Source organism: Erigeron canadensis, chromosome 2 (genome assembly GCF_010389155.1).
Source record: "Erigeron canadensis isolate Cc75 chromosome 2, C_canadensis_v1, whole genome shotgun sequence".
Classification (NCBI taxonomy): Eukaryota; Viridiplantae; Streptophyta; class Magnoliopsida; order Asterales; family Asteraceae; genus Erigeron; species Erigeron canadensis.
In genome coordinates this window covers 7,290,739-7,362,280 of record NC_057762.1, presented here as the reverse complement: position 1 = coordinate 7,362,280, position 71,542 = coordinate 7,290,739, and the positions used below count along the sequence as shown (strand labels likewise).

At 32.3% G+C, this 71,542-nt stretch overlaps 7 protein-coding genes and 1 long non-coding RNA gene across 13 annotated transcripts in view; 3 read left to right on the top strand and 5 right to left on the bottom strand.

Moving 5' to 3' along the window:
* Positions 1-6,317, top strand: part of LOC122588979 (ras-related protein RABB1b-like) — a 7,310-nt gene extending 993 nt beyond the window's left edge. Inside the window, exons 3-6 of the mRNA XM_043761204.1 lie at positions 4,911-4,993; positions 5,191-5,395; positions 5,888-5,956; positions 6,059-6,317. Coding sequence (XP_043617139.1) covers positions 4,911-4,993; positions 5,191-5,395; positions 5,888-5,956; positions 6,059-6,148 — 447 coding nt within the window. The 3' untranslated portion in view covers positions 6,149-6,317. The remainder of the gene's footprint in view (positions 1-4,910; positions 4,994-5,190; positions 5,396-5,887; positions 5,957-6,058) is intronic.
* Positions 6,318-8,826: 2,509 nt separating this feature from the next.
* Positions 8,827-14,294, bottom strand: LOC122587315 (pentatricopeptide repeat-containing protein At4g35850, mitochondrial). Its single transcript, XM_043759447.1, has 13 exons — positions 14,193-14,294; positions 13,932-14,091; positions 13,508-13,670; positions 13,201-13,266; positions 12,994-13,091; positions 12,627-12,744; positions 12,335-12,544; positions 10,977-11,053; positions 10,161-10,251; positions 9,947-10,012; positions 9,777-9,854; positions 9,588-9,689; positions 8,827-9,162 (listed from the first exon to the last, which is right to left on the bottom strand). Exons 1-13 carry the CDS (start codon positions 14,215-14,217, stop codon positions 9,040-9,042), a joined length of 1,377 nt encoding a protein of 458 aa, XP_043615382.1. The 5' UTR covers positions 14,218-14,294; the 3' UTR covers positions 8,827-9,039.
* A 1,505-nt stretch (positions 14,295-15,799) lies between these two features.
* On the bottom strand, positions 15,800-21,317 carry LOC122589355 (E3 ubiquitin-protein ligase RGLG2-like). Of its 2 annotated transcripts, none has more exons than XM_043761644.1 (12): positions 21,132-21,317; positions 20,235-20,560; positions 18,891-18,975; positions 18,662-18,802; positions 18,458-18,571; positions 18,261-18,358; positions 17,677-17,756; positions 17,477-17,582; positions 17,220-17,347; positions 16,637-16,856; positions 16,162-16,218; positions 15,800-16,069 (listed from the first exon to the last, which is right to left on the bottom strand). In XM_043761644.1, the coding sequence occupies exons 2-12, from the start codon at positions 20,535-20,537 to the stop codon at positions 15,989-15,991; spliced, it is 1,413 nt and encodes a 470-aa protein (XP_043617579.1). In that variant the 5' UTR covers positions 20,538-20,560; positions 21,132-21,317; the 3' UTR covers positions 15,800-15,988. The 2 variants fall into 2 exon arrangements, with proteins under 2 accessions (XP_043617579.1, XP_043617578.1); XM_043761643.1 differs by having other exon boundaries at positions 20,235-20,542.
* A 15,786-nt stretch (positions 21,318-37,103) lies between these two features.
* Positions 37,104-42,270, top strand: LOC122589347 (AT-rich interactive domain-containing protein 4). The gene is made up of 16 exons (XM_043761634.1): positions 37,104-37,313; positions 37,619-37,802; positions 37,910-38,083; positions 38,617-38,670; positions 38,786-38,874; positions 39,049-39,316; positions 39,429-39,485; positions 39,726-39,757; positions 39,890-40,025; positions 40,121-40,294; positions 40,397-40,999; positions 41,108-41,245; positions 41,331-41,429; positions 41,616-41,716; positions 41,822-41,912; positions 41,991-42,270. The coding sequence occupies exons 2-16, from the start codon at positions 37,650-37,652 to the stop codon at positions 42,087-42,089; spliced, it is 2,268 nt and encodes a 755-aa protein (XP_043617569.1). The 5' UTR covers positions 37,104-37,313; positions 37,619-37,649; the 3' UTR covers positions 42,090-42,270.
* A 2,128-nt stretch (positions 42,271-44,398) lies between these two features.
* Positions 44,399-48,394, top strand: LOC122588970 (probable methyltransferase PMT9). Of its 2 annotated transcripts, XM_043761198.1 has the most exons (8): positions 44,399-44,823; positions 44,971-45,135; positions 45,373-45,555; positions 45,664-46,258; positions 46,544-46,656; positions 46,745-46,965; positions 47,667-48,011; positions 48,081-48,394. In XM_043761198.1, the coding sequence occupies exons 1-7, from the start codon at positions 44,554-44,556 to the stop codon at positions 47,992-47,994; spliced, it is 1,875 nt and encodes a 624-aa protein (XP_043617133.1). In that variant the 5' UTR covers positions 44,399-44,553; the 3' UTR covers positions 47,995-48,011; positions 48,081-48,394. The 2 variants fall into 2 exon arrangements, with proteins under 2 accessions (XP_043617133.1, XP_043617132.1); XM_043761197.1 differs by having other exon boundaries at positions 47,667-48,394.
* A 999-nt stretch (positions 48,395-49,393) lies between these two features.
* Positions 49,394-57,481, bottom strand: LOC122588576 (SAGA-associated factor 29 homolog A). 2 transcript variants are annotated; one of them, XM_043760713.1, is made up of 11 exons: positions 57,272-57,481; positions 56,022-56,091; positions 54,949-55,146; positions 53,847-53,940; positions 53,629-53,705; positions 52,561-52,670; positions 51,858-51,943; positions 51,076-51,129; positions 50,659-50,809; positions 50,512-50,525; positions 49,394-49,797 (listed from the first exon to the last, which is right to left on the bottom strand). In XM_043760713.1, the coding sequence occupies exons 3-11, from the start codon at positions 55,064-55,066 to the stop codon at positions 49,695-49,697; spliced, it is 807 nt and encodes a 268-aa protein (XP_043616648.1). In that variant the 5' UTR covers positions 55,067-55,146; positions 56,022-56,091; positions 57,272-57,481; the 3' UTR covers positions 49,394-49,694. The 2 variants fall into 2 exon arrangements, with proteins under 2 accessions (XP_043616648.1, XP_043616649.1); XM_043760714.1 differs by lacking the exon at positions 56,022-56,091.
* Positions 57,482-61,211: 3,730 nt separating this feature from the next.
* Positions 61,212-63,972, bottom strand: LOC122589386. 3 transcript variants are annotated; one of them, XM_043761679.1, is made up of 2 exons: positions 63,677-63,972; positions 61,212-62,606 (listed from the first exon to the last, which is right to left on the bottom strand). In XM_043761679.1, exons 1-2 carry the CDS (start codon positions 63,740-63,742, stop codon positions 61,518-61,520), a joined length of 1,155 nt encoding a protein of 384 aa, XP_043617614.1. In that variant the 5' UTR covers positions 63,743-63,972; the 3' UTR covers positions 61,212-61,517. The 3 variants fall into 3 exon arrangements, with proteins under 3 accessions (XP_043617614.1, XP_043617616.1, XP_043617615.1); XM_043761681.1 differs by lacking the exon at positions 63,677-63,972 and adding an exon at positions 62,695-62,882; XM_043761680.1 differs by lacking the exon at positions 63,677-63,972 and adding an exon at positions 62,743-62,882.
* A 5,295-nt stretch (positions 63,973-69,267) lies between these two features.
* LOC122589961 lies at positions 69,268-71,223 on the bottom strand. The gene is made up of 2 exons (XR_006322376.1): positions 71,133-71,223; positions 69,268-69,569 (listed from the first exon to the last, which is right to left on the bottom strand). It is a non-coding gene; the product is annotated as an uncharacterized LOC122589961 (long non-coding RNA).
* Positions 71,224-71,542: the final 319 nt, after the last annotated feature.

Sequence of the window (71,542 nt, the reverse complement as noted above, 5' to 3'; positions counted from 1 at the left end):
ATAAACCCTAATATTTGATAAAAACCCAGTTTTTTTTAATAAAAAAAAGTGGTCAAATTTTTTTTTGGACCGATATTGACCGATAAGTGCCGATATTGACTGATAAGTGCCGAGTTTGACCGAAATTTGACCAAAACGATAAATTGCCCGATAAGTCATTTTTCTTATCGGTGAAGGGCCGATAACCAATATATCGCCGATATATCGGCCGATAAATCCGATATTTACAACCATGCAGCTTACCTCCCCATACCCCGCGCAGGGATTGGGTCCTGTTGTTATTGTTGTTGTTAATTTGGTTAGTGTTTTTAGTTGTGATGGTATTGATAATGATGATGATTTTTATAACTGTATATATTACTATTATTATTATTATTACTTTGTTTATATCTCCACTACCACATATATAAGACATGATGATATAATTATTAGAATATAATGTGGACTAATTATTTAATTAACCATACCTCCAAAATAAATTCTATACTGCTATGTGGCTTTATGTTATTACTATGAGGAATGAGAATATGTGGCGGTCATATACTTAAACTTGGGTATAGAACACATCTTAGTGTTTTAATCCATAAAAAGCATGAGGGGCAATCATTTATTCATTATACAATAAATATCAAAAAAATAGTATGTGAGAAGTCCTATACCTAAGTTTAGGTTCTATACAGACATACATATACTTACTAATCTTCTGTTTTTTGGTTATAGTAGAACTATGATAGTGTACTTTTAATGTAAACTTTTAGAAATCTAATCATAAATGTTATGATTTCTAAAATCTCATATTCAATAAAAATAAATTTGTAAGGTCCCAATAGGGTCAAAAAACCATTGAAGTAATGGCAAATGACAAAGTATGTGGGTATTCTAGGCAATAGTACCTTTTAGCTACTCAAGGGAAATGGGAGTATGAGTTTGGGTATGATTATAGAATGAGTATTGAGGTATAGGTGTTATAATATTAGATGATCAGATATCGATAGATTAGTAGTGAGACAGGCATATTGGATATTAAATCAGCTGATAATTCTAACCTGGTATTAAGGAAATACTTTTTGTTGCTGATAATGAAGCTATAACTATATTTGGTTTCTCGTCACGGAAATAAGGGCAATTATAAACTTACAAAAGCATGAATTCTAGAGCTCATAGGGAACAACTAAGCGAATGTAAACTTGTAAAGTCAAAGTGCATTACAAAAGTATGGAAGAAGATTTTATGGCTTAATTTAAGGAGTGAAACAAATGTGGCTGGAGTTTCACTAAGAGATCAGAGACAAATATGTGATACCTTGGCCAATGTATGTTGAATATATATCACATACGGTTGTACTTGGTTTGAAAAGGCACGAGGCATCTGGGGGCGACATGGTTCGTGTAGGCGAGGCTAGAGGAGAGGCACGTATAAGAGGCGTCGTTTTGTGCAAATTCATGAATTACTCTACATGTAAAATTAAATACTCTAATAGTTGCAACGGCCATGAAGGACATTAGTATAGAAGAATAATATACAGAGAGCAAAAACCCGGTTTTTATATTGTTAGAGAAAGCAGCTGAGGGTTTTGGTTATGGGGAAAACAAAAAAGAAATATCGGCTTTTTAGTGATAAAAAATGAATGGGCTTAAATAATTCTCTCTTATGTGGACTAAGAAGTAAAAACTTGATTTGGGCTGACAAAGGAACTAATTAATATGAAGTGACTGAAGCCACCGCTTCTCGCCTCACTAAAAAAGTCCCGAGACGTTGCCTCATACTCGCCTCCTATAAGTACCTCGCCTACATGTATGAAAGGGTTACCCAACTACTCATAATGGTCGCCTCTTGACTTGCCTGAGGCATGTTTTTTCAAACCAAGCGGTTGTATATTAAATAGATAAAGATAAACCTTGAGGGTTCGCTATGTTCAAATTAAGTAGAAAAGGGATTAAGTTTATATTTATGAAGCTAGAAAATGAGACATAAAAGAGTGTAGATGTGAGGAAGTTAGAGATAATGCCTTTTTAGTGACAGAAGAATTTAAGCAAGGCAAAAATAATTATTAATGTGTGAGCAACAAGGGAAAATATATGCACCGAAGGTGGTGTATGATCAGCTATGAAGTTGCAGTTGAAACTTGGCAGGCAGATATGTAAATGGAGAATATGGCTGAAGGAATGTTGGATCTGAATGAGTTTGGAATATGCTTAAGACAAGTCAAAGGACATTGTTACTTTTTCTTATAATAAGATTATGGAGCTCAAAGTAAAATAATTGAAACTAACTATTTTGATTGAATCTATGTTATCAATTTCGGTGAAATTTCGGTTTTCGGTGGTGGGACATAATTTCGGTATTGAATTTCAGTTTATATATCGTTTCCGAAATTTTCGGTGGTTTTGACCGAAATACCACCGAAATTACCGAAATTTCTGAAATTTCGGTGAATTCTGTTTCAGCACTTCCAGGTTTTATCTTTTACTCGTATTTATGTATATATATATATAAATACATATATAATATTAGAATTACCAAAATACCACCGAAAAAAACGATATTTCGTATACCAGTCCGTGACCGAAACACCGAAATTTATGTCCTTGACTACTTAGGATTGAATGTACTTACGATATGCAATTTGAAATGAAAAGGGCTTAAAAGTCAAGTACTGGAAAATGATAAAAGTATTGCTGAAAGTGTAGGGTTTGGGATTGCAAATTAGATTCTGGAAAATAAGTTATATATATAAAAAAAAAAAGTATATATTATAATTTGATAAAATTCATGAAAATTACAAAAAGTTGTTAAAAGTTTCCCAAAAATAAAACGTTTAGTAAATTGGTCGTAGGTTAAGATGAAGCATAGTACTTGCTATATCAATTAGAATATGGAATTTGTAAATCTAAAGGCACATCATAAGTTTTCTTTAAGCCCATGGAAGGTTAATTGTAAGCCATTAACAAAAGAAACACTTGAATGACTAAGTGGAGTTTAAAGTTTGACAAGTAAATTGTCTACAACTAGAAATTTGTTAAGGGATTGTTACCTATAGATGTAACTAACTATGATCAAATGTCTATGTTATGTAAAGATCTTGTAAAATGTCTATGTCATGTAATGAATTTTACAATCCCGATTATTGGATGTACCTGACCAATCAAAAACTTACACGTGGTAGCTTATATGGTTGCCACATATATCCGTGTACATCCAATAACCAGGATTTGAAAGTTCATTACATCACATAGACATTTTACGAGATCTTTACATAACATAGACATTCTCAAATAGTTAGTTACATTCACAGGTAATAATCCCGTTTGTTAATGACAACAAGGTTATTCAGAATAGAAAGAGGGAGGCTATTTGTAAAGAGAATTAATAATTCTCTCAATTAGCTGGTGTTGACTAACAGAAATTTCATATGTGAAAGTATCACGGTGAGGAACATAAGTGATAGAAAAAAAGTCCCATTGATGCATAATTGAGCCAATTATGGATGTATCTTTATTCTAGATAGTATAGAATGGCAGGTGAGAGCGTGACACTTGGAAGTCATATCCAAAACCCGAGTATTAACTGTAGAAATCTCAAGTGGGGATGAATTTTATATATCTTATTAATATGAGAAAATAAGTGACTACTGTGCAGCAAGAAGGAATGGCAGGTGAGAGCGTGACGCTTGGAAGTCATATCCAAAACCCGAGTATTAACTGTAGAAATCTCGAGTGGGGATGAATTTGATATATTTTATTAATATAAGAAAATAAGTGACTACTGTGCAGCAAGAAGGGAAAAGTAATATGATTTTATATCAAGCATTAGGGTAATGTCAGTAAAGATGATTCTTCCAGTAATGTATTTATGGATGATCATGATGGTATAGGTTGTGCTTTTGAAAAAAAATATAAAATCCCTTACAAAAAAAGGAAAAGATTTTGAAGGATGTGAATTTGTTTAAGTGTGGTTGTTGCATATCTGTAGTGATCACTAAGGAAACAGATGGAAGGGGATATGCCTAAAGCTTTGGGGGTTCTGCTAGTGTATTAATTACAAGAGGCAAACCGTCTGTATTTTTTAGTTTAAATCGGGTAAAGCATATGAGAAGTCTAAATATTTAAGTGTAAAATAAAACATGAGTTTGCCAAAGAGGATGGCTTTAAAATAATCTCAAAGGAAGCAGATACGAAATGTAATATGCAAGCATCTTGAATTGTTGCAGGTCTTTTGATACATGCCCTAAATTGTAGAATGTAAATTAGAAAATAAGATGATCTAGAAAGAAGTTAAAGAACGTATCCACCTTAGTGCAAGTTTGAAAATTAATGTGGAGATGACAAGAAAGTTTTCAATGAATGTTATAGATAGAAAATATGTATAGAGGTTTTAAGTTTAGAAAGAAAATAAAATACACTAGTAATATCTTGAAAGGGTATTTATTAAAATGGATAGTACTAACGTAGAAAACTATCCAACAAGAGTGACTGTATAACGAGTATATTGTTGGATGAATGGTTTAATAATTGAAGTTGGAAGCTTGAAAACTTGAGCCTTTTAAGTTGAGATAACAATGGCGAGCGATGAAAAAGTTGGCTACAATGACCAAATAGAAGAATAGAAAGTTGGTCACAACAAAAACTCTGATGAAATGAAACATTTATGATGACACTTTGTGTTAGGAAAACTATTTCAAAAAGATTAAAGTGCATGTATAGAGAAAGATGATTGAGACTGAATGATATATCATTCTATGTAATATAACTCTGCATCTGATGTAATGACAACATACGTAATTTTAGAACGTGTGATTGTTGTAACAAATTTCTTAGTCGTCACTTATTTTGACTTTCAATGTTTTGCTTCTCAACTGCAAATGTATGTCGACTCAAGAGTCCTGATCTAAAATGTAAGTTTTGACTCAGGCTGGACAAGAATCATTCAGATCAATCACTAGGTCATATTATAGAGGAGCAGCTGGAGCACTTCTGGTTTATGACATCACTAGGTACTATTGACTATTATATATATATATATATCCCTCATGCATCTATATTTTCACATATTGATGATCTATTTTTTTTTCTTGTTTCTGTAGTATATCTTGTTCCATATCAGTTACATTTTGTTTTTGGATTTTTGCATGTATATTTTAGGATATTACTTGGTTGTGATTTTGTGTGTTTTGACCTCACTTTCGTGTAGGAGAGAAACTTTCAATCATCTTGCTGGATGGCTTGAAGATGCACGGCAGCATGCCAACCCCAACATGACTATCATGCTTGTAGGAAACAAAAGTGATCTTTCCCACCGAAGAGCTGTCAGCAAAGAGGAAGGAGAGCAGTTTGCAAAAGAAAATGGGCTTCTGTTCTTGGAAGCATCTGCAAGATCATCACAACATGTTGAGGAGGTAGCTTTTTTTTATATATTCTTAAAAGTTTTCATTTCTACCATTTACCTCTAAAGGGATTGATTTGGCTAATTTTTATACGAATTATATGGGTCAAACAGAAGAAAAATAGCTAGCTGAAAGGGGGAACAGGTCAGATGAGTTCAATGTTGCCCATTATTATTCAAAGACTTAGGATTATTAAGTAGTAATACGGATTTGTTAGTAATGATTAGCCCATTACTTATTTCAAAATTGGTCTAAAAAGTGTGCGAATCAACCCAACCCAATAGTTTTACAAAGTAACAAGTTCCCTGTTTCAAACTCACTCATTTTAACTTGTTATCCTGCAACCTTCCTATCTTGCCACCTATACACGTTCCCTGATTCTCAATGTTTAATCTGCGGCTCCCATGCTTTCCATTTTGATGGACACATCACACAAATTTATATAAACTAGACCTAATCCCAGATTGATTTTGAATGTAAAACTAACTGTTTTATCCTGTACAGGCTTTTTTGAAGACTGCAGAAAGGATACTCCAGAAGATCCAGGAAGGTGTGTTTGATTTGTCCAATGAGGTAATTAATGTTCCAGATTTCTTCATTTTAGATGTACTATGTTCTATCAAGACTTTCCAGTTTGCTGAGTTTATTTGTTTTGGGTGACTACCAAATATTTAGTCATCAGGGATCAAGTTTGTACATAGACGTCCTCAAAGCACAGCACCAAAAGATAGAACAGTTGCTCAGAGTGGTGGCTGTTGTAGTTGACCTTAGAAAGCATATATATATATATATATACACATATCATTATTTATGAATCTTGAAGCATGTAATATATATGCAGGCGCAGGCGTGGTTCTCCGAGAATATCATTTCTTGTATATTGATTGTGGTTCTATCTATGTCTTATAATATTAATAGGTAACCTATTTTACTATGTGCTTTTTTTCCTTTCTTTCAAGTGGTGTCAATCAAATACATAATGCTTTGATTTTGTCTTGCAGCATAATGCATGTATGCTTTTCTAATTAGTCATTTTCCAACATAACTTTACACACAAAAATTAAATATATTCTTTGCCTTATAATTAAGGTTGTGTCGAAATAAGTATTCATTTTTTTTTGTTTGCCCAACCAAGACATTTTTAAAGTAGAGGTATTATTTTGTTGGTTGATGTCGAATTGGGATCCTTTAAAGTTAAAATATAGTCGAATTGAGGTCTTTTAAAGTTAAAATTAACTTTATTAGTAAAGTTGGGTGTATTATGACCATCTATATTCTTTTATAAAGTAAATTAGCGTTTTTTCATCTTTTAACTTTCAGCCTTGAAATAACTAAATTATCATCTTTTATCAATTAATTTAAATATTTGCACATAATATAACTATAATACCTTTAATGAAATTAATTATTTTTACATTATTCTCATTAAATCAATTACTTTTAAATTTAAAAAAAAAAAACACATCGCTAGATCACCAATCCCGTTGTTGTTGTCGCATTATACGGGTAACCTTTTCGTTTGAATAAAAAAAACAAAGGTCATACAAAACTCATCTAAGTCTTAACTTTCATTTTAATCCAAAGTCAAATTTTAACTTTAATAAAATTAATTTCACTTTAGAGGATCTTTAATCAAGATAGACCTCTTTAGCATAAAACCAATTCCATATTTGATAGTTATGATACTTAGTATTAACAAAGGAAAATGATATATTCTGTTAACAGATCAGTCTAAATATTGTTTAAACAAGTTGATAAATGATATATTCTATTAATAGATCAGCCTAAATACTATTTAAACAAGTTGATTGCATGACAAGTGTAATACATTAATATTCTTCTTGATATCATTCTTTGAGGTTAAACAAATATCATAATTGTTAGTAGACTGGTTTTTTAGTTGGATATATATTATTAACCAATATTCCAAAGTCATCATGAAACAATCCAATAAAGCATAATGTACCATGTCTTGAAGCATCGTCTCCTACTCCTTCAAACATTGACAGATAAAGTCAGACTCCAAAAACCACAAAAAGAATGCCATACACTAATTGAAACGGATCTTATACTTCCGTTAACTGAGAAGATTAAATAGCAGCATGTATGATTCTCACCCGAGGAAGGAGGCAATAGATTTTTTATTTTTTATTTTTGTAAAGTTAGTTTCGATTCAAACATGTTGTAGGCAATTTTAACTAGCAATTTGTTGGACCTCCAACTTCCTCCTCATGGAAAATATCTTGAGATGGGAAACCCAAAACTCGAACCCGAAATTTTGGGAAAAACTCACCTTCGGGGCCCACATAGTGGATTTAGAAAAAACCCCTGGCCAAGCCACCTAAGTGGAGTTGGTTAGGATACATTTGGATGTAATTAACTATGACAAAATGTCTATGTTATGTAAAAATGTCGTCAAATTTCTATGTAATGTAATGAACTTTCAAATCCTGGTTATTGAATGCACCCGGGTATATGTGGTAACCATATAAGTTGTCACGTGTAAGTTTTTGATTGGTCGGGTACATCCAATAATCGGAATTTGAAACTTCATTACATGACGTAGAAATTTTACAAGATCTTTACATAACATAGATATTTGATCATAGTTAGTTACATCCATAATAAGTAACAATCCGTATATAAAAAGCACTTTTTTGAATAAATGGTTGATTTACCCCCGATGAGTATACAACAGTCACTAAGAAAACAGTGACATGGCTAAGTTGCATGTTGACTAGAGAATATACATGCAAACTGCAACAACCAAAACTAAATGGGGGATGACAGACCATCCCCAACTCTATCTAAACGCTACCATAACACGACTAGACAAGAATAAAAACATCATCTACTCTGTAATCATAAGAGAAACAGGAATCTTCCAAGCAGCCCAAGCTTTTCCACATGGCTCGTCTTCTTAAACTTAAATGTCAGAAGCTTCAACTAAACTATTGAGAAAACAGCTTTAATCAATTGGTCTCGTGTTCTTTTCTTCTGTTACAAAAGTCTTAGGTCGCGTTCTTGCCCAAACAAAATACAAAGAAGCTGCCAGATTGAGCTTCTTAGATACTCTTTCAAACGATCTCTGTGCAAATGTCTTGGTTTTGCTTAGAATAGATATGATCATTCGACTCTACTGCCAGATATATTTGTATTTGATGGAGGATTCTCGATGTTTAGTTTAAAATGTATGCAATTTCATGTTTCATGACTTCAATAAGTTAACATAAGTGTGTTTTTCAATACATGCAAGATTGAATAGCTAGATACGGCTATTCCTCGGCCCTCGTGTATTAAACATGTCTGTGTTGCATTGCATAACTGATCAACGGATCAAAAGTTTGATGTCATAAATGGAACGATCAGATATAATTTGGATCAAGACTCGAGCCAATAACAAGTCAGCTATCTTAATTTACAGCTCGGCCGAGTGGTTCCAATTTACATCAAAAAACCCTAAAGTGCAAAGCAGTCTGGATTACCTTTTATTTGCAGCCTGAAAGTTCTTGTAAAAATAACATAACTATGTCAGCGCATTAATATAATGCCATTCAAGAGGAAAATAAATAATTAATCAGCCAATATTAATATCTAAACTTCTGCCTAGAGTACAACAAATTAATGAAAAGGAAATACTTTCAGAGAGCATAACTTCATCTCCTGTCTCCAAACTGTCCTCCAAATTGTCCAGGGATCATTCCAGATCTTCCACGTACGTTTTCAAAAGTACGAGACACCAGCATCAGCCTTGGGTCATCTTCAGGTATGTCTCGATCCTAGAATTCCATGCAACAAGAGTTCATACGAGAATAAGCACAGACCCACAAAACCTATTTGTACCCATTTACTTAGAAATGGGCCAATTCATATTACATTCCATCTCTAAAGGTCAAATACTGTAAATAAACTATAAATGAAAAAAAGTTCACTACAATGAAAAAAAGGGTCAAATTAGTCAAACACGTAAACTATAAATAAAGAAAATTTCCCTACAATGTAAACGGGTCAAATGAGTCAAACGCTGTTCAATGTCTAAATCATAATTTTTCAGAATTTACTGAAATTTTATGGACAAAAATGTTTGACCTGTCCACACTTGTTTTAACCCACATCAAATTTGACCCATTATCCAAGACCACCCATTTTGTCACCTCTGCTTTCAGAGAAACCATCATCGGATATTAAATGACGATAAACTCACCTTTAAACCATAGTAATATGCTTGAATGGCAGGAAGAGATGGAGTTATATTACGCGCTTGCATTAGATCCCAAACCATATTGGCCATTGTATATCCTCCACTCTGGAACATAAAACAATTTTAAAAATCACACAAGCAAAACCATCAACAATATAAGCCAAAATTGTAAACACTTCGTATCTTGCTTACCTTTTCACCAGATGCTGCAAGAAGGAGAGCATTACCCGTTGTGACGTTTAGACTCATGCCCCTTGAATTCATCTCCGTCTGAATCAACAAAGCAAAAACAATTTGCAGCATGTTAAACAAGTATCAACAAATGTAAAAGAGCATACGAGATCAAAGTAGCAACAGTTTACCAGTTTGTCCAGAGCCACTTGCATACCCTTGGGTGTATAACCAGTCATGGCTCCCTCTATAAGAGTCTACAGAAAGAAAGAAAAAATTAAGCAGTGGATGTTATTCTTGAGTGCCAGCTGCATATTTGATTTTTACAAGTATGAAGATAAATGTCAAGCATCAAAGTAATCAAATTTTGTGTTCAAAATTCCAATACCATAATCCTAAACTTACAGCGAAAAGCTCATGCATAGGTGGGCCGACGCTCATGTAGTCTTCAAAAGCTTTAACCCCACGATCAATGTCTCCGGCACTCAAGTAACACCTTGTTATCAGGAGTTACAGAAAAGATAGAAGGCAATTAGTCAGACTAAATTCTAAGAAATAACTAAGTTATATATGATCAATCAACAGGCAGAAATTATTTTCATCTTAACCAATACTTCAAAGGCGAGCGCCTCTTGCGCCTAGGCGCAAAAGGCGGGCAAGGCGCACCTCCAGCGCCTGAAACACTAGGCCCAAGTCGACCATGAAAAAGGCGGTCAACGACGGTCAACTGTGGTTGTCAACGGCGGTCAAAAAGGTCAAGATTCGACCAAATCATTCAAGATCCAGCCAAATCGTGGCTAGATCTAATGTTTTCCAGCCAAAATGAGTGACCATAGTCTGTTTAAGAAGATGAAAGAGAGTGAAAATATAAAATGGGGGGAAGAAAAATTATGATATTTTTTATATATGTTTATAATAATTTGAAGTTATTGGTTGAAAAGTTTATATTTTTTGAATGATATTTGGCATTATAACTGATATCTGATTTTTTTTTACTATTATTTTTCACTATATATAAATACTTTATATTTATATATAGTGCGTTTTTTTTTTCCAGGTGTGCGCTTTTTTTGCGCCTCTCGCCTTCGCCCTATTTGGGGTCTTTGCGCTTTGAGGTCGCCTTCGCTTTTGACAACTATAGGTAGCTCCTCAACGCTATCATGTAGAATAGACAGTTGCACTTCAAAAAGAACAATATAATCAATTCATCAAACTTATTACCTCACAATTTGCATCCATATGAAGACATCGGGATTTCTATTATCCTTCCTAAGCATCTCCAAAAGAGCATCCACTGCCTGCAACATTAATCATGGGATAAAGATAAGCAGCGGCGCACATGTAAGTACGTAACCATGCAAGAAAGTTAAAAACGATTAACGGGAATATATGGTATAGCACGCATGATGCACGGGGACGCCTGAAAGGTCAGAGTACCCATCCCGGGGAAGGGGACGACAAGGAAACGGCAGGGGGACGTCTCGGATTTCGGGGATGGCGGTAGAAGAAGTCTGGGGACGTTTCAGTTGAATATGGGGACGTTTCCTAGCCCATTTAAGTGTTTGTGTTCTCTTCAAATTAGATAACTGGACCATTTAAAAACTCTAACCGACTTATTATGGCCTTATAAGACGTATATACATATACATATCAGGCTAACAAAACTCAATTAATCATCATATACATCGATTTATTATCATCGAACAACATTCATCAACATCAGGGTATCAGGTCAATCTAAATCGACTTAACAATAAGATTCTAAAATCTCAATATTACGTATTCGATCATTCTCTCATGGCTTCTCAAGGAACACAAACACAAGGATCATCATCATCATCATCAACATCAGAAGACCCTCCATTGTGGCAGTATGTGACTAAATCTGAAAAGCAAGGTACTAGTGGAGGAACATGGAAATTCAAAACATGTAGTATGTTATGAGTTTATACTTTACATCAATATCTATTTATTTTGAATTTTCTTTAATATATTTTTTATTTTTTATTGACGTATCCTTGTATTACCCGTATCTCGTTTTTTTCATTTTTGCCGTTTCCCGTACCTCTATCGTCCCCATACCTCTTCGCCGTACCCGTCTCGGTGCTACCTAGGTCATTGTGTTATGAGATTTCCATAAGAGATTCCCAAGAGATCAGGTCAATATGAGGTCCGGTACTTGGAACCACTGAATCTTGCATAGTTACTTAGACCCACCGAATCTCATTGTGTTAAGACTTATGAGATTCCCATAAAGGAATTCCCAAGAGATCAGGTGAATATGAGGTCCGGTCAGGTACTAAAACCCACTGAATCTTGAAAATAATAGCTATACTGCAATAGAACGATGCATAGGATCGTCATAGTCAAGTGGCATTCTCATTTGTCTGATACATTTAGATGCAGATAACTAGAGCCCAATTTAGTATTCCAAAACAGCAAAAAGGGAGGGGGAGGGGGGAGAGGGGAGCGAAAGCAATTTTTAAACAATAAATTGGTAACGGTTGCATTTCATGACTATAAAACAAAGGTCTACATTCAATTATAACACACGAGTCACTAGAGCCATTTTATGTTACCTGGACATCCTTGAGATCGGCACAAGCATGGAAGGCAGCATGATATACTGTGAAGAACTTTTGAACAAAACCACCCCTCCGGTGAATATAATTAGCAGTAGGCATGTTGTATAATTCTTCCTCAGAAATGCCCATCATGAAATTTTCAGCACTGCCCCTTGTCTGTTCTACCGAAGACCATCCTTTGGACTGCTCAACAAGCTCTAAAATCTGTTTCATAAAAATGAAAACACTAAAACTTCCTGGAAACAATGAAGTACATAGAACTATTGAAGATAGTTTCTTGATTTACCTTGGAAGACGTGTCTTCTGCTAATGGTGTCTTGTTCTTATGTGCAGCAATGAGGCCCGCATAGCAAAATTTGTTTAGGCCAAGACCAGAAGCAGTCATATCACGAATAATTGCATATCTGAAATGTTAAGCCAATATAATATATCAAAATCACAATTGCTATCACATTGAAGCGGCTAGAGAAAGCAACAGTTTCGCCTAAGGTCAAAGTCTCATAGAGCAGGCTATCACAAAGAACATCCGCAATTGACATAACTTTGATCTTATACAAAAATTAAGAGCGTAAGTATATTAATGTACTGTGGTACATCAGGATTAGCAGCAAATAGATCAAAACTTTTTGAAAAAAAAAAAAGTAAAATCATACACTTGATCTACACGGCCAGTGGCTGCACATGCATTAATCAAACAAATGAACGTCTGTTCATTAGGCTTGACTTCAAGCTTCTTCATTTCTTCAAAAATCTTACAATAGAAAGAAAATAACTTGGTTAGAATTAGCTAATACCCTACCATATTTCTACGATTGAAATTCTTTGTCAATCACATACTTACGGATACAAGAAATACATACCCGTGTGGCCTCCACAGAGTTGCTACACTTTGCACATGTTGCTATCATGAAGTTGTACAAAACAACCTATAACATAATCAACCAATGTCCAGAAAGCATTAAAAAACAAGAGAACGAGACAACAGAAGCCACCAGAAAATATAATAGTATAATTAGCAAATCAATAGTGACAGAACTAAAGAACCAAAATATCACGCCGGTATACCATAAAGTTATACAAGCTATACATTCATTTAACCATAACTTCACAAAGGCCGAAAGGAGCTACAAAAAAATTCACAGGCGCGAAATATGAACGAAAACATACATCAGGAATCAAACCCATGGATTTCATTTGATCGCGGAAGAAGAAACAATCCTGCAAACGAACGCCTTTCATACTACCAGCAATCAAAGCACGAAAAGTATCTGTTTCAGGTTTCACTCCGTCTAACATCATATCATCGTATACATCCCTCAACAACCAGTTCCTGTACACAAACATACCCATTAACCTAACCTCTTTCACCCGGAAAAAAAGGCTACATATCTATATATATATACATACATATATATTATTTATATATTATACAATAAATATTAAAATTTAGTATGCAAGGGGTTGTATACCTAAGCTTAGATATCTAAAAGCCACATATTCACTTTTCTCATATATATATATATACAAAAATAATGGTGTCCTTTTAACATTCTTTGTATATATAGTAAAGTAATTGGAAAATGGAAAATGCCTTCGTTGAGAAATGAGAGATCCAATGACAGTGTTGTATTCAGGGACATTGTTTGCGTAATTTCTCTTGGCGTACTCATCACTGGAAACTGCCGTAAAGCTACGACGGCCGCCGCCGCCGCCTAAGGCTCTCACCAGTGACTGCCGGTTAGCTGCTGCTGCTGCAGATATAATAATAATAATAAATAATTAATAATGATTATATTAGATATAGTGAATTAGTGATTGATATATAATAATAAGAAAGAAAGAAATATATTACCGGAGATTGAACGGAGGAACTTCATATAGATTACCTATGAATGTTTATTGATATAAAAGAAAAAGTGTGTGTGAGAGAAAAAGTAAAAGTGGATTTTGATGAACATAGGGAGGGTTCTTCGGAGGTTTTGCAAAATTACAATTATTATTATTAAAACTCACAAAAAAAAAAAAAAAAAAAAAAAAAAGGAAAACATATTAGTAAAAAGCATTTACGGAGTAATTACTAAATTAGGATAAATAACTTGCAGTCAATTGCCTAATCATATCGACCATTTAAGCAACACGGCTAGCACACTCTAGTAATATATTGAACTCATTTAGTCTAATGTTCAAAAAAAAAACATTTAGTCTCTTATTTGATAGGCGAAAACCCAATTAATCTATATATCACATCATTATTCATATTTAAATATATAAAAACACACATGCAAACAAATATGAATCACCGTGTAGCCAAGGTGCCACCCAACAAATTAACAAAGCGCACACACCATAGACACGCAGACTAAGGTTTAAATGTACGGAAACAAGTATCGTGGCATTTTCCCTTCGCCTCAAAAGGCTTGCCTCGAGGCAAACCGAGACGTAAGGTCGAGACGATAATAAAAAAAATATAGAAGTTATATATCTAATATCTTATATTAAAAATGAAAATGCTAAACATCAAATAAAGTTAATAATCAATCAAATAACATAATTTGCATCATCTCCCAAGTCATAATCTTCATGGACCGAATCAATCAGATATTAATCGCCAATTATTTAGGTTAGGATATCTTTATATTCATGGATCGCCCAATATTAATCGCATATATTATTGTGTATTTATATTAATGGATGTTTAGAGTATTTTAGGTCAGGATCTGCCTCCAAAAATATATAATTGGCTCCAATATTTGGAGCCAAAAATAATGTCAGCTCACAAAAAAAAAAGCCTTGGACCGCTTAAACGCCTCTTGTGCTTCCATACTGCCTCATCTACCAGAGGCGTACGTACCAAAAGTCCACCCTGAGGCGCCGCCTCATACGCGACATGTACGTCGTGCCTCAAAATGCGCCTCAAAACCGCTTTTTTAAACCGTGACGCCGATTACTGGTTTCATAGTTTAATACCACACAAGTCCATAAAATAGTTCTTTTAGTAAAATAAGGTTCTCAAAAAAGATTTCAAGTTTAGTTATTGTTAGCATCGAATGTGAAGTTAACAATGGCATTAATGCCAGCTATCTTGGTTGTTTTAAGCATTTGTTTAGAGAGTTATACATAACAACTCCTTATTTGCTTATATGGTCGTTTTGAAATAATATTGATTGTCAAAACAACCATGCCAGAAGAAGATAAACTAATCAACTATCAAAAATACATTGATAGATGAATTGCCAATGGAATTGGCTTTGAATTTTTCGAATTGAACCAGTCCCCATCACGAAGACCTCATCCGAAAAGTAAGAATGTATGTAATTTGGAATGTTCGATCCTGAAGTTTTACAAGTTTTGACTAATTTCAAAGATAGATTTTAAACAACCTTTAAAGTTCAATCGGTTAAAAAAAATGTAAAAGTGCAACCAACTGCAATATCGCAAACATGACAGTACAAAAACACATAAGAAAGTTCAAATACCATCAATTAAAAAACAGAGAACTGTACATTAGTATCAACATTCATTTACAAATCCACAAAGCACCTCAAAAAACATCATGATATGAAATAACTTGACTTTGTCAGCAAAGAATTTAAACTAGGACTAAACAAATGTCAAATAAACACAAAAAAAAAAAAAAAAAAAAAGAACTTAGTAGAGCTTTATTCTAGTTTCAATTGATTTTCGACAAATAGGACACGACTGAAGAGTTTGTCCACACTCGCAACATGTCTGCAGAATACCATAATAGAAACAGAAATTATTAAGCGAGACAAAAATATGAATTCAGTGCTCTTTATATATAGATGAAGATAATTAATTACCTGATGGCCACAGCCGAAGGCCATGTCCTTTGGGTTTGTAAGGCAGATAGGGCATACCTGCACAGCGTCCAAAATTGTACATTCAATGCAGATATATGCAAGATCAAAATTAGGGTTTTATGAACAAATCAAAACCGGTTGACTTGACCCGATTTCTTTGATGTATTTCGTTTAGTTTATGAAAAAGTGTAATACATAATATATGCTTAAACACTTTTTACTAGAATAATGATCTGGTATTTTTTTAAAATAAGGCAGTTTAGGAGATTATAAGCGCCCGAGTACAGTTTTGTGTGACTTTAAATGTATGAACCATTTCCTTTCAACATGTACCGTTGTTTTTATGGATTAAACACATTAAAAATACAGCATAACTTACGCTATCCCATTGACTTATGTTGACACATTTTTATCAAAATAAGTAACTACAGTATTTCATTAGTAACAGTGCAACCACGAAACTATTCAAATGTACCTGATTGTCGTATGTAGAATTTGGAATAGATGAAGAGGTGCTCTGAGACATTGTTTGATCAGAATAAGGAGCAGCACGAGCAGGACTACTTTGGCCATAATTAAATTGTGACCCCTTCTGAAAGCTACTTGAATGTGTTGGTTTTGAGTTGCTAAAAGAGGATGCACCATAAACAGGAGGAGGAAGGGCAACCCTGTTCGGAGAAACTCCTTTGTGGCTACTGTATATCCAAAATAATAATTAAAAAAGAAGATTATTAAAGCTTACAATTATAAGCTATTTTCATATGAATGAGTCTACTAGCCAGGTTATTTTTTTCTATAACAAGTAAACAATACATCAAATAAAAATGTTAGCTAAAAAGAAAATATGTCTGATGGATCGACACGTTGAGAGTCACCCAAAAAGTGCTTTTAATGCATAAAACCTCGTGAATATATAAGCTTAATACTCCGTACATCTTTGTAATTATTTTTTGCTAACTAACTAACAAAAATTAAAAGTTTATGTTTAGGCAAAATCATGTAGCGGGTCAATTTGATGTAACCACTAGCTCATAAGGCGGAAAAGGAACACTGATTACCCTAGTATATTCAGTTCAATCGTTGCTTTATATTGGGTAGGAATCTCCATCAAAGCTGAAAGAGCAAATTCCGTCTCTTTTCGGATTGGCGGTACATTCTTGGCCATGATTTCTGTGAAATTAACAAACTAAAAAGCAACAAAAATAACATGAAATTATGAAAACAATTCCAGGCTGCTAAGTGTAAATTAATACTTCAATAGTACCCTAAACACTAAAACCCACTATAATCATATTAATGTTGAAATATTACTTACCTGGAAATTATCAAAGTCACGAGCAGGGATGTTATCATCAAATTCTCTCATCATATCCCAAGGCCCATCTCCAACTCCAACTAATACAATAGACAGTGGAAGCTTGCTGAAAGGAGATGTGACATAATATTTCATTATGAGCACATAGAAAGAACTTTATCTACAAAACATAACGGTTACAGAAGTTTTCAGACAATCACCTGGCTTGAACTATAGCATCTACTGTTCTCTGTTCTTGTGGACTCAAACGACCTGACTCAGTATCAACACTTCTTGTAACCTGCACAAAATAAAAATAGAGGCCTGTTGATTGATATACTCATATACAGAACTTGAATGTCCATGGAAATTAAGCAGATTTCTTCTCGGAACTACTCTATAGGAGTATGGAATGTTTGAAAACCCCAAAAATGATATTTAGTTACGGTGATTTACAATTACAATTGGAGGTATCAAGATGGACGGGTTTGATAACAAGTCAAATAAGGTTCCAAATTAATATTAATCAATCCTTAGTACTAGTCAAAACAACACAGAGAGGTTGGGTTGAGCAGGTAACATGTTTTTGTCCATTTGCTAACATCAGTAGAATAATCATCTAAACCTTTGATTTGAACATGTAGGAGCTTGTATACATAGAAATAGACTTTTGGGCACCTTTCAAGCGGTCCAATCCATTATTTAAATTTTATATAACTTACTATCAACTATCATCAACTATGAACCATGTCCATTAAGAAATACATATTCATAGAAACATATGCATATGGAGCAAAGAAAATACCTGTCCATCTGCAATAATTAATAATACATGATACTGCCCTGCGCTTTGTTCCACTATTGTCATAGCTTGTTCAATGACAGGGGCAAATGATGTTGGTCCTGTAGCACATGAAAGATAGCATTATTACATAAAAAAAATCAGAGAGTAAAGTTTACTATATAGTGGAGATATGAAGAAAACAGGAGTATATCACAGACCTGCAAGCTTTAGATGAGGAACAATTTCCCGGTATCTACTCAATACTTCCTCGAAACCATTACAAAATCTCTCTTCTGGATAAAAGCTGAAAACATCTTGATCATGTGTTGATGCTGCCAGTTGGTAGCAAAATGTAAGATTTGCAAACCCACACTTTTTGTATGATCAATATAAGTATTAATTACTAACTTAAAGAATCATACCATCTCCAAAACCATAACAGGGAATCAGGTTATCCTCATCAAAGGCAGCCAATGTTTTACCAATGATTGTTATTGCTTGCTCATATGGATTAAAACCATCTCCAATATGATGTAGGCTTTTTCTATTGAAAGACCGTGAACCTATTTACCGATAACTGGTTAGCTAATTTCGTTTGCAGTGTTGCAACGTAAATAGGAAACATATATTTATTAACTGTAACAACAGTACCAGTCCATTCATTGCTCTTAGTGAAGTCGATACCAACAATGAGGTTAGAAGACTCGAGCCCTGCACGAGCAAGAGCTTCGGTTACCTGCACAAAACGTTAACGTCTCATCCCAGTATCCCACTAATAACAGATGTTCCTAGTTATTCAAATGCAATAACTTCAACTAACATAAACATCATGAAGCCTAGAAAACAAAATGCACTAACTTCCAGATGCTACAACACAATGCACAATAATACAAAAGTATGACGTATTTCTGGAATCTCAACAAGCATCAGAATAGCAAACTTGATCCAAATACTAAAGACAAAATCTTTTTGCATAACATGATCCAAAATCCCAAACTCTAAATTACAATCCTAGGACTAAAAAAGAGGACCATTTACATTACACCTTCCAAATCCCTAAATTACAAAACCCATATGTACAAGATTATCCAAATAGTATAATAAGTTTCACATAACTAAATGACCGTAACATCCAACACTCACAAAAAGTAAATCAATTTTACATCATATCTTCCAAACCTCTAATATTTACATGGCATTATCCAAACTCTAAAAAAAATTGGATAATTTCGACAGAACATGGGACCTAAATAAAGGTTCTGCCTATAAAACCCTATGTAGTCAATTTCGGTGGTATACCAGTGGTATTTTGGTTTTCGGTCCTACACTGGTATACCGGTATAGATTTTTGTCCAAAATTTTGATACCGAGATTTTCGGTGAAATTTACCGAAATCTCACCGAAATCGGTCAAATTTCGGTGGTATACCAGTTTTTAGAGTTTTTTATTTTTTATTTAAATTATTTTTGTCCAAACTAAAAAACAACATCTAAAAAAACTTTTTTTTGAAGTATTAACACTAATCTATCAAATATTGACACTTTTAAGCTTGACTTTGATATTTAGATTGAGTATTAACTTAATATAAATATATAATTGCTATTTGTATGTATAATTGCAATCTTTTTGGTACATATATAGTTATATATAATATTTTTCATAATATTAAGATTACCGAAATACCACGGAAATAACCGATATTTCAAATACCAGACCTTGACTGAAACACCGAAATTTTGGTCCTTAACCACTTAGATAAAACCAATAACTTGCAGCACTAATCTCAGCATACTACACAACACCCAAACAATTCTTCGGAATAGGCCTCCAAAGATGCATCTACAAGAATTGATTGAAACCCTAACGACAAAATCCATTATCCAAATTCGATAACACAATTAGATATAATTCCAACTAAATAAAGTATCCTAATATTTACAACAAAACTAGCCGTTCAACGTTATATAATCCCACAAAAACGTAAGCAATTTCTACCTGTTCCAAAGAGCTGTAATTATCCGCAATCCTCGAATACCTCCTATCAAGCTTCTTCTGCGGTTTATTCGGTTGACTTCCAAATCCCGGAACCGGACCAGGTGCAGGCACAGCAGCCGGATAATGCTGCTGATACGCAGGATACGCCTCTCTAACAGGGTAATTCTGTATCTCTTGTGGCGGATAAGAATACGATTGTTGTGGATGACTTCCATACTGACTTCCACTAAACGACGATGCCGATTGAAACGACGGCGATTGCCTGTAGCTACGCCTATCTTCTTTTGAACTCTTACCCCCCATTCAATCTAATCAAACCAAAATTTCTGCAATTTATTAAATTTATATATTTGTATTCCAATATTAAAAAAAGGGTCTATTTATAGAGTAAATACGCATTAAATTAAAACCTACTTTAATAAGAATTAAAATAGCCAACAGAATTCAAAACCACCGTAACAACATAGTGGTTACCAAGAAGCTTCACCCACATTATTACACTAATATATATAGATATAGATATAATTAGTATTAGATACAAACATAAATTGTACTGCAGATTTTATGCATTTATTATAAGTTGAGACATATATGTAAAAATTGTCTATTTTTAGTAAAAAAATAAATTAAAAAAAAAAAGAGATTTATATAAAGATATGCTAATTAGTCGGTTACCATACATACATATATTTACACGTCAACCTGCTGTTTACGGCATCGGTGTATCTGTATCTATATCTATATCTATATATATCTACTTATTACTTAAACATTAAGAAAATAAAATTACGTAGAGCTTAGATCTATAAATACTGACAAAATTCAAATTCAAAATTATACTAATAATAATAGGATTGAACTAAAAGATATGAATGTAATGAATCTATACATACAAACCTTTGAATTGGATTGAACTGGATTAATGGAATAAGTGAAGCAGCATCATTTCATAGTTTTTAATATTTCTTAAAATAAAAAAAATTGATTTAAAAAGGAAGCAAATCAATCAATCAATTGTGTGGATTCCAAATGTCTCCGAAAAGCAATATGGCTTTATTTTTGTTGATTATTAAGGATGACTTAATTATTATATAATATAAATTTAAATATGTTAGTTGGCTTTTTGATGGAAGTCGTTGTGTGCACATGATAAAGTCTACCCAAATGTTTGATAAAAGTCGTTTTCTTATTATACTTTGTTTAAGTGTGAAATTATTTGAATATGTATGGTGTAAGTTGAGTTGTAGGCCACATAGCGAATAGAATATATTGTGGATAAATGGTTTTGTTTGAGCTTTAAATGGTCAGTGCTTAATGTGTCATTTGACCTTTAGTTATTTCAGTCAAAAATTCGAAGGGTAGATCATTAGCCGCAGTCCTTCGGTCCTTCCACCTTGTGCAGTTTGGTTAGCAGAATATTTTTTGAAAGGCTTTATTTAAATTATATACTGATTTTTGAAAGGCTTTAATAGGTACCTGCTAAATAATATAAACAAATGCATTCCTAGATGAGACCAACTTTGACCATAACTTAATATATATCAACGGATTCTTTTACCTATCTTTTCATTTGCACATTGTATTGGCCTATTTATAGACTCCATCAAATATGCAAACTTTAGGATGTACAACTGAAAGCATCTCAAAACTACCATGATCATCAGTTTTCATTAATAAGTTATTTTATATCATCAATAATCCACTCACATTCCTTCCAACGATTAAGCAACCTAAACACTTTCTCTATTAATGATTTTCAACTAATTAAAAATATAATATGCACACACACATTATAATATATCTGATAATAAATAAAGTACAGAATAACATGACCTACTGAATCCAGAAAATAAAAAAGAATTATATAACAATTTATATATATTCATATATCGATATAGATACAAATGCATGATAATATGAAATAACTATAAATATATTTAATTTAATTTATTTTTTTGGTATTTATAGTCCCATTATACATGAACTAATTAACAAAATCTGTTTAACAGATAAATTGTGTATATGTGGAATTAGTAAGAAAGATTTTGGAATAAAGATTTATTTATGAACAACAATGGTGATTAGATTTAGCGAAATTGCATCTTCATTATCGGTAGAGATCGACCACATCACCAACATAGTTAATCTGAGGGCATGACTGACGGTGGAAGTTCCACTACCGTTTTTGAAGAAACCAGCTAAATGCTAAAGAAAACCCTCATGTCCACCTTATTGGCAAATACTTCCCAATATGCTAAAGATTAATACTCTTGGTTTTCTAGAACATCTTTTGCATGTCATTAACTTTCCTACACACATAATTTCCTTTCGAATTAACTTCCATGTGCATAAGCAATTAGTTAACTTCCTTTCACACATAATTGACTCTTGAAACTCATGTTATATCAGAGATTGCAACTAATTAATTTTCTTAGAGTTTTAAGACTCTTTTAACATGAGTAGTTTTTACATTACAATTTAGTAAGAGAAATGATGTAGTTTTAGAATTGATTTCAAAACTCAACTTCTATATTTGTCTATTTATACACGGACTAATTATCGACATTTGTTTAACAAATAAATTGTTTATATGTGTAATTAGGAAGAAAGATTTAGTAATAAAGATTAATACTCTTGGTTTTCTAAAACATTTTTTGCAAGTCATTAACTTTCCTACACACATAATTTTCCTTTGCATTGTAAGTAATTAACTTCGATGCATGTAGATAATTAAGTTCTCTACACATAATTGACTTTTACAACTTAGGAAGAAAGATTCTTACTTTTGGTTTTCCAAAACAGAATTTTCCCTTTGAATTAATTTCCATGCGTAACCCTTTGAATTATCAACCGTAATGGATATGTGAAAGGTCGCCTTTGATCATATAAAAGAATCATGCATATATATGTAGTAAATATATGCATATTATACAAACACAATGAACTACCATTAATTCATCATAGTAAATTCATCAAGTTTGGTTCATATAACCCAACTTTTATATATAAAAACTCAAACATAGTTAGTTTTTGCAAGTCATTTAATTTCTTACACACATAATAAGCTTTTGCTAGTAATTTAATATAAGTAGCTTTAAGTATAGAATTTATTAAGAAAGATGGTGTTGATTTAACATTAATTTCAAAACTCAACTTTTATATTATATATAGATATATAGATATTGAGTTAGAGCTATGTCTTTGCTATCCATCATTTTCTCTTTTTCCTATTCATATACATCATCATCATCCCTATAAAAATGCAAGTATATATATATATATGCATTCCATGTACAACAATGAAAACACAACTACAAAATGGGTTTACTGTTTTCCAAGATATTATATAACTTACAAGTACTGAAAACGGGTTTATTATATATATAGGAGACGAAACAGATTTATATATAACTTACAAATACGTGTATATATATATATATATATTACAAGTTACACCTTCTTATTCTCTTGCTTTTCATGCTCGTTTTCCTTATATCATTGCATATGAAAACAATATAGCCCACATTTTTCGGGTTTGCCGGTTTTGGACCGACCCGACCCGAGAACCGAAAATCCATAAAAAGCTTAACCGAAGCCCGACCCGTTACTCCTTCGGACGAGTCAGTTCGGGTCGGGTTCGGGCGGGTCTGGAACGGGTCACGGGTTTTCGGGTCATTTGTTCATCCCTAATTTAAATGTCATAACTTTTTTCAAAACCATTTTTTTATATACTTCCAGACATACTTCATTTCAAACAAGAATTAAACATTTTTATCTTTTAAAAAAACTAATTCACAAACCAAAGCGACTCATGACCATCACGAATCATTGTCGACTAAAAAATATTAAGTCTTTTCAGATTGTGCAAATACATGTCGATAACACTACAAGGGTGGGGTAGCTCCCCACCCCTCCCACCATTTCTATAGTTCCCCTATCTTTCTCCAACTTACACGGATTGCCTCACCATCCTTCCCCACCCTTTTTTTTAAAACTTAAAATAAAAACTAAACTAAATAAATTAAAATTAACTTAAAGATTAATACAAATTACTAAATTTATACAATAACTATTCTTTTCAGTAATAATTTTAATAAACACAAAAATGAAACACTTTATAAAATCAATTCAAAATAATGGTAATAATAATAATAATAAATAGTTTAACTTTAGGGTTTAAAATGTAAAGTTAAGTTTAATAATGCTTTTGCTCTGTCATACGCCGCCTGCAACAAAACTATATATATATGGTGACAATCAAATGAGAATGAAATTAAAATGAGAACAAATGAGAACACTTAAAAATTACTTTTTGATGCATTAAAAGTCCATAAAACTAACATAGTGCTTAACTAATTATCATTATTTAAGTGTTTAACAACACATTGATCCGTCAAAATCGAAAATATCACGTTTTTTTTTTGCATCCAACAAAAAACGAGATTTTTTCGATTTTGACGGATCAATGTGTTGTTAAACACTTAAATAATGATAATTAGTTAAGCACTATGTTAGTTTTATGGACTTTTAATGCATCAAAATGATGTTTTTAAGTGTTCTCACCGTTCTTATTTTAAAAGTGTTCTCACCGGAGTGTTACCATATATATATATATATATATATATATATATATATATATATATATATATAGGGGTTAGGTATTGTAAAACAAGTATTAAAGTAAAACAAATACGACAAGATCTTAACCCTTAGATCATGGGTAAATTGATACACGAAGATTCATGAAGCAATTGATGTACGATGATTTTCATGATGCTCGGTGGTGATCACTGAAGAAAAACATATTGTTTTATTTATTTTACTTTAATAGTTGTTTTATTTTACCTAAAACCTATATATGTATATATATATATATACACACGTATATATCAAAAGATTGGTAGTTTATTAAAAAGAAAAAAGAAAATTACGGATTTAGAGGCATCTAACGGTAACAAAGGTGGAGATCAAGTCGGGGACAACTGATATGTCCCAAGGTGTCTCAATATACCAAAGTATGTTGAGCACGGAATAGTTGTAAAGGGGTGAATACAAAATAAATTGATCTTTATACACTTTTATGAAAACGTTTCACAAATTCAGTTTATGTGTTTTAAGAAAGTAAAGAACATGAATGAATGAAACAGTAAAGCAGTAAATGTAAAAGACATTGTTGCACATAGATTGTAATTTTCAATGTAACTCTTTATTAAGAAATAATCTATACAAAGAATTACAGGGTTGTTGCGTAAACAAGATAGCCTATAGATATCTAAACAACCCTCTGAAATGACAAATTACAATCAACAAGTTTATACTCAAGAGAATAAGCCAAAATTGATCTCAGACATACTAAGTTGTGTGTAGAAGCAGAGAAAACTTATGTGAAGAATGATTCTCAGGAATGCCACACATATGCAATCAAGAAATGAGGCTTTTATAGGCGAAAACCCTTCCTCTCTTGGTATCCAATAAAGCCACGTATTCTTCTTCCACTGGATGATAAAGGAATATATGATCGTGCCTTCTCATAGTACTTGTGGTCCCCAAAGTACTATCATCATTCTTTATCATACAATAAGAGTATGGACACGCATATGTAAAACCAACCACTTTGTCCTTATCAACAATCCAGGTTGTTATATTCACTTGATTGTCAGAGACATATTGGGCCATTTGTCAAAGCACCAATCTGCCTAAGTGTTTTCAAGTTGATTGCTAATCCCAGTCTGACTTCCACTACCAGTTTGGTCTTCTATCTTCAATCCTCCTCTTCGACTTGGATTGAATGATATAACCATTGTTGATGCAGCTTAAACAACACTTGCTTCCATAAGATTACAATTACAAAACATGTAGCATGATCTGGGCCAGAAACAGATTGTAAGTTGTGTTAGCTTTGTCTGACCCATATTAGATTACAAAAACCAAAAGATTATTAAGTGTTTATCTATCATATTTGTTATCACCAAATTTACAATGAACATTAGGACTCAATAACAACCCTCCCCGCCTCACTCCCCGCCTAACCGGTACCAGTGGTGTAGATTGGTGTTCCATTGGGTGACCGACGGGTATCAATCTCCTCCCCACTGCACTCCGTCTACACTAAGGATCTGCTAGTCTTCAAACCTGGTTATGTTAGGTAATTGAATGAATATCATTGTTAAGTCATCTTCTTTTCACACCATATAAATCTTGCAAACACTTAATAAAACTACTAAGTTAAGACAAATCCTAGTATATAATTATGAATAAATACGTTAAAGAGGTCAAAATGAACGAAAATTACTAAAAGAAAATTTCTAAGTAAATATTATAATAATCTTCTATAAAATTTATAAAGCGTCTTATCTTTTTCATTGCCTCTCAAATCATCAATTGATTGTTTATTTTAACCTTCAACATTATTAAAGATTTTAAACAACTACACTTGAAATATTTATAATATCTTTATTACATTTTATTTTCACTAATAGCGTTTTATTTCAACGATGTCACAAATATTTTTCAAAAACCTTTATATTGCATGGTTTTTTGATATGATTGCTTAAATATATGAATTAAAATAACACCTTTTGATACCGTTGATAAGAGTACAACTATAGTTACAACTTACAAGTTACAACTTAGTGTTAATAAAATTATCTCTTTAATAGCTCATGTATATCTTTTAGTTCTATGATTGTGACATTATTTGTTAACATTTTTTTCTTAACAATGAATTTGGTATTACGATTATGGTTCAAAAGTTTATAAATATTAAAAGTTTTTCAATGCAAAAAAAGTGTAAAAATCCCGCAAATTACGCGGGTAATAAGCTAGTTTAGAATAATAATTGAGTGTTGACGCCATCATTTCTTTTACTTTTCTAAACTTCAGATTGAGAATTTGGGATAAAATTCTCTTTTTTTATTGGAAAAGGCAAATATAAATTTACACTTTTTGATAACGATAAACAAAATATCAATTTTATATACTAGGCTACCAAAGAGATAGTTCCAACACCATAATCTATCTATCTATACTATATTATAAAAGAAATAGCCCCTTGTTGAAAGTAACATAGGGAATTGTCTAAAATGCCCCTTAATGATTAAATTACACTATCAGCCATTTATCTTTTAAAGTATCTTCATCAACCATTTACATCAATTACTTTTACGTCAATTATCTACCCCACTTGACGCCGCTTCTACCACCAACAGTCGCCCCCACCACCATGTCGTCTCTGGCATTACTACCGCTGCATTTGCGCGGGTACCATGCTATATTATAAAAGAAATAACCTATTTTATTTATGAAAGTGTTGAAAATATGTAATATTTTCACTTAGCACCCCTTAAAATATTTCAACATACACTACCCCATAACCTTAATGATTAATTTACACTATCAATCCTTTATCCTTTAATATATTTTCATCAACCATTTACATCAATTATCCACACCACTCGACGTCGTCTTCACCACCAACACTCGCCCCCCACTACAACGGTATTGTCACAACCACCGCCGCATTGCGCGGGTAACGTGCTAGTCTATCTATTATATAAATAAAGCAAAATTGTGGTGATAATAAGATTTTTTTTAAAAATTGTGTACTTCCACATATTCTTTTAATTTAATTATGACATTTCCTTTTTTAAATATAGATTTTAATATAGATTTTAATGTAAGATTTTTATTAAATGCTCATATTATCATGTAAGATTTTAATCACTTAATTTTTCGTTATAATAGGCTGAAAACTATGGTATCTTTTAGGATAGGTTTTTACTTTTTTGTTTTTATCAACGGTATGTGTTTCAACATGTGTCCACAACTACACAAGTTTTGTTTCCGTTTAGTTTTGTTTTTTACACAATAACTTATCACAACTTTTCAACTTATTTAACGTTGTTATTATACATTTTTACATGACAACATATTTTAAAGCTACCCAAATATAGTTCGGTTTATTTGCAAAGCATTTATGAGTTAATCCGGGTTAAATTCGGATTGATTAGCTAGTGTAGATATAAATTTACATTTAGAGGAGCCTAGATACATATATTTAAATGGACTTGTAATTTTGGACTATTAAAAAGTCAAACTTATTGGACTAGTTAGGGGAGGGGGCAACACCACCTAGTCCCCCCCCCCCCCCCCCCCATCTTCTTTCATCTTTTACCTAAAAGACTCAAAATAATTATGTGACCAAACTTTTGTTCATGAGGTCTAGTGTTTATTTAAAATTTCTCGTAATAATATAATATTTTTAATGTTTTATTATAGTTAAACACTAAAAACAATCATACAACTAAGATTCTTTACCAAAAGATAATTAGTGAAGTAAATGGTATAAATTATCAGGAAATTATTAACTGGTTGAGATTCACTTGGACACTAGCCTGTCTGGGGGATTAGTGGGTACCAAATGGTACATGAGAGCAGGGGTTCCTATCTAATTACCTTTTTTTATATATATAAATTATCAACAAAAAAAATAAGCATATTGTAAATTTATCAAAAAGTATTTTTTTTCTTGTCAAAACTTAAATATCATATTCAATTTAACAACCCATTTTAACTTGAAATTTTGTCAAATATTCAGTTACACGACATTAGAAATACAAAATATATAATATATAAAACTTTGTATACATGAAAAAATAATATATACTCCATCTGTCCTATTAGAAGTGTCTTACTTTGAATATTTAAAGTCTTAATCTTTAAACTTTGACCTTAAATCTATTTTTTTGTTTTATATAAAATTTGATGAAAATTATATCATTGATAAAACTTCTAAAACACAATAATTCATATTAATTACTTTCATTATATATTATCAAACACGATTAAAATTATTTACGGTCAAAGTTGCAAAAGTTAGACTTTGAAAAACATGACACCTCTAGTGGGGTGGATATATAAATAAATGATTTTTTTATAAGTTATAACATTATATTATATAATAAGAATTACCATTATTATAAAGATTTGGTTAATCAATTTATTAAATGATATTCAATTACGCCATTTACTAAACTAAAAAAATTTATATTAAATGACTTATTTGTATAAAAGTAAAGTTTGAGAACTAAAAATGTTAATGACTAATTATTTGGTCAATGATGATGACATCAATGAAATATCATGGTAGAAAATAACAGGTAAAATCTAATCAATATTTCACACTTTTTCATTTTAAAATTAAAGGTTTTGTTTTAATATATATTAAAGGAGTTAATTACGAAAATCGTCCTTGTCGTGGACCTCTACTTATAGCTTTCGTCCCAAAATTTAATAAGTTACAGGTTTAGTCCAAAAAACATTGCTCCGTAACACTTTTGGTCCTGATTATAAACGTCCATTAAAAAGGATGTCACATGTCTAGCACGTGATGGGTAATCTCGTAATTTGGTTTAGAGTTAATTACATAAATCGTCCTTATCGTGAACCACCACTTTCAGTTTTGGTCCCTAGCTTTTAATAATTAACTTTAAGACAAATTATTTAAACTAAATCTAAAAACCCAAAATCTTATCAACATATATTAAACTAGATCTTATATACTAACTTCCATAAATAATATATACAAACTTTTAATAAATTACACAAACTACTCGTGAGCTACGACAAATGAAAAGAAAATGAGATATGACTGTGTGAATGCTACTATAAAGACATGTGTGCGTGAGAAACCTAGGAAAGCATGAAATAAATTGAAGCTCGCATCTCCTAATAACTTCGAAATCGGATTCAAGTGAGTGATGTGGTTACTATGGAAGGTACGACAAATTTCGGTGACTCACAACCACCACCATCTCCGCCTCTCCGGTTACTCCAAACCCGGTAACTCCTTCCTTCTCTCCAAACCCAGTAACTCAAATCTTGGCGGTAACTAATTATTAAGTTTGTATATATTATTTCTAGAAGTTTTTATATAAGATTTAGTTTAATATATGTTGATAAGATTTTGGGTTTTAGATTTAGTATAATTAATTAGGCTTAAAGTTAATTATTAAAAGCTAGGGACCAAAGCTGAAAGTGGTGGTTTACGATATGGACAATTTCTGTAATTAACTCTAAGCCAAATTATGAGATTACCCATCACGTGCCAAACATGTGACCTCCTTTTTTAACGACCTTTATAATCAGGACCAAAAGTGTTGACGGAGCAAAATTTTTTGGACTAAAACTGTAATTTATTAAACTCAGAGACGAAAACTGCAAGTCAGGTTTCACGACAGGGACAATTTCTATAATTAACTCATATTTAAGATTTATATTATGATTCTTTCGTGAATTCATGGGATCGATCATATAAACTAATGTATTTGTATATGTATAATATACTTTCATAGTTTTAGTATCTAATTGAATTGATCTTATTAATAAGGTAAAGCATAAATATTGGGAATTAGGATCAACAACCAGATGTTGAGATACAACGATAATTTAAATTACTAAATTAGTGATAGAGTGTTGATTAGGATCAATAACCAGTTGTTGAGATACAATGATACTTAAATTTACTAAATTAGTGATATAGTGTTGATTATAGTCTCGTTGTTTTAAAGAGTTCTTGATTCAAGTTGTTCATTAGTGCTCTATAATAATAACTTTAGGGTTTTAATCACGGGTCAAAAAAGAACCTTCTATTTTTTTCAAATGAAAAAAAATCCCGAGCTTGTCTCTCGTCAAGAACTTGAACCCCAACCTCCACCCAATGATGAAAACCTTCTGGAAGAGCCTCATGTAGTTCAACCTGGAACAAACATTCCTAACTCAACAGAGACTAACCTAGATTCTTTAATTTGTGATCCGGTGCACGACCTTCAATCGTAAGTTATCCAAGTGATCGATTGATCTGTTTGGTGCTAACTCTTCTTATTTAACCGCAACAACTGAAAGAGCTTTTTCATCGATGAAAATTGTGAAAACTAGATCTAGTAGTAGGATGAAAAATGATTTGTTTAAGAGTTGCTTGATTCTTAACATCGAAAGAAAGATTGCTAATACACTTAATACTAAAATAATCGATAATAAATAAATACGCGCAAAATACCAAAAAAAGTTAAAATGATATGAAAAAACTGTATGGTTTTTTTTTTTTTGAGAAGTTTACTAAACTTGTTTTGTTTATTAAAGATAGGAATGGGAGAAATGATATGAATGACATTGATTAATAAAAGATTAGATTGTATAAATAATAATTTATTGAGAGAATTTTAAAAAGATATCATAAATCTTTAAAATTTAAAAAATTTATTTTGATATAAAAATATTTATGATATAGTTTTAAATATAATTATCTATTTAATAAGCAAGAAAAAAACTCTGGAAAAAATGAAAAAATGAGAGAGATCTAGAGTAATTAGGAGAGAGTTTTAACTTTTAGGCCTAAAAAGAGATTTAAGAAGTGCCAAGTGTACCCATTACTTGCACTTTTAGTTATAAGATAGATAAGTTTTATGCCTATCTCTAGTGTTATATCGTAGAGATTCTCTTCTCAATAAGGGTTTAATAGATGTTACACAATTTATTTCTAATTTACATTATTTTTAATTTATATAAAATTCTACAAAGTTTTTTAGTTGGGATTTTGATGGAATTAAAATAAAATACATAACTGAACATAAACATATTATATAAAGAGAAAATTACACTTTTGGTACCTTAAGTTGGCAACTTTTGTACTTTTAGTCTCTAACTCAAAATATTGCAACTTTCATACCTAAAGTTTTGTGTTTTTTTCAGTTTTGGTACCACGTTCATACGACGTTAATTTTTGCCGTTAACGCCCTCACGTGACAAACACGTGAGGGGTATTTTAGTCTTTTGTCCCCTTTTATTTTTGAGAAAAACAACACTTTTGATACCTCAATTTGTCAATTTTTCCACTTTTGGTACCGCAAGTTGTTAATTTTTTCACTTTTGACAAACATATTTTTATTACACTATCTAATTTTCATCTCACATATTAGTATCTACCAAACAACACACACTCAAAAATCAATACACATGTTTGTTTGTTTGTTTGTTTGTTTTTTTACGGCTCTTCAAAAAACACCCAATGGTGTGTATCCATTCTTTGAAATATTATATGTTGTTGGTGTAATTACGGGTGATGGTGGAGGAACTGAATGCATTGGTGGATCGATGACCGGAAAAAACTCATGTCACCGGATGACGCACCTACCATCGATCTCCTTTCTTCATATTATTGCAAATCTCCTCACCCCTAAATTACCCTACTCTTCGATCGGAATCTGCTACAAACGAGATCTGAACGGAATTTGTTACGGATGAATAAATTTGCTACAAATGACATTAGATCGGAATCTCTAGCTAAGGTAGAGGTCGTGGTGCCTGGTGGGGAGGGAGATAGTCGACAACTCTTTCTGGTGGTGTATGATTCATATAAGAGATTTAAATTTATTTACGCATGTTTATGTATTGGATTTAGTATGATATAGAGATATAGGTATACATGGATATATGGATGATTGTAATGTGTGTTGATTTTTGAGTGTGTGTTGTTTGATAAATGTTAATGCGTGAGATGAAAACTGGAGAGTGTAATAAAAATATGTTGTCTACTTGACGTACCAAAAGTGAAAAGTTGACAACTTGAGATATCAAAAGTGTAATTTTCTTAAAAAGATGGGGGTCAAAAGACTAAAATACCCCTCACGTGTTTGTCACGTGAGGGCGTTAACGACAAAAATTAACGCCGTATGAACGTGGTACCAAAACTGAAATAAACACAAAACTTTAGGTATGAAAGCTACAATGTTTTGAGTTGGAGACTAAAAGTGCAAAAGCTGTCAAATTGAGGTACCAAAAATGTAATTTTCTAGTTGTATAAATGATAGGTTTTGAAGAGAAAAAAATCTTAGAATTTTGATGTATGTTTTAAGTATTATCATTAAAAGAAATAAAAAAAGTTGACAAAAATTTTATTTAATAAGTTGGTAAGTAACCTATTGAAATATATAAACATTGTTAACTAGCTAATAATCCTGGGTTCAACCCGGGTATTTTAATGTTGGTTTGTTCTAACCGAGAAAATTTTCGATAATATTAGAAAAAAATCCGTATGAAAATTTGAGATAGGTAAAGGAAGTAAACATATAGGTGGGTGGAAAAATGAAAGCAATAGGATAATTAAAAATAAATAAATTATGATGTCAAATTCTTTTAAAAATTGTATTAGCAAATAAGCAAGGCTTGTCATTTCATCTTTTTTCTAAAAATCACTTTTGAAAACAATCTTGTTTTATTAATATAAGAAATTTAAGATAGGTAAAGGAAGTAAAAATATAAAGAGTTAATTACATAAATCGTCCATGTCGTGGATCTTCACTTGCAGCTTTCATCCCTAAGTTTCATAAATTACAGTTTTAGTCCAAAAACTTTGTTCCATCAACACTTTTGGTCCTGGGTAGTAATGTCCGTTTAAAAACCTATCACATGTCAGCCACGTGATGGGTATTTTCGTAATTAACTCTACAATAAATAAATTAAGGGGAAAAACACATATCAATAACCCTACTTCCATTTCTTTCCCAGTTCTTTCAGATCTTATTAACAACAATCATTATGACACCATCATCTAAAACCTATCACATATATCTTCCTTTAATCCAATAGAGCAAAACTTTAACCAGTAAAATTAGATCATCAGTAGAATAAATGAACATCATCATCACCATCTAAAACCTATCACATATATACCAGTCAAGATCGTGAACGGCGATAGTCAAGATCTTTGGGTTTCAGATAGCAGATGGGTAATGGCTAGTCGGATCTTAGGGTTTTCAGTTGGTAGGTGGTGTCCAGATCTTAGGGTTTCAAAGTGGCTGTGGGTAGTGGTCGGATTTTAGACTTTCAGAGGTAGGCGTGGGTGGTGGCCGGATTGTTGTTACCCCTGTTGACCGTCGTTGACCAGAGACGTGTTTGACCACCAACACCATCCCTTGGATCTTCATCATTTCATCATCATCATCAGATCTTTAAATGGTTTTCATCTTTCTCTTACAAATATAAGATCTCTTTGGTTTAATTGATGATAAAGAAAGTTGATTTCTATATTAGATTTAGACTTGGTTTGATACATGATTATAAAAATTTTGGATAAGATTTATTGTACTTTGGATTTAGTTGGTTTTAGTTTTGATTTTGGATTTGAATCAAAATTTCATTTTAAAAAAAGTAGTTTTGATTTTATTGTTGGATGATACTGATGATGATGATCTACATTTTATATTAAATTTTTTTAGAGAAAATGATGTTTTAGTTGGAGGACGATGATCTAGACCTAGATTATGAGAAAGGAAATGACGTAATTACCCATCACGTGGTTGGTACATGATGGGTGTTTAAACAGACGTTACTACCCAGGCTAAAAGTGTTGACGTCGCAAAGTTTTTAGACTAAAAATGTAATTTATTAAACTTAGGGATGAAAGCTGAAAGTGGAGATCCACAACAGGGACGATTTCTGTAATTAACTCAAATATAAAAAACGGGGGGGGGGGGGGGGGATGAAAGCAATAAGATAATAAAAATACAAAAAATTATGATGTTATATTCTTTTAAAAGTTGTGCTATCAAAGAAGCAAGACTTGCCATTTCATCTTTTTTCTGAAAATAACTTTTAAAAACTTTTAAAAACAATCTTGTTTTATTAATATAAGAGATTACAATCAATTAAAAAAAAGCTTTTTACTTTTAAATTTCTTTTATATCTGTTTAGATATTCATCTTGAGATCGGATTGAAATTTAGAAGAAATTGTTCATCACTATTATAATATTTAGAGAAAATGTCACAAATGGTCCTTGTGGTTTGTCATTTTCGTGTTTTGCCCCCTGTATTTTTTTTTTCATCGCAAATGGTCATTGTGTTTTTCATTTTCGTTGCAAACAATCCCTGCCCTTAACTTCTGTTAGTTTTGGCCGTTAAATGCCTCATGTGCAATGCACATGAGGGTATATTGGTTAAATCAATCATTTCTCTCATCTTTATCAATCTTCATTCATCATCATCTTCATTATCTTTATCAAGAACCCAAATCACATAACCTGAAATTTAATTTTTAATAATTCAAATTCAACTTTATATACAAACCATAACTCTGGAAAATCACAAAACTGGGTTGTATGTAACTATGTATACCACAAGCATTGGGTTGTATGTATATCACAAGCCCATCAAATTCTATACAAATCATAACTGAAAAATTCATAAGGTGAACCCGGTCTTTTGAAAATTCAGAACCCACTTCAATAAAAAGGGTATTTTGATTCAGAATCTACCTTAACAAAACCATTAATGCAAACATTACTTTACCTTCAAATCCCAACAATAAAAGTCGCCGGAAAATGGGTTAATATCAAAAAAGAATGAATAAAGAAAAATTGCAACTCGTCGGCAAATCAAGATACCGGCAAAACTTCATATTCTAGCGGAAAAATGCATAGATTTCTCATACAACGGTAAGCGCGCTCTTGATGCAAAGTGATCTTGATATCATATGTGTGAAGTTAATTAGAATTATAAAATCATTAAATGAATTGATGATTTAAATAATAGTTGTAATGTAAAGGTAGAATCTATACTGGGGAACATACAATTGTGGTTTCAAAAGCTGGATGAAACCAAAAGAAAATATATTATTTTATGTGAATGATTTGTCCTTAAGATATAAAATCAGAAATAATGAGATAAAGAAAAAAATGTTTGATTTTTTAATAATTTGATTCAAAAAAATGATAAATTTTTAAGAGTTGCAATTGAGGAAGTGGAAGAATCTGGTTACATTCTCATTGAGTTTTGTTGAGTTGGTCTTCTGAATTCAGTAGCTGGCGACGGCAAAGAAGAAAGATGAGAAAATATATACATATTATATATATATATATATATATATTTATAATCATTAATTAAGAAATCTTTTGATCACAAATAGTCCCCGTGGTTACAAAATTGACAATTGTACCCTCATGTGCATTGCACATGAGGCATTTAACGGGCAAAACTAACAGAAGTTAGGGGCAGGGACTGTTGGTAACGAAAATGAAAAATACAGGGACCATTTGCAACAAAAAAAAACCACAGGGGGCAAAACGCGAATATGACAAATCACAAGGACCATTTGTGACATTTTCTCTAATATTTATGTGTCACTCTTTATATATGATTTTCACATGTTCACACAGACATTAATGTAGTTATATTTTTAATTTATTTAGGTCAAATTCATAGTTATCGACTCGTTATTGTTGACTCGACTCAAAATCTGAATTTTTGACTCATGATTCAAAACGTGACTCGAATCGTAATAGTCATGATATTTGATAATTATATATATGTATATATTGCAAAAATATAGTATTGTATTGATATATATATTGATAAAAATAAAAAAAATATTGTTGAAATAAAATAAAATTTAAAAGCATATAAAAGAGTTATGTTTTTTTTTTAATATAATAAAATGAAAAACTTGAAAATTAAAAATTTCTTTTGTGACTCATGACTCGACATTCAACGAATTGTTCGTTTTCATTTTATGTTGAGACTCGTACGGGTTTAACAACTATGATGATATTGTTAATTGGATTTGATATTCTCATGATGAAATTTGATTATACGGCATGCTATAAATTGTGTTTTGTATGTACCTTGCTTTGATATTATTATATGTTTGATGATGTTTGATAGAACGTTGATAATTATTAATGAATTTAAGATTAAGAAAGAAAACAACGAGGGTTCAATCTAATCTTTGCGAAACAATATTTCTTCAGATGAATGTATAACACACAAACTATATTTGCCTAGCACAATTTTGACCATAATAACTAATTAATCGAGATAATTGATGTTGGTCACATTTCATTCGATGCTTTGGCTGAAACTCTAAATAATTATAAAAGCAATCACACGAAAAAGAGGGCAGCATATTTTTCATCTGATTAATTAACCCTAAAATCAACCACTCATTCTCTTCCTATATCAACACCGACTGCCATCGCAATCTCTTCTCTGAACCTGTCGGTGAGGCTGGATTTTGCCTGATCTATTAGGTATTTGACCCTTTTTTTATTTTAATTTTTAATCTAGATGGTTTTTTTACATTTTTTGGCTATATTTATATTGTTAAAATCTCATTATTATATTATTTAGGGTTCTTTGATTGAACCATCTTTCTTCAAATTCCCATCTGGGTTTGTCAATTGGTTGTATTTCCTCATCTGGGTCTGGCTTAGTTTTTCTAAATTTTCAATCTTTTTGATTATTATTATTGTTGTTGTTGTTCTTATAATTATTGTTGTTATATACTAAATGTTTATATAGGTGACCTCACATACGATTCCTTCATTTTTTGAAGGGGGAGTGTTTTTATGTTGTAATAGAATAAGATGTTTCATGCTCAAGGAACTTCTTCCAAATACCCATGTTGCATGCTTGCTGTTTTATGTTCAAGAAATTCTAATAATAAAGATAATGATAATGATGATGTTCTTGAACCCACATTCCCTTTTCCGGATATCGTTTCTTCTGGGCGTTTAGAGGTATATCTATGTTGATTATAATTCATGTGTTGTTTGTGTCCTTAAAAGTGATTTAAGCTATAATTTTAAAATTTATAGTATTAATCTGCAAGGCTTGCCTGCTTCAGGTTCAAACTTTGATTAGTCCTACCAAGGATGAATTTCGTAAGGTTGTGGATTCTGTCGAGCCAAACATTATATATTTCCAAGGAGAACGGCTTCCAAACGATGAAGTTGGATCTCTTGTTTGGGAAGCTGCACAAGACTTGCCAGGCCTCTTTGGTTCTTCTTTGCCCACAACTGTATGTTACTTGATACCGTCCTCTTATTTGTTACAAAATTTGTGTATGGATGTATGTGTTATCCAGCCTTTAGATTAGTACATTGCATAAATTGGATGGAATAGAATTTGCAAGGTTCATATTTTTATCATTCATATGCTGTTTATTGTCATTCTTAGTGTTGCCCATGTATTAAAATTTAATGTATTGAGTCTTTTAATCAAAAAGTAGGGACAATAGTGATGTCACGTGATGATGAGAGCCCATTGGTTGACCTATCTCAAGTTTGTACACAATCGTAGTAGAAACTTTCAATTGTCACTAATCACCGGGATGATTATAGTAACACAAGTATAAATTACCAGGCAAGTCGGTGTGGGTAGTTGTATTAGAGGTATTCTTTTGTCATATTTTAAACAATCGTAGTAGTTATTGATTCAGTTGGCAATTGAGATCGTGACCAACAAGTTAACAACCTTTGTGTAATCTTGTCACTTCAGGTGGGTTGTATTACCTCATCTGTTTGATGTAGTTCTCATTCAATGTTTATGTAGGTATATTTGGAATTTCCAGACAGTGAAGAAGTAGCAGAGGCATTGCATCTGAAGGTAAGGGGAAACACACTTTGTTATCAACAAATAAAATCCTATCTTTGAGTCTCTTATCTTTTTATTTGTCAAATGTGAGGTAATAATACATTAATACATATATTCATCTCTGCAGGGGATACCTTATGTGATATATTGGAAGAACAAGTTTTTGTGTTATGCAGCTTGCCAATTTCGACATGCACTGTTTTCTGTGATACAGAGGTACATTGAACTTAATTTTATTATTCAATATCTTTATTATGATTAGATTGTTCGATACCAAGTTATGCACATATGATGTTATTAATTAATATCCTTATTAGTTTGTTAGTTACCTCCTACCAATTTTTTATGTGCGTTAACATGCTAGTAAATGCTATATCTGCTGTTCTGCAGCTCTTCTAGCCATACTTGGGATGCTTTCCAGCTTGCACATTCATCATACAGGCTATACTGTGTACGGAACAACCTTGTGCTGGCTGAAAAAGATAATAGCAAGTTGGGTCCATACCTTCTTGGGAATCCACCAAAGATCAATGTTCCCCCACCCGAGGCAGATGGGGAAGATGACGAAGAAAAATATCCCGAAGATCTTCCTGCAATTAAGATATATGATGATGATGTAAATGTGAGGTTTCTTGTTTGCGGATCTGCATGCAGATTGGTAAGTGAAGGTTCAAATTTTGCTTATTGTTTCACTCTAAGAACTTTAACTATCTTCATCATTTAAAGAGTTCTGTAAGTCACTTGTTTTCTCATGTACCATGTTTCTTTAGGATGCTTCTTTGTTGGAACCATTAGAAGATGGACTGAATGCTCTCTTGAGTATTGAAGTAAGTATGATGGATACTGTATTTCACAGTAAGCAAGCTACAAAGTATCTTTCTAGAGAATGTTTTTGTTAACACATGTCTTGTCCGTCATTATAGATTAACCTGTAAATTGTGTTTGCATTGCGACTGGATGGGACACAAGATTAACTCCATGAATTTTGTGTTACACAAAACAGAAGGTCTAGCAATGTTAGTTTGAGTTAGTTGAGTACTAACTCTAGTTATACTTGTTGTTTTCAGATGCGTGGGAGTAAACTTCACAATCGAGTTAGGTGTGTATCAGCTAGCTTATTTTCATTTCTTGACTCATAATATTAATGTGTAAATTCTAACGCATGCATTATCAACTACATTAAGGCACATTTACATTTGGTTTCTCTAAATTATCTGATAATGTATTGTAGTGCACTTCCTCCACCTCTCCAAGCAGGGACATTTTCTCGAGGTGTTGTGACCATGCGATGTGATATTTCGACTTGTAGTTCTGCATACATTTCACTTCTGGTATCCGGCAGTGCACAAACATGTTTTGATGATCAGGTGCTCAGTAATAACTAGTTTGTCATTTGGTTGCTTATTCCCAAAAACGATTATGGTTTCCAAATGTAAGTTGCTTTATTTTTACTTGTTTCCAGCTTTTGGAGAATCATATAAAAAGTGAAGTAATTAAGAACACTCGATTAGTTCAAGCAGTATCTAGTTTTGATGAAAATAAGCTGTCTACGTGTGAGCCTCGACGATCTGCTTCAATAGCTTGTGGAGCAACAGTATTTGAAGCTTCCATGAAAGTCCCTTTATGGGCTTCACAGGTTTGTTGCTTATTATCTTTTAATGTATGTTATATATATATATATATATATATATATATATATATATATGTTTAACATCAATAATGATTTTCACTTCATCAGGTTTTAAGGCAGTTAGCACCAGATGTTAGTTATCGCAGTTTTGTTGCACTTGGTGTGGCTGGTGTTCAGGGGTTGGCTGTCGCTTCATTTGAGAAAGATGATGCGAAAAGATTGATTTTCTTCTCTAGAGAACTAGAAGACAATATCCATTTAGATGTGAGTAGTTCTCCCATTTCCATTCCCCTGTGGGTGAGACAACCTCTCCCAAGTAGAGAAAGTCATATTACAAACCAAGAAGTGGGTCGTAGTAATGGTTCAGTTCATACTGGAAAACAAGAAGACAAGGGAATGGAGGCCGGTAACGGGTATGTAAGTGTTGGGCAGAAGCCAAAAGTTGTCATCATGCGATATCCACACGTCCGTCGCCTGGAATCTCGACCCTTTGCTGGTATTTCAGAGACAAATGGACACGAGTTTGGAGGACAAGTGAAGACTAATGTTTCATATGTGCCTTCAACCAAGCACAATAGTGGTGGATTAGCTCCTGTGACGCATCGGAAATCATTATCAAGCACATATCAGGCCAAACAACTAATTTCACTAAATCCACTTCCTTTGAAGAAACATGGTTGTGATAGAAGTCCAATACATGTTTGTTCTGAGGTTAGTCACAATCCAAAATATGATGCCTCAGCTTTGTATAATTACTTGAAACACTTATTTCCAATTTTAATCTAAATATGATAATTCCATCTTTTCATATTCTTTCAGGAGGAGTTTCTGAAGGATGTGATGCAATTTTTGATCCTGCGGGGACATAATCGTCTCATTCCTCAAGGCGGCCTTGCTGAGTTTCCTGATGCGATACTCAATGCAAAGCGTTTGGATCTTTACAATTTATATAGGGAGGTGGGTTCTCATATTCTACACTTTTTTTAGTCTATCCAATTATATAAACATATAAAGGATTATTTACCTTTTTGTCCTCTTGTAGGTGGTTTCAAGAGGTGGCTTTCATGTTGGCAATGGAATTAATTGGAAAGGGCAGGTTTTCTCAAAGATGAGGAACCACACAATTACAAATAGAATGACAGTAAGCCCCTTTTGGTTACTGTTGGTCTTCTCAATCATACACTCTGATTTAACATTTTTTGTTTGTGGATGTCCTATCTGTATTTTGCATGAACATATAAATGTGTGATCTCTCATTTTCTTGATGGAGATGTAATCTACATTGGTATGATATCATTTTTAACTTGTGTATTCATCAATTTGATAGGGTGTTGGAAATACACTTAAGAGACACTATGAAACCTATCTTTTGGAATACGAACTGGCACATGATGATGTAGATGGGGAATGCTGTTTGTTGTGTCACAGGTTGTTACATTATCCTGTTTCTAGTATCTTTTGTTGGTAAGGCACTTGTGTTTATGCGTGCTAATGCAATGTCTGTTTTTTTTTTTTTTTATAAAATTATAACAGTAGTGCAGCTGGGGATTGGGTGAACTGTGGGGTATGTGGTGAGTGGGCTCATTTTGGCTGTGACAGAAGGCAGGGTCTCGGTGCCTTTAAGGTAACAAGTTTATTCTATGCAGCCAGAATCAGCTTTATATTGAGGAGTCAAATGTGACACTAATGTTGGTTTCTGCAGGATTATGCAAAGACAGATGGATTAGAATACATATGTCCTCAATGCAGCATCTCTAACTTCAAGAAAAAGATGCCGAAAACCACCAATGGATATTCTTGAAATGATTTATATTAGCACATTTTGGTTGCAACTTTTTTTTTTCTTACCTTTTTAGTTTTATTGTTTTGTAGCGTATGTCATTACTAGAAGGCGATTTAGATATGTAGAGTTACATGTAAACATAATGCTTAGTTAATAGTTATTCACGTCAATGAAGTTATAGGTGCGTTATAATCTCAAATATAAGATGGTTATGTGGCAGGTTGGATTAACATTTCTTGTCCAATTGCTTATTTAAAACTTCGAATGCAAACATTTTGGATAATGCATGCATTAATAACAGAGTTTGGGTGACACTCAAACCCATTCTTCCTTTAGCTGAAGGTTTTTATACAAGTCTATCTGACCGGTTTATGATCAAATAAAACATAGATTTATCTGTTGCGTGATAGCTTTATTGAGTCAATGGCAGGTTTAACTCGTGATTTTATTGATGTATTTAGTTTTCAATTGATGAATAACAGTTGGACCCTATCAGCTCTCTTCAAAATCTTAGTTATAGAACCTGTAGGGCCTGGTCAGAAGCTCCTTTACGGTGGTTGTCAGCATAATTAGTGGTTTTAGCTGCCCAGTAATATTCAGATAATTTAGATAGAGAAAAGGGTGGCATCCTTTATCAATGCGGTTTGGGTTGGCATGTGAAGTTGAGAGATACGGGTTCAATTTTTGGGATGCCTAAATCATGTGATTATTAAGTGAAGTCATTTTACGTATTCAAAGCATAACAGTCTTGAAAGTCAGACTAATTAATATTTATTTCTTCCGTCCCATTTTAATTGTCCTATTTTGACCGCTCAAGTCTTTTTTTTTCCGACTTTAACATTAGTTGATGAAAGTTATATCAACGAAAACTACATTTAAAACTCAATCAATTTATATATTATGCTATGTCAAGTGTTATATAACACAAACAATAATATTTATGGTTAAACTTAAAAGAAAAATACTCAAAAAGTCAAAATAAAACATTTAATATAGGACGGAGAAGAGTATTTTTTTTGAACAACAAAAATCAGACTCCAATCGAACTCTCAACAGTTTTGTTTTGGTGGGTAATTAAATTTATTACTATTGTTTTGTTGTAAGATTGAAAGAGAACAAATATTGTTTTGTTGTAAGATTGAAAGAGAACAAACATTGATCTTTGAGGTTTACGTTTTCATTTTGATTTTTTGTTAATTTGACTAACTTGTAAGTATTGGGCTCTTTCTCTGTAGAGTTTTGGAAACCAATTGGTATAATAACGTTTGAAATAATAAGGGTTTTGGAGACCGTTTCATTTGAGGGAGTGATAAATCTACAATATTATTTAAGATATTTACAACAATGCATGTTTTATACAGTTGTACATTATGAAATATAATATATATATATTTGTTGTAAATGGCTAAAATATGTTGTAGATATATCACCCTTTTCATTTGAAATCCATTATTATCCATGTTTGGCTTCTTAAAACAATGATATTATTTTCCTCATTGAATACTGAAGAGGTTCAAATAACAAAGGTTATAAATATATTAGTTGAAAACTACAATCACGGAAATAATTGGGCAATTGGTCATGCATAAAAAGGGAAGGAAATGAACAAACAAACAAAAGAGTCCAAAGGGATGAATAACATTGGAAACAATTTTTTTTTTCTTTTGATGTGATAAGTCTGATGAAAATAACAACATAATTAAAAATGTTTGGTCAAATGAGATGAATTTCGTTTATCATTTGCCCTTCTTAAAGGTCAATAGACCAAAAGGAAAAGAAAGAAATTGTTAATAGCATGCCCCTTTAATTTTTGTATATGTTGTATACTTTGGTAATCTATGAATACATATTTGGTTTTCTAAAGATCTTGAGTTCGAGACATGAAAAAAATCATGTATATTTTTTTTACTTTCAATTATGGTTCAATGGTTCATATACGAGAAGTCTCGAGTTTGAGACATGAGAAAGACATTTCAAAAAATTTCACAAATAAAGTTCGAGTCCTACAGAGGAGTAAAATTTTGTCCCTTATGCCTTCGGGCGGTTTAATTGAGAGTTTCTTTACCTACTACGTGTTGAAGGTGAGAGGACACTTTAACACTAACTTGGTTAACACCACGACGTTTACAAAATACGAGTAAAAATAAAAAAAAAAATACTGAAATCCTTGTTACACTAGATTACAAATTACAAATTCCAACGTAAAAAGAAAAAATCAAAATAAAATAATTACACAACGACGTCGCACATTGGCTGTTCTTACAACTTGCCATAAATAAATAAATAAAAATAATCAAATCTAGAAAAAAACTGGCTTCCCACATCACTCACTCCCACTCCAAAAACAAACAGATTCCTTTCTTCCTTCCTTCCTACCACCATAAAATGATTTCACACACTTACTACTAGGGTTTTCACTCTCTATATATGTATACATATATATTTCTGTATCTATAACCATAACAAAAAATAAATAAATAAAATGAAATCAACGTCTGTATCGGACCTTATTCGCCGTAAAAGAACGCTGAAAAATGTACTATTAGGTTTGATTATATTACTAGGTTTGATTTGTTTCTACAACGGGTCGGTTTTGACCCGAACCGAACCGGTTTATAATCCAGGTGATGATGCTGGTACGGATCCTATTATTGGAATCAATTTATCTAATAAACGTCATAATGATTATTTGGATACATTATTTGATGATGATAATGATGATCCTCATCTTCAACTTCCTAAATCTCTACCTGTAAGTATAATTAATAATTAATGTGATTAATTTATGTTAATTGAATTTGAAATAATATATGTATATATATTATAATGTGATTATTATAATGAAGTTATAAATGGATATTAATTTATGTTAATTGAATTTGAAATAATATATGTATAGGTTTGTGATATGAAGTATTCAGAGTTGATACCTTGTTTGGATAGGCATTTTATATATCAGTCTAAATTGAAGCTTAATTTGAGTTTAATGGAACATTACGAGCGGCATTGTCCCCCTGCGCAAAGGCGGTTTAATTGCCTTATTCCGCCTCCTGTTGGATATAAGGTTAGTTTACGAATACCGGATAATAGTGGTTAGTTTGTTATGGTAGAATGTGTAGGAAGGATTCGGATACTGATCGTTGTTTACACGTTTGGTGAATCAACGTGAAAACAAGAAAACGATGAAAGTGACTTTTTTTTTTTGAATGAAACTTTACCTTAGTTTGTGATTTGAGTAAGTAGACATAGGATTGTGCTGTAGTTTCTTGGTTTAAGTGTGTGTTTGTTTGCCACATTCCAGCTTCCAATAAGGTGGCCGGAGAGTAGAGATGAGGTATGGAAGGCGAATATACCACATACGCATCTTGCTCAGGAGAAGTCTGATCAGAATTGGATGAATGTGGTGGGAGAAAAGATAAGGTTTCCTGGTGGTGGTACTCATTTTCATAATGGTGCTGATAAGTACATTGCTTCAATTGCGTCGGTAGGTTATTTCTTGATGTCACTTTTATTGCTTTTTTGTAGTTACTGTTTTAGCAAGTTGGGACACCATTATGTGTGATTAAGTTGTATAACTGTCATGGTTGTGTAGATGCTCAAGATACCTGGAGATAAACTCAACAATGGTGGAAATATTCGAACTGTTCTTGATGTAGGTTGTGGGGTTGCGAGTTTCGGGGCTTATCTTTTGCCGTTAGGTATTATAGCCATGTCACTTGCACCAAACGATGTACATCAGAATCAAATTCAGTTTGCACTTGAACGTGGGATTCCGTCAACGTTAGGAGTGTTGGGTACTAAAAGACTCCCTTACCCAAGCAGATCGTTTGAAATGGCTCATTGTTCTCGTTGTAGGATAGATTGGCTTCAGAGGGATGGGCTTTTGCTTTTGGAATTGGATAGATTGCTTAGACCGGGAGGTTATTTTGTGTATTCTTCACCGGAAGCGTATGCACATGATGCTGAAAATAGGAGAATATGGAATGCCATGCATGACCTATTGAGAAGGATGTGTTGGAGAGTTGTTTCAAGGAGAGATCAGACTGTTATCTGGGCCAAATCGATAAGTAATAGCTGTTACCTTAAGAGAGCACCTGGAACCAACCCTCCTCTATGCAGTTCAGTTGATGATCCAGATGTGAGTTGGGATGTGCAGATGAAGCCATGCATTACTCCATATTCTACTAGTATGTGATATTTTGTTGTGCCTAACGTTTAGCAAAATGAAAAACTAAATCCAATATGGATTTGGTGTACATTGAACCTTTATGGTTTTTTCACCTGCATACCTAACAAAAGTTTTATCAATCAAATACATAGATCATCATAATTCTCTTGATTTCTGAATAGTTGATGGTCAATGATTTAGCTCATAAAAGATGATCCCCTTCTGATATATTTTGATTAAATGAGCCAGTGTTAGTATTAATTTAGATGTGCAGATGATGTAATTGATTCTTTCTATGCTACAGAGATGCACAAAGGAAAAGGAAGTGGACTTCAACCTTGGCCAAGTAGGCTTACCGGGCCTCCTCCTCGCCTTGATGAAATTGGTGTTAGCCCCGATCAATATGAGGAAGACACTGTAAGTATCTATATGCAATAAACAAGCTGATGTTCCCCATATGCTGATAGTTGGTTGTTATATGGTCTATGTTCATGATGTGATGCAGAACACATGGTATCAGAGAGTGATTGAGTATTGGAAGCAGATGAGATCTGTTATACAGAAGAATTCCATTAGAAATGTGATGGATATGAACTCAAATCTTGGTGGATTTGCTGCTGCTCTCAAGGACAAAGATGTTTGGGTGATGAATGTTGCTCCAGTAAATGCGTCTTCTAAGTTGAAGATTATTTATGATCGAGGGCTAATTGGAACAGTTCATGACTGGTTTGTGCTTCAGCCCTAAATGCATTTTCTTTATAATTGTAATTATAGGTGGTAAAATGAGTGACATTTAGCAGACATAATTGAATTTTATTTTAGTTTAGTACGGGCAGGGTTGAACCACAAACACTTTTATGTTGTTTAAAATTGCTGTAAATAACTAATGTGTTAGTCATGAACACTGTAAGATTGCTAGGAGCCTAGGATAATCTATTTGTACGATACATCTATTTAAGAGATAATCGACTTTGTTTTAATTTCTTTTTTTTGGTAACCATCTTCGCTTTCTCCAATTAAAAGTAACTAGCTTTCAACAAATCCGATTTAATGTGCTGTTCCCATGCCACTGTTTTGACACGGTGCTGACATGAGGCTGACTTTTGCAATCTGCCTCATCCTTTTTAGGTTGCTTTAAATTAACTAGTTTGACCCCTTTGATCTTAAGACGCAGTCTTTATATGCAGTTTGCCCTATCCTTTTTAGCTAAATCTATAAGTTTTGCCAATTTATTTTTACCCATTAATAAAACACAATCCAAATCCACATTCATTACTAGAAGATTGAAATCTCTACCTTTCTTTTCAGTTTAACCTATATTAAAGCACCAAAAAAAAAAGAAGAAAGTAATAACAATAAAAATAAAACAACCTATTTTAAAGCACCATAATAATCCAAAAAACATTTAATGTGCATGCATCATGCAGGTGTGAATCTTTTTCAACATATCCACGCACATATGACCTGCTTCATGCTTGGAGGGTATTTTCAGAGATCGAGGACCGTGGCTGTAGTGTGGAAGATTTACTGATTGAGATGGATCGTATGCTAAGACCAGAAGGGTTTGTCATCATTAGAGACAAATCATCTGTAGTTGATCACATAAGAAAGTTTTTGGGTGCTTTAAGATGGGATGGATATTCATTAGAGGTGGAACCAAAAACGGATGCTCTCTCCTTAAATGAAGAAAGAGTTGTAATTGCTAGAAAACAGCTATGGGGAGATGATGATGAAGAAGAGGCTGCAAGATTTTAAATATGGTTTCTTCTTAGGTAACTCAATATTGCAAATCTTTTTTCACATATATACTGACACCAAACATATTAATGGATCTATTTTAGAAATGTTTGGGGCCCCAATTTATAGAAAATGTTTGGGGCCAATTGAGGAAGCCGGAATCATAGTTTTTAGCAGTGGAAGATGGTGCACATTGCAGAAGAACATATATTGGACATATTTTCTTTTAGGAAATTTTGAAGGACAAAGATTTTGTAAAGCTGGCATTTGGATGAAGAAGGATTTACAAGCAAGCGTGTCTTGAGTTCAAATTTTTTCCATTTATTTGAATATCTTCATTTCTAGGATATGGTTTGTATCATTAAAATTCGGAAATGTTTTTGCTTTAGCTAATATATGTCCAGGTGGAATTTGATTATATTGAATTGGATTATTGACTTGTCTGTCATGTAGTACAGATGTTGATCATCACTCAAAAAGATTGGGTCAGGCAGTATATAATTTTTCTACTTCGTATTCAATAATCAAGCCAACCAAGTTGTGTTAGGTTTGTTTATGTGGTTCAAAACTTGAGATCATCGTCTGAGTTAATCATTATTCCGACCAAATATATTGGTTGGAAATAAAATATAAAAGGCCAAAAAAAAAAAAAAAAAACTCCCATCTCGAAAATTATTATTGCCCGCTAGTTGCTTAATTAGAGGTAGATCATTTTGGGACGGACCGATAACTAGACTACAATAAAAACCAATTGTGTTATAAAATCACACTAGTCAATCATGAGATGTGTGTGGGTTGGGGTATATGTTATGTGGTTACCAATTGTTTCACTGAAAACTATAGCCCAAAAGGAGCCAACTCCTTTGAATTTGTTTAAAGGAAACCTCATATTTTGAAACAGACTGACCAAACTGATTGATTTGGTACGGATGAACATGTGATGTCATCCAGCAAAGCAACCCATGTGCATTCATGATCTGAAAAATGTGAAGTTCCATTTTCAGAAAGCATATTTACTACGAGTATCTTTCTTCGTGAGCAAACGGATGGCCCCAAACGGCCTAACCTATGGCTTGGTGTTGGGTTAGCTCTTAGTCCCATGCAAATATCTTGAGGGATGGCCAGAATCCTGGTTCGCCCGTTATATTAGAGTCAGAAAATGGCTTTACCATACCCGGATAAACTGAACAAAGAAAATCTCTCTATATATATACACCCATTTATAGTTGAAAATTTTAGACTTGATTATAACTATAATAAAACCCAAAATAAAGCAATGGACATAATATAGAGAACCCAAACCGAAAAATACACCAATATAACTTGCTCGATTTTTGGATCTTTATTCATAATCCTTATGGAACATATTTACAAGTAGTCACTGGCTAATATACAATCAAGTAAGAAAAAAAGTCAATTGAATGAAAAAATGAATGTGAATTTACTGTTTCAAACAATATTCATCACATTCATATGCATATTAGTCATATTCTCTATATTTACCCTCATAAGCACAGTGAAATAACAGACATGAACATTTAGATGGATTGATTACTTTACATATAGCCTACATAGTTGCTAATTATCAAATAAATAGCAGATAGTATGTAATCTATTATATTACAAGACGTGACGACAACATAACAAAGTTCAATTACAACATCCCTGTAACTACCTTGATAACTTCATGAGTCGCAAGTTTATGGCACCTATGTAATTCACTGGCGATGCCCTTCAGGAAGGGTGACTACCTTGTGGAAGGGTACACTCCTTTGAGGTAAGGATCCGTCTTCTTCGTCATCATCAAATTCAAGCATATAACTGCCGCACAAATGAAATGAATACAAACAAAATGTTTAAGGGTATATTAATGATAGAAACAAGGCATGTTTATGTCTAGACTTTCATGGTCAAACATGTCATTTCTCATATAATAGTTCAAATGATATTGTAGATTCTTATAAAGCACCCGGTTTTGTATCTGAATCTAATTAGACCCGTATCAATCTCCAACTGAAATTGACTTGTTTGACCCGAAAACTCAAGATTATATTACCAACCGTTTAATAGAGACATTACTCTACCATAAAAATGCAAAAGTTTCCTTTAGAAATGTCCAAAGAATAATTGCATCATTTACTTTGTTAGAATGATGGCGAGTAATAAATCTACTTGGCACTATTTGCTAAAACTGGCAAGATGGGTGGGTTGCCCAACAAGTCAAAATGGGTAAGTTTTTAGTACCAGTTGAATTGGCTGGGAGAGGATGAACCCTAAAAACTTTTTTCACCTTCTCAAATTATCACTTTTTTTATTACATAAAGCGATATTAATATAATACTAATAATCTAAACCATTGAACAGAAGAATTTTGGAGACCTGCAACCTGCCTGACTGAATCCCCTTTAGCTAAAGCTTTTGGTTTGATCCATTAGGGATAGACACAAACCCAAATCAACTCATTCATTAATAGATTGACCTCTACTATATGCCAAGTCAAAGTACTATAGGAATGATGGAGTTTCAAAATCTTACTCGTCAGTTTTCCTCTGTAGATATGCACATTTCACGGAGAAAAAAACAGCAGCAGAAAATGAGAAACATTAGTTACATGCCATTGGCATCATAAATACAACCCAACTATGAAAATCGTCAACACAAAGGCCTATGGAATGAAGCTACCTTGCGAGTATTCACGACAGTTGCTTTATAGAGAGCAGTGGTTCCAGGATAAACTGCTAACACATGTTTTCCGGGAGGGAAATCTTGAGCAGTAGATGGATCATTTCGCTTCGGGAAAGGTATAATGTGTGACATAGGCAGCTTGTACTTCCTATAAACATCAACATCTTAAATATTTAACTTAGAAAAATAGAAACATGAAAGCAAGATTGCAAGGAAGTAACTTTTTAGTGCAAGTCAAATGGGACAGGTCCCAGACTGGCCTGCCAAGATTCTTGGTCCAGTATTCAGAGAGTCCTGAATAAATATACATTCTGGGATACAATCCATTTGTTCCTTTTCCTTTTTAGCAAATTTGGACTGTTAAAAAGTCATAAATACACAAATCTGAGACACATAACCATCAACAACATTTACCTCTGGCCAGCTGGTTCTTCATCGTCACCGGGTTCCTCATCTAGAACTTCAAATCTGCAAAAAGTCACCAATCACTAAGACGATAACAATACTTTAAGAAACACAAAATGAGTTGGCACATATGCATTTGGTTCTTAGAACATATGAAAAGTCTTTTATACATCAGTCAGTGAAATCATACATTTTCTTTTTCTATGTGTTTTCATTTAAGAACAGAAACAGGTCATGATCAAACAAGCGAACATTCAGCGTGCCCAAGTTTCACAATTAAAGTATTTTTGCCAATGTGTAAACAGGAACTACAATCAACAAATTAAACAATTTCATGGTAGCACACAAATAGTTCCAAAATCAACATAGGGCTTCTGCTTCATGCTGATACACTACTTTATCAGCAAATAGTATACAATTTATGACATAGGGTATGCACCGAAAAGGCATGTCAATGTCGGGATATACATGAGCATAAGTCAGTGTCATCGAAAAATTTGAAGGTTGCACATGCTCAATATAATAACTTGATAAATCAATTGAAATAGACTACACGCACACAAACACGCACGCACACACACACACACACACAATTTTAAGAAATGTATAAGATTCAGGAAGTATTCATTGTTATGTTCAATGTGACGATGGTGGCTCTATGTCTTGAATAAACATTACAAGTTAAAAAGAACAAAATTGATTATGGCTCCTCATCACCCCATTTAAACCAATAGGAAGAGCAAAACTGTTAATTGATGACGTGTCAATAAAGATGTCTGGTATGTACTTACTCTCTTGTTTCCCTATCAAAGTGAATTACTTTGACAATAAACCACTCATCTTTATCGGCATTCTCCTGTGTGACCCTAGCAGCTACCTGGCATAGTTACATTTACAAGTTACAATGAAGGCTATTATCATCTTGGATTTAAGTAGAGGTTGCAAGAGGGGCGGATGGGTTACACATAAAAGCATATTTTACGTATAAGCCAATAAACATCGGTATAGCATATATGTTTATAACTACAAAATTTTTACATTTAGCATCTCAAATATTCCAAAGAGCTATATTTTTTCAATAAAAATAATTAAAAAAAATGAATAAAGTACCGGAAATAAATTAATATTGGTACCGCCGTTGGTTTCGAACCCGAGACATGTGTCTCATTAGTGAAATCCCTACCAATAGTTATACAATACGGTTGGTAAAAATGAATAAAGTATGTACGAGCTTTTATGTGTTAACATTACGCTTTGGTAAACCTTCATCCGGTTTAACCATTAGGCATGTTTCCAATTTTGCTATTCTTTACATATAGTCCATTTGAGATCACGAAAACGATAACCTAAGATGGCCAAGTCATAGGTAAGTCAAAATTGCCACCTCTACTTTCAATCATTATAAAATAGAAAGAAGCTACTAATTAAGAAAAGCTTTGTAAGGTAAAATAACAAACTTGAAATAATGGAATGTAAAAAAGTTACAAAACATACTTGTTCCCCTTTTAAGCTTGCAAGATGATCAAGGTGGTTACGAAGAGAAGGAGAAAGCCGTGGCACATCTGGATCAGCTTTCATTCTTTTCTTTTTCTGTTCATTACCTTCTGCAGGAAAATATATTTCATAGGGTTTTTTAACGTAAGATGATATATACATTGGAACTTGGATAATATGATACATTGAAGTCAACTAACTAAATAGAAAAAAAGGCCCTTAGATCACCACACCATTTCTGATTCCCTCTCTCCTTTCTCGTCCCTGAATCTTCTCAACTTAAAACTTAGCTCATCCACTATTCATTTTCACATCATTCTCATTGTTCGCTGATGTAGTAAATCTTCTCATTCTTGAACTGCCAACAATTGATGTCACTCTTTTTGTCACTCAGTACATGGGGCTTTCCTAATGCACAACATAGGTTACATGATCCATCTCCTCAAAATCAAGAACGTCCTTATAAGGAGCGATTTCTCTCAACCATTAAACCTGCTGAACATTTTACAACCAACAACCGCTGTTTGCTCAACTTTCTTGTTGAATCATCTTTCTCAAGCCTATTCATCAAATCATTAATACATCCAGTTGTTGGCCGAAAAACGCATAGCAAGTTTAAGGTTGAGAAATTTAACCCCACAAAGTATGTTCTTGATTTTGAGGAGATCGATCATGGGACCGATGTTGTGCATAATGGCATATTCTATGTTCTGGGTGAGAGATATAGGGACATCAGTTGAGGACAGTTCAAGAATGAGAGGGTTTACTACATCATTGAAGATTTGAAGGCGTGATCAACGAGAATGTTGTGAAAATGAATGGTGAAGAGGTAAGCTTTGTGTTGTGAAGATTCAGGGATGAAAAAAGAAAGGGAAATAACAGGTATTTTGTGTGGTGATCCAAGGCCTTTTTTTTATCTAATATATTTGGATGATGTTCTTCTTTTCTATAGACATGATGTTATAATTTGATATGGAAGTCTTTAGCTTGTAAGAAAAACATTTAGTAGCTAAGAGAAACAAATCGCAGCATGGACAATAAAGATGTAAACGGTGGTTATGTACCCACCCATCCTTCTTCGCTGTTGCCCAGGAGGCCCAGAAGGTATTAGAGCATCCAACTGACTTAACAACTGACTTGAAACACTGCACCCAATTAAAAAATGGCTAAGAATTGTAGTACAAAACGAAAAAAACAAATATAGAAAATATCAGTTTAGCAAGCAAATTCAAACAGAGACTGTAGCACAGGAGAGTATGCAAAGTGGAGGTGAAGGATAGACTTACGCGACTTCACTTTCTGAAAGTTCTTTTGCTTGAATGTAAAGCATCTTAAGCTTTGAAAGTGAATTATCACCAGGCTTCTCAACCACCTCAGGAGCTGCATCAGTGAGAGATATATAGCGTACTTAATATTTGACCAACAACATAATTCAAGAAGGCAAGAACATGAAGTGAAAGATATAGCATACTTAAAAATGCTGTGAAAGCTCTTACAGAAATTTTACAATCATAATGGCATATTGATGTATGGTTTGCGACAAAAGAAGTACCATTAACATTTTTAGTGTTATGTTTTGATGGTTGTGAACTAAAAAAAGGACCTTCCTGTTCAATAGAGGCAGACACTTAATGGGATTGATTAAGATACTGACTTTATATTCAGTCGAAGATACTCAAATAATTTGCATTTACTATTTAACTCTGATCTGGCTATATTAGCAGCAGTGCGTAGAAACAGCTTGCCAATGAAAGCAAACCGCCCCAATATAGAAAGAAAATCTTATGAACTTCGAAGTAATAAAAATCAGATAGACACAACTCACAGAAGTACACCTCAAAAATCTATACCTTGACATATACAATGACATACAAGAATCAGATAGACACTTTCTGGACCAATTTTTACACAATGACATATATTATATCCATTATCTGATAAAAGACCTCTAAAACTATATAGAGAAGTTAACATTAATCAGATGCAGAAGGTTACCCACTTCCCCGATTGAGAAACACGCCAACTATCCACAACACAAAAGAGACATATGAGTAATGATAACTTATTGACAACATAAAAGGGACATACGAGTAATGAAATTAAACATATAATTCAGGTAGATTCTTACAAAATTGTAAAAGTGATTCAACCAATAGATTCTACCTGATTGACTAACATCTAAAACATGATGAACCTAACTAGAAAACAGAAAATGGTGGTACATGTCTATTAGTAACTGATAATGAAAAACCGAGAACCAATTATAGTAAAATATTGGCATTTCCCCTAATTGATTTACATTATAAGATATCATACTAATAAGAAGTAAGCTTACAGCAATTAAAAGTAATTCTAAGATCATAATGAAAAGTGAAATGATGGACTCACTTGACTGTAGCTTTTTATGCATTTTGTTGATCTCAAGAAGTATCTCTTCTTGATCTTTCCTTAAACGATCAAGCTCTTTTGACTGCTCTAAGATTCCAGCAACGTCTGGCGAGGACATATTTCCCCTCCAATCTCAATAAATGATTAGATTACTGCTCTTTTCTCAAGATCTTCTTAATTGTGCTGAGAGTAATAAATCTGTGCAACCAAAAAATAAAATGATCAATGAATGGTAATTTTGTATGGAAAGGAATGAATCTAAATTCTAAAATGAATGAAATGTAAGCTTCTTAGGAATTACAGCAAAGGGGAAGAGAGTTGAGAATATAAACTACTAATCAGTGGATAAACATATTTGCCACCGACATTTACAATGGAAACACTGTACATAAAGTTCACAATCTCTGGTTACCGTCAGTTATACCTTTCGGCTATAGATTAATTACATATGGCATGACGTAAAAAAAAGGACCATAGAAGTTTGGTCCTATATCTATTATAGTCAAAGAACTTTAAGAGGTCAATAGGAGATATATATATATATACACACACACACGTTTTGGTTCCAATAAAACAAGTATTAAAGTTAAACAAATAAAACAATCATTTTTTCTTAACTAAAAGGCATTGTGCATCATGAAAATTTTCGTGTATCAGTTTTATCATGATCTAATGGTCAAGATCTAATCCTATTTGTTGTACTTTAATACTGGTTTTACAATAACCAACCTCTCTCTCTCTCTTTCTCTCTCTCTCTCTCTCTCTCTCTATATATATATATATATATATACATCCACAAACTTTACGTTTCTTCTTTTTCACTTTTGGTTACTACTTTAATGAGTTCATCCTCCAGTTGTAATTTGCTACCAGTCTACCACAGCAAGTAAAATTTATTTCATGAAATTTATACTCCTCAACCTCAAATAGTCAAATTATAAGTCTCCTGGAATGTAATATCATTCATTAACATGCCTACTTGCGTGTAGAATAATAGTTAGGATGCTTGTTTTAGTTAATTGTTTGGTATGCTCCCTAGTTATAAATAGTTGTTATTTGAAATAAGAAGATACCTTGATAAAATTAATTAGGTGGTCATTCAATGTCCAAAATGCCTTCAAGTAACCACAACAAGAAAGTCACCTGGATCCAAATAACAATAAAAAGAAAACAAATGATAACAAATTTTAGTTGGCCGGAAAAGGAAGGCTGCAAGTAAACAAGACATGGCACTATAAAAATGGTTATACTGTTTTCCATGAGGAAGATAATACATTAATGGTTACAGACAAAAAAGATGATTCGATTCATACCAGAACACTAACTTAAGTTAGTCATTTTGAGTGTATCAAGATTACAGATTTGTTGGAATTACAAAACTGCAACATTTATGGATAAAGTTTTCATATTACAACTTAAACATCAATAAACAAATTGAACCTAAATTTTCATTTAAGAGCGTGTGTCAAGCTAGCCTCATTTTTACCAAAATATCTAAATGGAGAATAATGATCAACTTCCGCTACATTAGTGCAAGAAACCCACACAGCTTCGCCATGGGTTTTAGAATGACGTCTTTCAACTTCGCGAATCATAATGTAGTCTTTTGAAGTTTAAGAACGGAAATCAATCTAGACCCAAAATTGTTCGTGTAACGCTGGCACTACAACTTTTCATGTAATTGGAAGATGACGAACCCCTCTCTTAATGCAGGTTAAAGCAAATGTACCTTTAATTCATATATTTACACACAAAAAGCCAACACCATTAATGTTCCGCTATGGCCTTGTTAAACCATCTCCATATTAAGAACTTTAGTAAGGGTTTGCAGAAACAATCAAAGATTAATTTTATACCCCGAACCACATTATCCATCGCGGGTCATTATTAAAAAAAAAGTAAGGTACCAAATAATGTCCTATGCTGCTTAAATTCATCAAAACTACTAAAAAGCAAATAATGAGCTCATTTCAAGAAGAAAAAACAAAAATCTTTTAGCTTTACTATTACATAAATAAAAACCTTAAATTTATTCAAACAGACTATAAAATCATAAAATTTTCACATTTCTTAACAAAAGAAAACCTAGATCCAAATAACATTTTACCACATTTTAATTAACTAATTACATTACTAATCAACATTTTTGCATCCAAGATATCAACTTTAATATTTAATCTTAATAATAGTACTATTTGAAACAAATATATTGAATACCCATCAGAAATAATACTTTATTAAGTAAATAAATTGATACAAAATATACATATATGTAAATATATATACATATAATTTGATCAGAAATGAATAAAGAAAGACTTACTAATTGTAGATAGAGATGAAATGTTGACTCAAATTCTTGAGGATTTGAAGAGATCTTACTGCTGTAACAAAGTTAAAATGTGATGATGAATTTAATATAATTTACAGGAAATTTTGATGAACTTCGCGGGGGAAGGGAGGTGGAAGAGAAGACACAAAACCCCAAACTTTCTTTTTTTAATTTAACATTTTTTTACCTGAAAATTTTTTCGTTTCGGATTTAATTTGTTGATTCAAATATAAGAGATATACTCCATTAGTCCATTTTGATTTTGATTATAAATAATTAGAAAATTATATAAAAGTAAGTAACTATTCAGTGCCGTCTTTCGTGGGTTTTGGGCCGCAATACCTCGACGGTGTATGGGGGAGGTTAAGATGTAGGCATACCTTACCTCTACCTAAGTAGAGAGGCTGCTTCCAGTTTCTACCTAAATGGTAGAAACGGCCCTCCAACCTTTATTACTGGGACAAAAGTGAAATATTAATTTGAAAATTAAAATTTATGTGAAATCGAAAATTTAATAAACACAATGTGATTTGAAACTTAACACAACGTATTTATAGTTGCCCACCACCACCATCATCATTTCTCTCTTTGTGCTCCTCATCCTCTGGCAAAACCATGGGGGAATCATGACAGCAAGGGCAGAGCTCGTACCGTATCAAACCATCACACTATCTATTGGATCGTTGCTCATCATATCCACACCTTTCTCATATGCGTCCGGCTTCCACCCCTTTTATAAATGCCTCGAGGTAGGCCTACGAAGAATGGCAAAGCTCCCCTGAATGGTGATTAAGGGTTTCGTCCGTACCACATCACAATTTTTGACAATGATGCTGGTGGTGGGAAGCTATAAACACATTGTGTTAAGTTTAAATCACACTGTATTTGACCAATTTCTTGTTTTTACAAAAAATTTAGCTTCAAATGATCACAAATCTAACACTATAAATAAAAGATTTTAATTTGTTGATTCAAATATAATATATAATCATTTTGATTGTATGATTATTATATGATTATTGTAATATGTTACCAATCCCATTACTACATCTATAATAATAAGCTAAAAAGTTAAACTCTATTATATTAATGTTATATTTTTATGTTTAAAATAAAACATGTTTAATATATCTATACATACTCCCATAACCTATTCAGAGATTTGGTTATGTGTGTTGTTGTACTCTATCATATTACAGTCATTTCTATTAATAAATGGTGTTGATTGAATAGTTGTATTGGTTGACTGCAAAATGATAGTGATGATTGAAAATATTTGTCAAAATTGTTGAAATATAAATTGTTGAGGAAAGTGTTGTGTGTTCAAATCATTTGTTGTTGTTAGTAATCGAAAATTTGAAAATCGGGTTGTAGGGTACGGGGCGATTACAATCTGACATCTAACCATGCTTGTTGTGTTGTTGGTTGTTAACTTATTTCATAAATGTATAAATTATGGTGTTGATAAAAATGAATTAAAAGAAGAAGTTGAATTTGTTGAAATATTATTTTTGATTATTTTGTTGTGGTTTAAAAAGATATTTTAATATATACTATAAGACAGTTGAACTAATGATTTATTAACCAATCAAATCGTTTAGTTTCATCAAATTGACTTTCACTTATTTCATCATTAGATTAACTATAAATTAAAAATACAAATAATCATTATCCAAATCTATTATTATATTTGTATTTATATTAACTTGTAGAAAAGTCTTATTAATTTATATTTTTTTTGTTTTTCATCAATAATTTATAGTTTTTAGCCCTGAATACTTAATATGTTTATGGGTTTTAGGTAAAATAAAACAAGTATTAAAGTGAAAACAAATAAAACAATAGGTTTCTCTTCACTGAAGATCACCGTGCATCATGAAAATCATCGTGAATCAATTGCTTTGTGAATTTTTGTGCATCAATTTAACCACGATCTAAAGATTAAAATCTTGTCTTATTTGTTTTACATTAATACTTGTTTACAATACCCAACCCCTATGTTTATATTTTAAATCTTAATTATATTTCATAATGATATCACATTATGAGTACAACTGGTTTCAAAAAAATTTATAATAGAAAAATTATTATAGCATGTGCCTTGTGGGATATACTCAGTTAATAATGACACTGTGATTATTGTATTACAACTTGCAAAATGTAACACTTCAGACCGTATATCTTCAAATCTTATATGAATTAAATGTATTAAGATCTAATATTAATAATATCGTAGGCTCCGTATCTAGCGTTGGACACAAGTCTAAAATGTATATCTATATAATTATTACAACAGTAAGAATCCGAACAATTCTAGAGCATCTAAAAACTCAAATGTATTTTATAAAATTGCCACGTAGGATTTTTTTATGTCGCATTTCCTAATTTTTTCTCACAATATTTATCTTATTATTTAATAAAAATCACATTAGTCTCCTAATATATCTTATTATTTATATTTATATTTATATATACTAATGAAATAATAAATAAAAAGTATTATACAATATCAAAATAATAATAATAATACCCAATCGGCAATTCTAATGTGCATATCTTCCATCAAAATAACAATCTACGAAATATCTAAAAAACAAATAAAATATCAAAATAATAATACCAAATATGTAGCTAACAATTATAAATTCAAGTGTGGCAAACAATACTAAACAAACATAAATCACTTTACTTTGAATTTTGTGGGTTTTTGAAGAAGAGAAACAAAAGAAAAACTTTTCAGTATTTTTATATTATCAATAGGTAGTATAAACTCCATTCAAAAGTAATTTTTATTTACCTTAAAATAGTTATGATATTCAATGTTTATGTGATTAATAATGTTGTTTAATGTTTATGATTGTTTATTTTTTCTATTGTTTGGAAGTTAATTATTAGGATTCTTAGATAACTAACTTTGCATTCACGTAGAATTTTGGTAATGATTTAAACACAAGCTTTTTGACAATTGGAGCAAATGAGTTTAAATTTTCTATATAATCCACAATATTCTTTATCTAATTTTTTTTATAGGTTGTGATTACAATTATTTAAAATCGAATATAATGTTTAAAGCAAATACTCAGCCACAAAATACTGTCAACCTTGCTTAATCTAATCTTCACTATCCAGGTAAGAAAGCAACACCATTAGATTTTTGAACTAATCTTCATTATCCAGGTAAGAAAGCAACACCATTAGATTTCTATATATGTTCAATTAATTCTTTTGGTATTTAAATATTAATCATTATATATATAAATTTAAAAAATTAATTTAATATCCGCACATCGTGCATATTATATATAAATATAAAGTTGTGATGAAAATAGATAAACTGATATACATATATAGTAACGCACATGTTCTTATGTTTGTGTTATAGCCATTGGCTAAATTTATGAAATTCAATTCTTTTTAATCGAACGATAACAATTTGAAAGAAAAGAAAAACAAAACTCGTTACCGGGTGATAAAAGTTACCGAGCCATGATCACCGAGCTTACACCAACCCCATAACCATCTCACTGAGGAAGGCTCGATGATCATCAAGGACCAAGAGCCCATGACTGAAAGGTCTTATTTCTCATTGAATGGGATTAATTTCATTCTCACAATTTTTTTTTAAACAACATTCTAATCTACTCCTAGATATAAATTACACATAAACCAAAAACTCTCGAAAAATCCCTTTTAGTCTACCTCACAAATATAAAAAGTGAGACTTAAATCCAGATAGATACCCAACGGTCAAAAACCTTACTAATAGGCCACCAACCCATAGGCAAATTAAAAACACTCACCGTCTTCTGTAAGAGGCCTCTTACCATTATTTTGATAAATAGACTACAATAATCATTCATTAACAAAATATCATCAGTATTCAGTAGTGAACTTTGAATGGTAGGGCGGAATGGATGTTGCACAAATATAATTACCCATAATAACCTTCTGATTTATGCAACAATTTGGTAATACATAATGAAAATGGAGGTATAGAATATATATTACAACGAGGGCTAAGCAAAACCTGACCATAAACATATACCAAAATCAAAGTTAAAGGTAATATTGGTTGTGCATAAACACAAGAAAAAAAAATCAAGTTGTTTATGCATTGTTCAACTGTAAGGTAAATATCAAAATATGCATTGCCCTGCTTCCTATTCAAGACGCCTCCTGTTTGTCGCATGTACTACACTTGCTGCATTGACTACAGCACAATCTTTTCAACCGACATTTAACCAGCTTCCCGTAAGCAATTCCCAGGCAAGAGATACTTGTACTTGTCGGCATTATGCAACAGATAAGAAGGCAAATGAACTGCAGAATACGAATGAGGGATCGGACCCATATTACCTATTATCTCCCTAAAAGTGAACTCTTCAGGAAGCATATCGTACAAGTCATCCCCATTGCATATATAACTTTGAATCCTTTTTGGGTCAAGAAAATGAAGGAACCGGATTCTATCCGAGTGGCTATAGGCTTTCATTTTAAACACGAAGTCACTTAGTTTTCTAAAACAGAAACTACAATGCCACCCAGAATCAGCAAAGAGATAATCCGTCTGTCGATAATGTACATATCTAGTTTTTCCTTTTTCATACCTGTGAACTGAAGCCCTCCAACTTTTATGCGCAATATTGAACTCAAATGAATATAAAAAGTTCCTCAGATGAAGATGCATAATTGGCGGCGACCCATCACACCATCTCAAAAGATCAATAGTATGTGCACTCGGGATTTCATCAACATCAGACATTATTAGCAAATCACCATCTTCGATACCTGCAATTCTTAAGAGCCGATCAACTGCCACTCGTTGATATGCCTCTTCATAAAACGGGTTTTTCCCTTTTCTAGATCCTCCCGGAATGGTGGCATAAGTCAACCGAGGCTTCACAAAGTCAAACTTGTCTTGATTTATAGCAAAGAAATGGGGTTTTGGTATGCTTGTGAAAGTTGAATTGGATTCAAGAAGAACGAATTGAGTGATGTAAGGGTAGAGTTCTTTCCATCTAATAGTAAGCATATCCACTTCATTGTTAAATAAGACTGCATCAAAGACCCTCCGAGGATATTCTCGTACTTTCCAACCATGAAGGCTGCAGAGAGTAGACATCGAGACATTTTCATGATAGTAGTGAGGTATTTGAATGAAAGGTGGAGGGGGAGATTGCCACAAGGGTCTTAGAAAATAGGTTACTTTTTGTCCATGGAAAAAAACACCCAAGAAACCAACTGGGATAATCACAAATAATAGTAAAACTGTTCGTAAATCCAGACTTTGCATCATGCATCGGATTCTTGACATCCTGCTTACCTCCTAAACAACATAAAAATAAATCCCAAAGTTAATGAAAATCAGCCTAAATAAACCATTAAGCGTAATCAGATTAAAAAAATGATCAAACATTAGAGCAGTTCTTGCTTACGACACTGGCTTTCTAATGTGAAGTTACCATAATTCAAAACTAAAGAGCCAGATGCACTATGGCTCTTCAGCTGGATTGACATGTGTGCACCAAGGCTTCTCAGTTCAAGTTTTTGTGGTGATAAATACACTTTAAGAGTCGGGTAAATATTGAGTATGGTTATGAACTAATAACTTTATGAATATAGAGCCTGTAAATAACAAGAATTGGAAAAACATGAATACTTAAACTTGCAATAAGCACTTAAAAAATGCTACCGTACGCCCACAAGTTTATGCATACCACAGTACCACACCAGCAAGTATAACATGACTATGATACCAATTGTTTTAATACAGGGGAATAGAAGTTAAACAAATCAGAATTGAAAAGAACGAGCATTCTTCAACTTGCAAAGATCACATTCAAAAGTTTTTGTATACAAAATTTAGCATTTTTATATCAAAATGAATCGAACACATGGGCCTAATTCTATATTGTTCATAAGTAAATGGATGGATTAACTTAATACTTCATTCCAATGAATATGTTCACAAAATATATTTTATTAATCACATACTACAGAAAGTTAGGCCATGAGCCAATATAAACCCGTTTATATACAATTGAAAGTTAAAGACTTTTTCTTTCTCTGTGTCATGTACCAACAAACCCCAAAAAATATATAAAATCCTTTCAGTTTAATCATAAAATACAACTATCTAATAGTACTTTAAAATTATCCAACTAATATTAATTAATTAAATAAATAATACCCACAAAAATTAAAGCAAACATTGACTAATTAAGTGAACTTCAAATGCTTCTAGTTCTTAGGGCCAATTCATAAAATAAAAATATATATAATTATATATATATATAAACAGAAACATACCTATCAAATCATCCAATCTAATTATAAAAAAAAAAGAAGAAACAAACCTTAAAAAACACAAAATTGAATTTTTAAGGAAAAACATACCTGACCACAAACATCATCACAGATATCATCTCTTTTTTTGTAAGTTGAATAAACGTTAGCCATCATTAAACCCCCAAAAAAATTATTAAAAAACACCTTAATTTATACAATGTTCTTCCATTATCACTTGTTTAATATCATCAGATATAAATAAAAATGTGGTGGTGTATAGATACAGATTCTATCTATATCTATATATATACACACATGCAACAGAGTTGTGTAGATATATACACACTCTCAGTTTATTTTTGTTTTTCTCTGTATAATAATATACGGTGTAATAAATGAATAAAATTAGAGAGAAATTGAAAAGACCCTTTTTTAACTGCTCAATACATAAATTTCCCTCATAAATAAATAAAACTGAAACAAAGAAAAAAAAGGTTTTTTTTTTTTTTTAAATTTTAAGTAGTAATGTTTTTCTGCAAAAGAGAATTCTATTTTCTCTTCTAAAATGAGGGGTGGGTTTTTGTTTCACATTATAAAATGCCACGTGTTAGTCTTAGGTATAACCCATTAGTAAACCAGATTTAATGCACACACACAAAAATATCATTTTCTTTTTTTCCATAAAGATAACGACTTTTAAATAATATGCACGTCTCTCTTTCAAAAATATACTTCCCATTTAACAAAAATAATCGGTTATTTTATTTGAATAGAACTATATATATACATTTAACGAAAACTTCTTACTAAACCCTTCTTAAAATTTGAGATTAATAAAGTACCAATTTGTATCCAAAGTTCAAATTCTCATCTAACGAGTAAAACCAAAATAACTCAATCAAGTCATCTATTATTTTATTAAAAAAATATTAGAATTTTAATGTAGCCTTAAAGAATGTATTTAACGTGCTTTAAAAAACTTGTATTTACAGTTAAATTTTATGTTAAATGTATAACTATTTAATGCATCTTATATGTATTTTTTAAGGTTTTTTTATAACAAAACCCAAAAAGTTATAATGAGTAACTTTTATTTATTTTCTATAAATATAAGTATACTCATTACAAAATGGGGAAATGTGATACATACCTGCTTTTGTTTATGAATAAAGAGGACATTAAATTTTATGACGTGGGGTTAACGGTTTTTGGAAGTTTAATAATTTTTATAAGAATGATTTTTGGTTTAAAGAAAAGGTGAACGTTTTATTGCAAGTGTTATGGTCTGAGCAACGGTTTTTATATATAGTCGGATGACTAATTAGAATTTGAGTTAAAGTGTGATATTACTAATAAACTGCCCATTTGCATTTCGATAATAAGTAAATACAGAAGAAAGTTAAAAAATAGGGAATGTTAAAATTTTAAAACTTTGCCTCTTTAATAGTTTCGAATCTATATTGTCTTGTATAATATGCGATTGAAAATATATAATTTATATAATGTTACTGTATATTAAAAAAAAAAGATTAATTTCCTGGAATGAAAAAAATTTGGACGAATGTCTATAGTAAGAAATAACTAAAGTTGTATGTATTGTATGTAAACAACTCGAAATAATGTTTATTGTATGTAAGAATTTCGTTTCAACCAATTAAAATCTGACAAGTGCCACCGGTATATGGTTGGCACGTATGTTTTCTTACATATAATAAAAAAAATTTCGAGTTGCTTAAATACAATACACATAACTTTAGTTTTTTTCCTACTATAAACATTCGGTCAAAGATAGTTACATTCCTAAAAACTAATAAAAAAAAAAATACATTAACACGTACAATATATACTACATGTTGGGAAAAAGTTCGCAGGCAAAGCCCGAAGACAGCTATCCCAATAGGCTAGCGAACGGAACGAGGAAAGGGCCCGACAATCGTACCACGATATATGATTATGATAAATTTCTTTATTGATTATATAAGTCATCATAAAAAATAAGTTAATATATTTATTAAAATGGTCCAAAATGTCATTAATTTTAACAAAGTCTTATGGGATAACTTGGATGATATTAACATTGTTTTGGTTGGATGATGTTGCTCTCATAAACCATTAAAATCATGGAGGGCTTTTTGACATATGTAGAAATTGATTTAAGTGAGTTTGTGAGAATAACATTATCCAACAAAGATGATGTTAACATCAAAAATTATTTTCCCAAGTCTTATTATTTATTCACTTTTATAGTATTCTCACTTTTTAAGTTTATTCCATTTTTGACATCATGTTGATTTGTATACAAAAAGTGAAAACCAAATAAAAGCGTAACACTCATTCGCTGTCACAGTAATCATCGAGTTGGTTGGACTAATACTTGGATTAGAATGACTTAAATCAGTGCGTTAAATATTTATCCAAACTTAAAAGGTCAAATACATGTTGTTGTGGGTTTGAAGATTATAAAGTATAATCTATAAAGAATTGTGAAAGGCGCACGTTAAATATATATTTTGAAATTTAAAAATAAAAAGATTTTAGAAAATCATATTAAACTTTCTATTTAAATGAATTACACGAATAAAGTCTTCCAGTGAAGCAGGTTTAAGTACTGTAGAGGGGACATGGTTTTATTCAATTAAATGTAGTGCCTTCGGACAGTTTAGTTGGAGGTTTTTCCTCTTAGTATTGGAGGTGAGAGGTTCTCTAGCTCGGACCCGGTTAAAACAACATATGTTAGACCATTTATTGTGAATAATACACACCTTTCATAAAAAAAAAGAACGGACTAAGTATAAAATTCTTAACATGAAGGCTTAGAATGAGGTTGATTCAAACTTAAACTATTATGATATTATCTTAATCCAATGATTCTAATTAAATGTTGAAATTTATTTAATTATTTTAACTGAATGTGGTTCATAATGTGCATTTGTGGTGAAATAGTATTTCCTAATAAAAAGTCACACCAACGGCGGCTAAGTAGTGCGAAGTACCCGACGTGCCTGGGCACATAATTGGGACTAGGTCGAGGGTAATGAGACGTCATGTGGCGTTTTAATGACGCACTTTGTACTTTCTTTGGAGCGGCTCTTTCTTTTTCGGTAAGTTCGACTCGAGCCACTGGCTTCCCGACTCAAAGTGGCTGGACTTCATTTGAATTCAAGATATGAATGCACTTATGCACATTAATAACTACTCTATGATGGTGAGTTACGGACTTACGGTGAGCCACAATGATGAGTATTTACTCCCACAAGTATCTAGCAATATCTAGTTAATTGACCAGCTTCATTTTCCCCTCCATTAACTGAGAGAGGTCTGGTCTTTCTGATGACATACAAACAAAATCGTCTGGGTAAATCAGTCCAAAGTTTTCTAATATTATTATTTTTATTTTCTTTTTAGTTTTGTTGTTTAAGGCATACCTTTGCATACTAATTTAATTCTGACAATACACACTTCTTTGGTTGTATCACGTGAGACAAATATGTTGACTTGGGTGGCTTGAACTATATTTCAAGGGGCATTTTTTTTATTATAAATCCTCAGCCAATCAATTATTTTGTTTTAATTTTTTCTTCTTCCGCTGTCTTAAATGATAGTGGGCTTAGTGGCACTGGGGCCTGCTGATGTTGGGCTAACGGTGCTGCCAGCTCATACTGCTTCTCGATTTGCCTCATTCGACTCCCGAATCACCTTCTTGTGTCTTGTAACTTCATAGGCCTTCATATTGATTCACTTGATGTCATTTACCCTCACTCGCATATTCTGTGAACCTGTGTAAATATCGAATCCATTAAGTATCAATAGTTCCGGAATATTAACTCATTTTAGACATTGAAATGTGACCTTTCGATAGGGGTTCTTATCACAAAATGAACGCTCATCCGGGGCAAAGTAATGATTAAATAAACGTGTCGCGACTTCCACATGGTTTCTGGGTACGGTTCTTCTTGGTGCTCTTGGTATGTTTGCCATTGTTAAGCTCTCAGCTTCTTCATCTTCAAGAAAAGCAACAAAAGTGTTTAACGTATCGGGATCTATTATATATTTACGAATGTATGAAACTGAATCTTCGTCAGAACTCGACATATTTAGTGAAATGTACAAAGTGTGTGTTGTTTTGTATCAATTTTTTTTAGTGAGATGAAGTGAATGAGATGAGTGTTAGAATATATGAACATAAACATACAAGATCACGAATAAGCGCAACGGAAGTAATCGAAACATATATGCAATCACATTAATTAACAAAGAGAGAATTGAGACGTGTACCTTATATGCAAAGATCCAATTGAGATAACAATAATAAGATTATTATTAATGCTTAGGGTTTAAAGCAAAACCCCTCCACGATCGCACATTAGACACCCCGAATAATGTATGCTAGTACCTCGATCACGAACCTAAACAACCCTTTGTTTAAAACCCTTAAACTAAAGTCGAAAACCGAAAACCCTTTTGGGGAGGGGTTTCGGCCGAACCAAGAGAAGAGGGAGAGAGGAGAATTGTTTGTGAATTGAATGAATGAAAAACCTAGGAATTAACCCTTGTATTTATAGGGTAATTTTAGGTTAAACATTACTTAGAAACTAAGCAACATCAAGGCTATGGAAAGCCTTGATGAGCCGTCCCCCATACATGGACTTAGGTCCAAGCCCACTTTCTAATTTTCACATTTTAATCTTCCTTTTTAATCAATTAAATATAATTAATCCTTTAACTATGTTTAATTAATTATTTCGTGATCAAACTAATTAATATATTACTTTAATATATCAATTGTTATTATCGAGTTACCGTGTCATTTCGTGTGACCCCGTAGGCTTAAATTATTCCCGGACATGCGACTTATAATAATATGATCATATGCCAACAGCTCCCACTTGAGCATGTTATTATAAACGCAATAACATTGGTTGGCGTCTAGCAACATTCCAATGCTCCTGGAAATATTTAAGAATAGATTCTTAATTTGCCAAGTTGAAATGATTTAGTCTTTAATATCCCTTTGTTCAGATACCCTTGTTAATTATGAATATGGATCAATGTCATTTCATAATTTAACAATTATGTTTCTCATTTCTACAATTAATCAAGATTTACCCTACTTTGTGGTGTCGAAATATCGATATCCATGTATGGTCTCGTGGATATAAATACTCATATATGCATATAAATGATTTACAAAAATGATAAAAAAATATATTTATTGTATTGTAAGTCGGAAAAATGATCTGTACGGCATACTTTACCTAAGCTTAGGTACTGCCACATTAAAAAAAGTTACAAATTAAACATTTGAATTTGATAAACATACATCCACCTTGAATTTTACATAAACCCCCATGCTTTATCTTATTAGGTACTGCATGATTTACCTAATTTTTCCCATTGTTTAAATGTTATACAAATTATTACTACAAATATTTTTATAACTTGTTTGGGAAAAAAAAAAAAACTATACAAACTCCTCAACACAAAAATACATCATAAAAGAAAAATAAAATAACGTATATGAAGCCGCCGAGATTTTTGAACTTTCAAATGCAGTGTAGTACTTTTACTACTCACAAATTCTTAATGTTTATATATGTGGAGCTAGTTAATAAGCGGAACCCGCGCGTTGCAGCGACGACCCCTTACAACACAAAATGTTGCAGCGGAGTCCCATAGATCGAAAAGCAATAAAACAAAGATGAATGTTAACAAAGACTATTATCAATAAGTTTATGACAATTTATAACACATGTGGTAAACGCCCTCTCCACATTAGCTAAAAGTGATTTAAGTATACATGTAACTTGGATTTTTAAACCTCAAAAAACAGTACAAATTTAAGCTATAATATTTACCCGACGTTGATTTTACAACTTCAGTCCAAAAACCAGATAGAAAATGCAGAGAATGCAGCCCGACTTACGTGATGCATATTTGAAGAGGAAATTCCCCCTAGCATATCTTTGGACTTTCAATATATTTCCATCTTGAGGATAATAATCTGCACCAAAAGAAAATAAATTCTAAACTAATGTTTCCATATAAAGCAGCAAGCTTTAGGGTCTATAAGCTATTACAATGGGTTGTCCTAATCAGGAAAACAAAGATGAATATTTTTTGTGTTTGCCGCCTAAAGGATTTGAGCATGTGCCTTTACCACGACATATAACATCCACAACATCATCTTGACCACAAACATTAATATTGAATGGTTCATGAAGTCCCACCATAGTAAGAGGCTAAGAGACGCCTTCTCCACAAGTTTTTCATAAAAACAACATCATGTTTCTATGGCTAAAAAAATGATGTAGTTGTCTCAACTCCCAAACATGCATTGTTAAAGGATGAAGCATAAAAGATTGCAAAAAAAGAAAAAACCAAAGCTTATTACAAAACTATAATAACCGACTACAGAATTAGCTAAAAGCAAAATTTATATAAACTATAATAACCATAGATCTTGTGAATTTATATAAAACTCTCATGACGTAAGGGGACTTATTTCTATCTTCTCAAAAAAATATCTCGGGTACTTATTCTAATCTGCCATTACATTGTCAATATTTGATTACTATGTTCATCTTTAACATCAAATTATATATTTTTCATTAAAACTTCAAAACTCTGGAAATATATGTTCCAAGTCAAACAAAGAGAACCCACTCTCATAGTCGGTTTTGATGAGATCGACAACAATTTATTACCTGTTCTAACTAAGCCTTGTTTTGACCCTCAACCCAACTCAGCCTACCCACTTAGTTAATTACCTCTGGGTGCAATAACAACCGTAGATGTAGCTTTAGACGTAGTAAAAAAAGAGTCTACTTCATCATTTGTCCTTTTAAATTCATATCACATAACATATTACCGAGAAAATATAGATTAGAGCTTATCACACAGTTACATAAAAAACAGGATCAACTCATTACAAACCATGATTAAAAGGACGCATTAGACAACTTTCAACCCATGTGACCTATTTTCACTATTACGTTTCATTATAGAATAGCAAACTAATGATTTGTAGATCTAACTATTAAGCGTCATATTCCATTCCTTTATCATCCTATTTAACAAACCAAACAGGCAGGAAAAGACCAAGAAGCTCAACTGTTTATAGGTTAGAAAATCAAAACCCAAAGAACAAACTTGCAAGCTCGATAATTATTTTACAATGTCCACCAAGAAATTTTTCATGTTCATAAAATTAAACACAATATCTTAGTATACAGTTTACTGTGCAATGAAAATAATAGATAATAAAGCACATGCATAACATTAGTAAACTATCCATATTTTCGTTTAAATATCCATTCTTTGTTCATGTACATTAATTCCACCCTTTCAATTCTGTAATTAATCTAATGAGTGATACCATGGATTATTTGATACCATCATCTTGAATTCTAAAAATATTTTTAAGTAAACAATGATTAAAAAAGAAAAACAAACCGAAAACATCCGATTGTCATGACAATGCTTATAAATAGATATAAATATTATACCAATCATGAGTTGATGGTGGCGGTGGTGATTTAGTCATGAATAAAGAAGACTCCTATACCTCAAATATGTGCAGATTTAGTCATTCAAAGATGGAGACGAAATGACAACATGGAAGTGGCTGTGAGCCTGTGATTAAGTAGTATAGATAATTTGACATTTCAAAGACAGAATTTCTTATTTTAAGAAAGGGCCTTTTATGTTATTAGGTAGTATAAATAATTTTAATAAAAACAATTATCATATATTAATTTATACTTAAACAATTTTAAAATATTTTTTCTTAAACTATAATTTGTTTTGACAAAATATGTACCACTTTTTATTGGGGTGATGAAAACTTGTAAAACTATTAACTTTTACTAATACACATTATTAAGAGAAAATACGTATTTGTTTGTGCATTAGGTTAACGTCACGTTTCGGATATTTTTTGCATATTATCACATTTACTACCACTCCTCACGGTGA

Coding starts and splice junctions, on each gene's coding strand:
- LOC122587315 (XM_043759447.1), bottom strand. CDS start 14,217: ATGAAGTTCCTCCGTTCAATCTCCG. Junction 13,092..13,200: donor ACTCTGTGGAGGCCACACGG/GTATGTATTTCT, acceptor TTCTATTGTAAG/ATTTTTGAAGAAATGAAGAA. Junction 12,545..12,626: donor CAGAAGACACGTCTTCCAAG/GTAAATCAAGAA, acceptor TTTATGAAACAG/ATTTTAGAGCTTGTTGAGCA.
- LOC122589355 (XM_043761644.1), bottom strand. CDS start 20,537: ATGGGGGGTAAGAGTTCAAAAGAAGATAGGCGTAGCTACAGGCAATCG. Junction 18,572..18,661: donor CTGTTATGGTTTTGGAGATG/GTATGATTCTTT, acceptor ACCAACTGGCAG/CATCAACACATGATCAAGAT. Junction 16,070..16,161: donor CCTTCGGCTGTGGCCATCAG/GTAATTAATTAT, acceptor GGTATTCTGCAG/ACATGTTGCGAGTGTGGACA.
- LOC122589347 (XM_043761634.1), top strand. CDS start 37,650: ATGTTTCATGCTCAAGGAACTTCTTCCAAATACCCATGTTGCATGCTT. Junction 38,084..38,616: donor GTTCTTCTTTGCCCACAACT/GTATGTTACTTG, acceptor ATGTTTATGTAG/GTATATTTGGAATTTCCAGA. Junction 40,026..40,120: donor AAACATGTTTTGATGATCAG/GTGCTCAGTAAT, acceptor ACTTGTTTCCAG/CTTTTGGAGAATCATATAAA.
- LOC122588970 (XM_043761198.1), top strand. CDS start 44,554: ATGAAATCAACGTCTGTATCGGACCTTATTCGCCGTAAAAGAACGCTG. Junction 46,259..46,543: donor CATTACTCCATATTCTACTA/GTATGTGATATT, acceptor TCTATGCTACAG/AGATGCACAAAGGAAAAGGA. Junction 46,966..47,666: donor ATTGGAACAGTTCATGACTG/GTTTGTGCTTCA, acceptor TGCATCATGCAG/GTGTGAATCTTTTTCAACAT.
- LOC122588576 (XM_043760713.1), bottom strand. CDS start 55,066: ATGTCCTCGCCAGACGTTGCTGGAATCTTAGAGCAGTCAAAAGAGCTT. Junction 53,941..54,948: donor GCATAAAAAGCTACAGTCAA/GTGAGTCCATCA, acceptor TCACTGATGCAG/CTCCTGAGGTGGTTGAGAAG. Junction 50,810..51,075: donor GAAGAACCAGCTGGCCAGAG/GTAAATGTTGTT, acceptor TGATGTTTATAG/GAAGTACAAGCTGCCTATGT.
- LOC122589386 (XM_043761679.1), bottom strand. CDS start 63,742: ATGATGGCTAACGTTTATTCAACTTACAAAAAAAGAGATGATATCTGT. Junction 62,607..63,676: donor GTGATGATGTTTGTGGTCAG/GTATGTTTTTCC, acceptor TATGTTGTTTAG/GAGGTAAGCAGGATGTCAAG.